The sequence below is a fragment of the Rhea pennata genome, chromosome 2, assembly GCF_028389875.1.
Source record: "Rhea pennata isolate bPtePen1 chromosome 2, bPtePen1.pri, whole genome shotgun sequence".
Lineage (NCBI taxonomy): Eukaryota > Metazoa > Chordata > Aves > Rheiformes > Rheidae > Rhea > Rhea pennata.
The window spans coordinates 121,276,640-121,348,728 of NC_084664.1; the positions used below are offsets into that span (position 1 = coordinate 121,276,640).

A 72,089-nucleotide genomic window follows, 5' to 3' on the forward strand; every position below is an offset into this window, starting at 1 on the left:
ACATTTTCTTTCAGCTATAATATCAATTTAACACAGTGGCTACCTCTGTCCTATCCTTACTACTCAATCCAACCCTCTGTTGTTTCAAAATAAAGTTTGTAGGGAGCAGAAGGGAAGGAGTGCAGATACCTATAAAACATTATTATAGATTTTTTTCCATAAAGGCATAAAGTTCTATTCTATAGCTTCATAATCCACATTACTTAAATTTGGAAAATTAAAAAATCAGTCGTTCATTAGGGACATTGTGTTTTCATACTGAAGATACAGTATGAGGTTTCATATTTACAGTGAATGTGTTTCAGTGCATGAGTTTGATAAAGCTGGAAAAGGCTTTCAAACATTTCTATCAGGCACACAAAACTTTATAGCATTAAGCAGATGAGCAAAGATGTCAGATCACAGTCACACCTTGCTAAATACCTGTGAGATTCCTGGGTCTGACTTTTTGTTTACCAGAACTGGTACTTTAAATGTCAACATTTAAGTGATCCGTTACTCAAACTATTGTTCTATTTGGTTGCTCATCAAAACAAATAGAAATGAAAGAACAGTATCATATTAAGAACATCTGAAAATAATAATAAAAAAAAAGTACTTAAGTAATTTAAGCTGTTTTAAAATACACAGACTTATATCACTAAAGTTCCTCTATGGCCCTGCTTCTTCTAGAACACAGATATCTAAAGATATAATATAGTTAAATATTTAGGACAGTGTATTTCCTGGTGTAGCCACATCCTGAATATTTAAAACATTCAACTCGAAAGCTTAAAGAGTACTCTTTAAAAAAATCTATATAAAAAAAGATGTGTGCCATGTGAAAAAGAATCTAGAACAAAATTTAAATCAATTTGATATTAAAGTAAATGACAAAAGAGGTGCACAGTAAGGTCATCCCTACCATCATGTTTAAAGTAGAGAGAAAAAAAAAATCAGAAATCTTCTAATGATCTTCTAAAATGAACATTGTGATTGTACATAAAGAAAAGCAATAAGTAGAAACGCTTTCACTGTAAGTACAAAAAGCAATACAATGTGTACTAAACTGCATTGCAAATATTTATTCAAATATCAAATAAAACACTGAATACAATGAAAATCTCAAATGAACTGGAATTCAGTTAATATACCTCTTTTATATTATCACCTCTGAAGACTAAAAGAAAGCAAAACGAACTAGGATGTTACTTTTTTTTTTTTTTTTTTTTTTTTTTTTAATAGAGAACTTATTCCCAACTACTGAATACTGTTGTGCTCCAGGAATTACTCTGAAAGAAGCATAAAACACAGCAATAATCACTTGCAAAAGATGAGTAAATACAAAAATAAATATTTAACTCTTCATAACATATTGCAATGTATCAGAAAGTCTATAGTTTTGCACACATGAAAAGTAGTACTTACTGAAAGTAGTTTATAATATTCTTAGTTTACTAGGAATATAGCTATTTTAATTTTAAATTATGATAAATACATTAGCCATGTTCATTTTTGCCAGTAAAGCAAAAAAAAATAGTGCTATGTAGTGCCATATTTTCTACTCTTGATTTTGCTTCATAGAAAGAAGCACCATCTCATTGATATATCATTTGAATTCTTACTATTTAATTCTAAGTCATCAAGTATAAATCATACGTATCCATATTTGAAAATGAATTTATGTATGTTACATATATATATGTATATATATGGCAAATTCAAAAGGTATTGAAAACTTCAACTAAAATTTCAACCTTGAGTATTCAAACTATTTGTTGTTTGAATGGATCACGAAAAAGCAGTTTTTATTTTTGGATTATTTCTAGACATTTTTTTTTTTTAATTTTCTAGACTTCAGATTCAAAACATGCAAAGTGTTTGTGGATATAACACATTATTTTCCCAGATCCATAGTCAGAAAATAAATCCAACACTTCCATTGTATCTGAAAAGTTTTTATCAATCAGCAACTGATTAACATAAAAAGCATAAACAGCAAATAGCAAAAATGCATCTTGTCACTGTGTTGAAAAAGCATTAAGAATCAACAAAGGCAAGCACTACATTTCGATATGCAAACAGTACAATTAACAATAACTGAACAAGAAATAAAATTTTGACATCAAAATACGAGCAATTTCAAGGACCTTTTAAACTTACTGAGGACACCACACATGAGGGCTTAGCTTCAGAAAAATTCTCTTTGTCCCCATCAGCTGCCAAAGCAAAGCTATCTCCTAGAGCGCTAGAAAATGGTCCCAGGATAGAACTTGAATTGAGAGTGGCCTCTATCCCCATTAAAACCACTGTTGCTCTTAAAAATGGATTTTTAATTAACCCTTTGATTTAGGCTGCAAAAAGAAGGAGCAGCACCGTTGCAGAGAATGACACTCGCAGAAGAATGCACTGTAAATGATCAATAACCAGGGTAAAAATGAGAGGAGTGAGGAGCAGCACAGAGGATTCACAATACTTTTCCCTTACCTAGTATACCAAGTAAAAATGCACTGTTTAAGGTAAGTCATCTTGTATTAGTAACAGTAAAATCATTATACACGGTAAAGACAGTGTATCCTGTGAATTTATCATCATGAAAAAATATATACAACTGAAAGGTCAAGCACTCTTACACAGTCATAAGAAATAGGGAAAAACCTTCTATACAAAACCTAATTTCCAGAAAAATGACTAAGATTCTAAGTAATTAACACCAAGTATACATCCCTATGTTTAGAACAATGGCAAGCTCATCACTTAATGTCTTGTAAAGAGGTTATCTGAATTGAGATGAAAATACAACTTTTAAAGAATAAGATATGTGAAATAAAATTAAGATATAGGAAATATTTCTTATATAAATTGATATGACTATCTATTAGTGCACAAGAAAAACAAACAATCTGCAAAGATGCAAAATGACAGAATATTTAACTGGATTTACAGTAAATTTATCATCAGAAAATCCAAATCATTAATGGAAAGTTTGGCACATGCAGAATAAAATATCAGTCCATTAATATGTTCATGAAAGGATTGCATAATCTATTATCAGCATTCTAAAAGAAGAAATAATACAGAAAAGTCAAGTTTACTACAGGAAGAAGACTTCATGCATCAAGTTTTTCTTATTTACCCCTCAATTTTGGAGAAGCCAGCATACAATATCAGCAGCACACAACATCCCACCAACTGTCAATTGGACAATCTGAAGTTTCAAATATGACTTTGAAACTGTGAAGAAAGTACTCAAGAATGATCCTGTCATGTTTTTTTTCCTTGGACTTCATCAACAGCTTGATAAGACCTCAGAGTTATATGCTATTTGCTAATTTGGTTAGACTTTACATAACATAAGAGCTAGAGATAGAGAAAAACACAAATGATATGCTGGCACATGGAGACCATATTCTATCTAATAATTCAACAGTGGGATGAAAGTTGTTTCAGGTAACGCATAACAAACCTGCACGTGAGATTTCAGTAACTTTTTTAGGTTTTCATTTTGAAAGTGTCATTTGAGGAAATCATATTACAATTAAATATAGATATAGGTAATACTACATTTATCCAAATGCAACTCAAGATATTATTTTGTTGTGAGAAAACTGGCACAAAAACATATTTTGCCTTTTGTTTAGGTATACATAGTTGAGAAGCTGCAAGACCTGGCTGACCATCAACTCTTGCTGCCTCCAAAAGAAGAAGTTGTTGTTTGGAAATACGTTACTTCTTGCAGCTGACAGCTGCTTCCTCTTCAAGGACTCTGGTGGCTGCTTTTAATCTCAACTGCCACTGACCTCCAGTTCAGGAAAAGGAAACAGTATTCACGCAGTACAGCAGTATTTATACTTTCTCAACACAGAAGAAAGAGATAGGGTGAAGATCAGGCACTGTTCAATACCATCATTTGGCACTAACCCTTTTTCCCTTACTTCACACTCCTGTCCTTCACATTTGTTGCACTGTGGACTGACAGACCAGATTCCACAGCTCTCCAAATCAGCTAGTCATTTTTGTATCCTCATAAGAAACAATGGAAAATATCATTGCATCATGTGAAAGCCCTAAAAAGGGGGGACATGCTTGGTCTGTAAAAGAAGGATGGAGGAAGGATCCTCTTTCCATCCATAGCCTGGTTACTCTGTTTACTTTCTAATTAGAGAAAGGCATACTAAACAGGTTGAAGAGAGGCTGCAGTGGTAACCTACACCTACAATCCTTTTCTCTCTAAAAAGATAAGACAGAAATGGTTTAATTATACTCGTAGTCTACATACCTACCAACTGCATGCAAGTCAAAACATGAGACCAGAGCCACAGTAAAGCACATAAGCACCATTTTTAGCTGGTTGGTCTTTTTGTTGACTTGACCAGTGGTCATTACAGTAAATTTGTCTGTCATTGGCAACACAGGCTTTCCACAAAGCCTAGTATACAAGGCAAAAAAACAACATGCCTTAGTGTTGAGAAACTGAACTGCACTAAATCTGGTTAAAAGCAAAAATTCCCTAGTAAGATATTAATGCAGTTACTCCAAAAGAAATCAGAATGCATTAAAAATTAAATTGTTATTTCTTCTTTGTACGAACACAAAAATTTCCTCAAAAATAAATACTCCTTAGAAAGCCAGCTGCAATTCTAAGGATACACTGGGGCCATACAATGCAGTATCATGTTAGAGATGTCTGAATTAGCACTAAATCAGCTGGCACATTTACATACAACATTACATGAAACAGAAATACTAGCTTCACTCCTAATATAAGAATATCTATTAGTATTACATTGTACTTTGGCTAATTACCTAAGCATTGCAGGGTGTAGATGTGCTTTAAAACATCCTTCTATATCCTGTTTTCAACATGAACATCTTCCTCCCTTTAGCTAATTGAGTATCCTACCTATGCAATAACTTCTTAGGAGTCTAATATAAAAAAGAACTGGTCTTCTGTCACATACCATTTATGGTTTATGGTAAGTACTGTAGCCCTCCTGTGTTCTTCCTTTGCTTTCCTTACTACGACTGTAATTTTTGCTTCATCTCATATACATAAAGAGTTCAAATTCTAGACTTACAGAACTTAAGGCTATTTACAATAATCTATGCTGTTCTCTTGAATAACACAGACAATACAATTAGATGTCTCCAAATTAAATCTATAAACTCCTGCTAACGCAATAGTTTGTTGTACTCAATGATCTCCAATTCCAATTTAAAAGACTTCAGGCTCTAAAGACTCCATTGTACTCCTATACAATTTGTTCCACTGGTTAAATACCGTCACTATAAAATTAAACCTTTTCTAAATTTGCCTAAATTCACCTACCATCCATCGATCTGTTTATTCATCCACTAGATTCAAGATTATCTGAAATCTCTAGGTTTCTATAACTTTTAACTAAGTCTTTTCTTAAGCTTATTTAGTTAAACCAGCTTTTTAGTTTCTCTCAGCCACGGTTGGCTGAGGGAAAAGATATTAATCCAATTTAGCAAGTATTTTGGAGAATCAGTAATCTCAAAACATATGGAGAAATATATTAGAGAGACAGGCAAAACTAGATATTGAAGATAGAAGTAGAAAGATGTAAGAAGTAACCATAAAGCTGAGAAAAAATGCTGAGAGAAATTTATGTTTATAGCAAGTTGGCAGCCATGATTTTACATTATTTTTCTAATCTGCTCTCAATATCACAGCATCCAACTGAACAACTTCTTCACTGGCCTCTCTTCAAACATCTTCAGTTGTCTGAAAAAAAACCGCTCTATTTTGATTATTTAGATCACTGATATAGAACTGATACAGTAGTTCTTCTCACATGAATTGAGAATAAAACAAGAAAAATTAAGCTCATAACATTAAAAAGGGATCACCTCTCACAAAATTCTGTTATTTATTATAAGTTAAAACACTCATGTATTCCTCACTTCTCTATCTACGTTATTCCATCACTCATTTTTTTCCTAATTGTCATAAGCAGCGTATCCATCTAAGGTAATACATATTAAAATAAAAGTTAACCAGAATCAAAAATGTTTGGAAAAGTAGCCTCAAGGAACTGTTGGGGAAGAGGGCATGCTTTCTTACTTTTATTAGAAGTTTAGACTGATCTAAAGGTTAAAGGTTCTGTAACATACTAACAACATGGTTTCCTTTAGGATATAGCTTTTGGAAGCTGACCAAGACAAATTTTAACTCCTTGTACAATTCTAACACTGTTTGCCAAACAAACCCCTTTGCCTCACTCAACTCCTTCCATAAACTTAATGACTGCCACAAGTGAACTTATATTTATTAAGTATTCTAACCCACAGTTAAAATATAATAGCACTTATAACTTTCTAGAACTCCATCTTCCCCTATCTGAGTTGGGATTATTGTCTCTTTTGCAAAATTCCAATGCACTCTGAAGTAAATAATGAATATTATTATACAAATATTTTAAAAATCTGGGTTCTATACAATGCTGGAGTCTATAAATATTCCTAAAGGAGAGGTAAAACAGGCTAATGTCAAAGTGACAGGATTTCTACATTCTCTGCTCTTTGCAATCTAATATCACCCTATGAGGAACATTCCCATTACACACCTGTAGGACACTGAAATTCACTGTCAAAATCCTTCCTCCAAAGCAGGTATCTTATTCATCACTTAAGTGATAAATATTTTATCCATCTTCTAAGAATAATCAGCAAAGTAAAAAGTCAGTGCCCTCCTTTCTGCTCCATAGTTTTGTATGGAAACTTGAGGTAGGCATCTGTTATCTGTCTGTTTATTTATTCTCTCTTTCGCATACCTGTAATGGGCATATAGCATAGGCTCTAAGTCGCAGGGGCTGCAACGGTGACCTGGGTGGGAGGACATCATGAACTGCCCTATGCCAGTTGAAATTGGCTCCAGCCTGCCACAAAGCAGACAAAAACTGTGGGGAGAAAAAAGAAAAAAAAAAAGAAAAAAAAAAAGATTGTACACCGAAACATTAGTCCATCAGAGGAGCACACATTACCCCTTCTCAGATGTATTTAAGACAGCTGCAAAGGGGTGGAGACACTCATGGCGTGGAGCGGGGGCTCCCAACAGACTGCAGATGCCCCAAGCAGTTGTGGGGACACTGCTGAGGGACTGAGGCCACAGGCAACCCAGACCAGGACAGGGAAACCGCTGAAAGACTGCGGCCGCAGGTGATTCTCACCATGGCAGGACACATGTTGAGCACAAAGCAGCAAACAAACTGTCACGCACCTTGTGTGCGGCTCACTGGAGGAGCTCTTATGGATCAAGTGTAACTCATGGCAAAAATAAAGGAAATTCGCAGGGGAGAGATGAAGAATAGATGCTTAGGTGTTTGCCTTATTCTGTTCTTTTTCTCAACTCCCAAGTCAGTGTGCAGAGTCTTGTGATCATGGACAGTGAATTATCTCAAGTAAAATTCCCCAACTCTAGACTGTTTTACCTTAAATTTTAATCCATTGATCTAGTTCTACCAAATCTGAGAGAGGGACTGAGTTCTCAAAGGTATTACAACTGTCATGATATGACTTGAAACCTATTAACTTATTGAAAAAGCTGTTAATATATTTTCATTACTCTATTCTGCAAATTAATCTATCAGATTCTAGAATCAGGTCTCTGCTCAGAGAGGAAATTCTCTTGTTAAGAAGGAAACCCATTTTTTTTAATTAGAAAAATAAGATAGTTTACAAAGGTGTTCCCCTCACAGTATTTTTAAACAGTGTTAGTTTGCAAGTATTTAAAGATATCGACTTTCCCTAACTCTTAAACTTTATTTTTCAGCTGCTTAAGCGCCAAGCTCTATCTTTTGGAGAGTATTTTTTTATGCTTGTCCCAGATTGTACTTTTTTTTGGTAGATCAAAGAGACACCTCAGAAGGACAATAAAAATGGTGTGTTCACTTCAAGAGCAAAGTACACGGGAAAAGCTTTAGTCTTGTTAAAATGTGAGCAATTGTTTTGATTAAAAGTGTAAGCCTCATCACAATTTAATGCAAAAACTTGAAAGAGGGCACGTGAAATGAACTATGTCAATGCTGTGCTTTTGTGAGCCCTGTAAAAATTTTTTCACCTTTGACCAAGTTGTGAATCACTTCAAATTATATTTTGCATGTGCTCAGCCAAAACCTCATTCTAAAAGCAAAATCTCCTAGAAAAACAAAAAAACAGAAACAAGCCTCTCCCGAGTATTCTCCAATTTGGAGATGAAGGAGCTAATTCAACCTTTCTGTAGTTGCCTCTGTTCCAGGCTGTTACAAAGCCTGTTCTTGCCAAAGACAAGAATAGACAGCAGGGGAACATTTCCTTCTGTGCCTTTTGTTCCTTCACTAGCAGAACACCGAAAGTTCACAGATGAGAGAAGTATAAAAGAGGGAAGAAAGGCCAAAAACAATTAGGTAGATTAGACAGACAACTGTTTTTGGAACAACGATGCAAAAGGTCAGAGGAAAAAAATGCAGAAGGGGAGAAACTAAGATGAGACCTTTCAGAAGCATACTTACTCAAGGAAGACAATGAGTAAAGTCAGGACAGAAAGTAAGGTGAGGATAAATGGTAAGCAAGATGAGAAAAGACACCAGAAAGAGATAGGCTGGGCTAAACAAAAGGGACACAGACAGATGTGGTCGGCTAAGAGAACGCAGAGAGCAATTCTGTACCTACTTAAACACATTCCACACAGAAACTAGAACACAATCTGAGATTACGATCTCAACAAACTTCAGTGGTTGGCAAAGTGTGTGCTTTAACAACCTCTAGAATTTGGTCCATACACAGAGGCCTGTCATTAGTCCTCTTTTGAATTAAGTAGCAGATGAAGGATTCAACTGAATTCAATTTCAGTTTTTCTGAATAGTATTATTTCAAAAAAAAAAGAAAAAAAAACTTACATCCATTCCTTCATTTCAAAACTCACTGATGGAAAAGCACTGGTGCTATACTTAAAACTTGCAAAGTGTTGAGCTGGCACTAACAGCAGACATTTTTAAAAACCTTTTAAGTACTTCATGGGAAATTTTCACCACCAGTTTTCACTGCTGGTCTCAAACCAATAAATGACCCTGTTGTTGAATGAAACATTTACTGTATTTATCCTTCTATAGAAACATAAAATTTTACTGAACAAACAAGCAAAATTATTCTCATTATTCTGCATTATCTCCTATCTCACAGAATGTGGTCAACAAATGAATCTACTTAATTCCTTCATCAAATATTATGTCATTATGGTAAAATATCTCTCAGGATAAGCCATTTCTTTCAATAGTGTAAAAGCAATTTCTGTATTTATCACGTTCTCCCAATTTAAACAATCATAAAGATAGAACAGAGACCTGTTTTTGTAAACACAGCTCAATTTTTCTTCATTTTTTTCAAATTATTTTTCATTGAGAGGATCATAAAATAACATGTCTTTATCAGTAGCTGCATGCAACACTAAAGTGAAGTTTACAGGGAAGTTTAGATTTCAGTGCTGATCTCTGCAACCTCATCAGATATAATCAAACGGATACATTATGGCATTCTTGGTTTCCTGAAAAACTATACAAAATGGGAGACACTTGCACTTTGAGAATCAAGTTAGTGTATATAGTACTAAAAATATCTAAGGGACAATTGATGCCAAGAATTTAAAATAGAAGTCTAAAATGAAAAAGATACTACCAAAAGAAGGTTCCTCAAAAGAAAATAGGGAGAGAAGATATCTAAACAAGAAAAAGTATAGTTTTCTTATCTCCAGCTATAGTTCTAATGAAGAATCTTATGTTGCACATCAAGAGGAATATTGACTGCAAAGCACAGAAGGCACATTTGATGCATTAATAGTTACCATTTTTAAACAGCTAATTTTCATATTAAAACTGTATGTTACAGTGATGCACAGAACTGCAAGGCTGAAGAGAGGAATTATAAAACAGAAAGGTACTCTTCAGTTTAAGAAATATTTCTATTGCTCTCCAAGGAGATTTATTTTATCCACCATGCAGCATGTGTCAAGAGTTATGCTGATCTTCCACTTGGAGCTAAGTACCCAATATTTTTTGCATTACCATGCGCCACAATAGCAATCCTTGACATTGGTTATAAGTGTCAGACAGAGTGTTCATTAATTGTCATCTTCTCTAAGATATAAAAAACCCTCTCTTCTTGAATGTTATTACACAAAAAGTGTACATGTTATCTATATACAGCAAGTGCAAAAAATGTTTTGTACTGTAATAATAATCATTTAGAATATATGGGATAGAAAGTGTACTACTGTTAAATTGTCAGTCAAAACCCTTGTTATACAAGGATAGAACATCACATCCATCTATAACAGCTTTTCCTGTCAGTCAAATGTGTTATTCTATACAAATCTAACATCAATTTGATTTTTAAATTGGCAGAGGCTGTAAAACATTATTCTGATGTGATACCAATGTGATCTAAGTTATTGCTGATATCAGAATACAACATACCTTTCCTCTCAAAAGCAGTTATCCTCCTGCTTTTAGGTACCTGCACAACTTAGATTATTTTGCATATATAAGTACATGAGCAGTCAACTGAAAACATGCCATGCTATTTGGTGATAATTTCCTCTAACCTAGAATAAATCATAATACAAAAATTCTAAATTAGGCTGATAAAATCACTACTAATATGTACATAATAAAAATAACAAATACTGCTGTATATCCATCACATACCTTAATTCAGAATCAGGTAAGCCCCTTTATCCCAGCTGCGAGCAACACTGGCTTGTGAAAATTGAGTTAAAAAGTAGTGAATTCCTACAACATTTTTCTATGATACTACCAGCAGAATGAATTGAATAGGATAAATAACTCATTCATAAAAGAAAATAAAGTTGGACTATCCGTCTAATCCCATTGCAAAACCAAACACAACTAAAAAAAGACAGACAGAAAGAATTCAAAATTTATCATAAAATAAAAAACAATAAATCAAGACATGTCCTCTACAGCCTTTTCCCCATGCATACCTTGATGGCTGTATTTTTTTGTATTAAGGTACTGGGTTCAACACAAGCTAGAAAAAGCACATCAAATCAATCTCTCTACAGACCACTAACAAATGAAACCATCCATTTTGTTCCATCTGTGAAGTGTGCAAGTAGAGGCAATACAAACTACAGATTACCAAAATAAAGATTAATTTATCATGACCCTTTTTATTTTATTTTTCCTTATTAAGTTCATATAGGAATCATTAATCTAGAGTGATTTATTAACATTTACAATTTTATGGGCATATGAAATGTAGTAGACCTTTTTTCCAGGTATAATTAGTGACTTTCAATATACTTGGAGTACATAAAAGCTTTATGGAATACTACCTAAGAGTTGATAAGATTCTAAAATCCTCAAGAGTTTTGGTGGTGAGTTCAAATTGCTATAGAGATGGTATCATCGATCTGCTTTCCACTTGCACCTTTCAGTAATTCCTATGGTCAATTGGCATGCATGTCTATGTCTAAATCATTCCGATTTTTAGACCACTAATGTTTAATCTGTTAATGAAGGCATGGGACAATGAAACAGAGAGGCTAAATTACCGCCTTCAGCTTACCAACTCAGTCACCTTTTTGAAAGATTTTTTACAGAACTGAAGAAAACAGTTGCGTAACAGCAGCATCTTAAACTTAGTGAATCAGAGTTAGTGAAACAGAGTGAATCAAGTCACTAGAGCTACCAAACAATGAACTTCGATATCAGATCAAAAAAATCATGATACTTTTTTCTGTTTTCAGCTTCAACACTAGTAAAGTAACTTTTGAAGGCAATCAAAATTATATGCATAAAAATTAAATATAGGCAGTATAATTTAATAATATCAGCAGGTTGCTCAGGATCATGTCCAGTGAGCCTGTAAATACCTCCAAGGAGGCAGACTCTACAAGATCTCTGCCCAGCCTGTTCCAGTGTTCAATTTACTCAAATACCTCCATTCAAATACGGGAGATGGAATAAACCACACACTCTCAGTCAACCATGACCCTGGCAAAAATCATAATATAAACAGCTTTGCTAGGGGAAATAAAATATAAATCCTTTTGAAGACATCAGTCTGCTTACAAAAATGGTTTAAAAATAACAGCAAAATTATAAGTATTTCTTCCAGGAGAAGCTTCATGAGAGGGTGTTTGATACAAATACATAATATAAAAACAGATACATACAAATTATGCTGTACAAATACATAAGACAATCTCTCTCTCTCGCAGAATTTACAGGTATGTCACCAAACCAAGAGTTAGGGAAAAAAAAAAAAAAAAAAAAAAAAAAAAGAGTAGGAGTGCATCTAAAATGCATCTTAAAAACTTAGAATTAAAGATGTACAATCTGTCAGGGTTATACAAGAGACATGTTCCTTCTTTTCTATGGATAAGTATACCTATAAAAGTGAGCTAAATTCATTTTTCAACTTCCTTTAAAAATACTCTGTGAATACGTAACGTAACACTGAAAAGAATAACTGTTTCATCTTTAGAAGGAAAGGGTAAAGGAGAAATAACCCTGGGATACTAAAATGACAACTAAATTAATTTTGAAAATTTATCTGAGGAAAAAATGTTGTTCAAACTGTAGCATACTTTATATACATTAGAGTGAAAAATAAAGACGGATATTTACAAAACCATTCGTTTCCTAGGTATCTTACAAATTACAGAGCTAAGACATTATCACCCCATCTCAGTGGAAATCTGAGGTTTGCAAATAAACATAAGGACTAACAGCCACACAAAGACAAATTAAAAAAAAAAAAAAAAAGAAAAAACAGAAAAGATGCAGGATCTTTCCACTACTTCACAAATCACAGAATTGATCACAGAATTAAATCATAGAATTGAGCTTACATAAAATAATTTAATCGGGCACAAGAAAGACAGACTTAAATGTGGAGGTTACTATGCAAAGTCATTTCTTTTTTGCAGAATGTAAATACTGAGATTCATTCCTTCTCCAAACGTGTATCTTCAAAGAATACTATGTCATAGTTAATTTTACAACTTATGGAAATAGTCGTGGAAGACAGAACACAAACTTTCATAGTTACAGTTAAATTCTATTAAGATTTTGATTGATAAAAATGTCTAATGTACATACAACATACAGTAATTTGGTTACTATACAGTCTCCTCCACCGAAAACCATGCCAAAGTTTTTCAGTAAATTAAACTGCCTTACGTATCACAAACTGAGCAACAGAAACAATTCTGTCAATATGCCTACATCCCCACCAAGAGTTTTGCTGGCTGTATCAGTTAGATACTATGATTATTTTTCCACCTCCTGAGCTGTCATTATTATGCCCGCAAAACACAGTGGGTGGGACCAGTCTTAAATTTTCAAAGCACAGAACAGATCTTAATTTATGTCTACAACACTGAGAAGCAAGCAGGTATTTTACATATGGGGAAATCAAAGAAAGGTGAAGTGCTTTGTGTAAGGTTTAGCTCATTTGCATGGTGCTATTAACGCCAGGGTTGCAGGTTCGATCCCTGTACAGGCCACTCGTTTGAGGGTTGGACCAGGTGATCTCCAGAGGTCCCTTCCAACCTTAGCAATTCTATTCTAAAGGTACTTAGAAGAAATGAGTAACAGCTATAATTAGAATTCAATATCAAGCTTTGTGTTAATACTTCTAGGTCTGCCTTTTTTAAAGTGCATGAATCGAGACATCAAAAACAAGAATCAAACTTGATATTAAGATGGCAAATGTGCTTACTGTCAGAATGTAGTCCCTTCTCTAAATACACACTTTAACAATGACAAAAAAAAACATCCATCTTTTTCCTCTGTATGGATATGAATAGTCCTCTTTCTCAGGAACTAAATTTATGAAATCATTTTGAATTTTAAAAAGATACTAAAAGGAAAGCAACTACAGAATTAAATTAAAATTCTGCATTTGATTCGGCCTATGCACCTATATACTGAGGTACTCATAGGAAAATACATATACATGCCAGGTATGCTAGTATACCAAATTATATTAGACAGATTTAATTAGTTTGCTTTCAATGCAAAGGTGCAGCACCTCAGCAATTATGAGACTGTTAATACAACAGAGCATAACAGCACCTTTAGAGGTCTTATCTAACCTCTAGGCACACATATAACTCCCATTACAGCTAATGGGAGTCACATGTGTGCATCCAAGGGAGAAGAGACCCATTAAAACTGATACAACATATCCATTAATCTTCAGGTCACTCTTAAGGTCAAACATTATAAAAATGTTTATGAACAGTACTTACCAGGTATGCACAGTGGCTACTTTGGTTTTAGGACAGACCTGTGGGCAGCTAAGGCCATGTAAAATGTCTGCTTTAAAAGCATCACCATGTTTCAAGTAGTAGCAGGGAAATTTGAGAGTGCTTTTCTGTAGTGAGAGAGTATATTTTTCTATCATCTCCTGAAAGAATTAGGATAGAAATGACAGGGAAGGTTAGACACAAATTAAAACCTTGGACAAAGGTATGCTCTAGCTTTTCATTTTTCTTCCATTCCCCAGTCTTTCTTCATATTTCAGTCCCTTGGTTGTAGTTTTCTGCTTCAGGAAAAACATTATCTGCAGTGACTAAATTCCTAACCTGTGAAGTCTGCAAAGACACCACAAATAAGATTTTGATTCTTGAATCACCAGCAAACCAACACAATTCAAGCACTATTTGTGGGGAAGAGGAGGTGTTGAAAGCTTTTTCAAAGAGAAAGGTAATCTCACTTTGCTACCCATTTCATTTTGCGTATCTGAAAACTTCCTTTTTCACCAGTGTAGTTCAGTTTAAGCAAGCATCCTCTTTTCCAGTTTAGAAAAAAGACTACCTGTTTCCAGTCATTCAATCTGTAAAACTTGCCTGATCAGAAATGGATTTGCAATCTTTATACATGCTGAGTACTGGGGGAGAGAGATATTTCTCTCCAGCATGCATGCCAGATGATCTCCGTATGAACAGAGCAGAAAGAACAGCAAGAAATGCAAGTGTCAGATGAGTACACAAATGACAATATCACAGAATCATAGTATGGTAAGGTTTGAAAGGACCTCTGGATGAATGCTGGATCTCAGCTATCACTGTTTGTTCAGTGTTTCTTGCAAAAAATGGAGTGGGTGGGGAAAGGTGGCTTCTTTTACAAGTATTTCTGAAACTTGTATTCTGGAACATGTGCCAAAACTTCTTCTGTACGCAGGACTTGCTTAGTACTCCTTGATTACGTTTCCTGTTACAGAGCATGTTCAAGCATTGACAACTAGGTGTTGCAAGCTTCTTTTGCTCTAAGATCTCATGCAATAGACACAGATGGTCAGCTGCACCTGTCATGTCAGGTCACAACACAGAAAAGAAGCCGGAGAGCAATCTTTCACTCAGAAAGCATCTCTCCCAGACAGATTCACAATAAAATAAGCCCCAACAGGAAGAACATTGCTTGTCTGGAGTTGCAGGTTCTTCTACGTTGCACTGCTGTGATATGCCCCATGTCACATAAGGGCTCACTTAACAAAACTTTTAAAAGCTGACAGGTCTCTCTGCATGCAGTGCCCTGTGTAAGTTTTTGTTTCCAATTCAAACACGCAAAAATAAGTGATAATATATATAATATTCATTCTGTGACTCAGTTAAATGAATGACTACTTTTTCTCCTCAGTAAAAAAAGATTCATGATTTTTGTGTTGAAAAGGCAAGAAAAAAAAACAGGCATGCCCCCTCTCCTCCAAATATTGTATTGTATATTGTGGACTATCCAAACATTTGGGGGGGGATTTTGTTTGTTCCTATTGATGGTTATATGCTTTCTATTACTACATTTTGCTGAGGACAACAAGAGAGGTACTAGTACAAAAAGCAAAGTGTTATCCCATTTTGCTTATAGTTTTCACATTAAGTAATTTTGCAGTATCAGTCATGTGTTCTTAGTCCTATTCACCTCAAACAGTTCTTCTCAAAGAAATACTGTTTGCAAAGTGAGGCAAATGTTTTGAAAATGCTTTATGATCATAAAAACGGGAGAAACTTTCAACAGAACTGTTTTTTCAAAGTCATAATATGGGCTTTGTCCCTTCATGTGACAGCACAGATAGGTAGTCTTCTGGGCTATCTTCTTGACCAAGTTAAAAGAATTGATGAAGGATCCACCAGTATCTGCCCACAGAATACCTCCTTAATCCTTATGTCTCAGCAACTTATCTGAAGTACTGAGACTTTAAAATCATCTGTGAATAAGCCAAAATTAAGAGCAATTACTACTCAGGAGAGGGAAGATTACTACTTTTAATTTTCTCATTTAAATATGTACATTCTTCCCAATTTGTCCTTACAGTCCAATTTCTAGAGGATCTGCTTTAATTGGCTTTTTAAAACTGTAATGTGTAACTTTTTAGCTTAGTGGAGCTGTCCTCAAATGACCGTGCAACATATTCAAGCTTTTACACATAAACCCACAGAACCTTAAAGTGGCCAAGGGTTTTCCATACTTTTTTCCACAATTTGCAGTTTGGTCCCTATTGGAGAAACAATCAAGGAAGGGCCTGCAACCTATCACCAAAACTCACCCTCAAATCATTTGCAAGTACTTGTCCCTCCCTGCCCTCCCTTCCTTCCCCCCAGTTTCCTCACCGCACCTCTATGCCTGTTGCACTGCTCCTACATCGCCCAGCAGCGGCTGTGGCGAGCCCCTGAATAGGCTGGGTCCCTACCACACAGCACCCATCCGCCAGGCCTGCAAGAAGCGGTGTTGCAGCCAAGCCGCAGGGCAAACGCCTGCCTGCCTGCCTGCGGCCCTGCGTCGCCCCGGCCGAGGGGCCGAGGCCGGGCCCACCCGGGCGCCGGCGGCCGAGCCAGCGCGGTGGGGAGGGGAGAGGAGATGGCGTTCACAGGAAAGCCCCGCGGCACGACGAGCCCCCGCTTCCACCGAGGGGCTGAGAGCCGGGGCCCGACACGGGCCAGCAGAGACGGAGAACGAGCGAGCCGCAAAGCCCCCCCGCCACTTCCACCTACCCGGCTACTCCCTCACGCCCGGCACCGCCCCCGCCCTCTGCCCATTGGCTACCCAACCTCTCCTCAGAGCCGCGTGATTTGCTCGGTGGGCCGTCAGTCAAGCGCCCCCGTGCCGTGCCATCCTTTCCTCGGGTACGAATGCTGTCGCGGGAGCTTTTCTAGTGCGTCATCTCGGTCGCCGCGATTACTTCCTGCGTAGGCAGAGCCACTCTAGGCGCCTCTCTGTGGTATCTAGCGTTCGTGGCGCGACTGTTCTAGGCGGCGGGAGCTCTCTCTGTGGCCCGCGGGGGCTGTCAGGCCGGCTGGCGGGCCAGCTCCCGGGGGCCGGGGCCGGGGCAGAGGGAGCCGGCCGGGCCGCCGCGGAGGGGCCGTCGGCGCCTCGCACGGAGCCCTCTTCGTCCCTGCGCCCCCGCGGCCCGGAGCGCCTGCCCCTCGGTGCCGCGGCCTGGCCCCGCCGGCGGCGGCGCAGGTCAGTCGGGGTGGGGTGGGGTGGGGTAGGGGGCGGCGCGGTGGGGCGCGGGCCCGGTGCGGGGCGCGGAGGCGCGCGCCTTGCCCGCGGCAGTGCGGCCGGAGCCCCGCGGCGGCTCCCCGCGAGAGGTGCCTTCCTGCCCCAGTTCGTAGAGGTCTGTAGTCCTCGCAGCGCCGTGTCTGGGCCCTGAGCTTCAGGGAACCCGCTGAGAGCGTGTCCGCTGCTGCGTACCTCCGTGTGTAAGCACTTTACAGCCTGCCAGCTAGGCCCGAAGGGAAAGGTAGGAAAGAATGGAGGCTTGTAAGGTGTTGAGTAGAGAGGAGAAGGCATAATATTTTTGCCGGAGGGGACTTTTTTCCTCTGAAATGTAAATCTGATGTCAGTTGAGAGAATGAAACATTTAAGGACTTTCAAAAGTCTGTTCTCAGTTCATAGATGCTGTCTGCTAAAGTTGACAGAGGCTCCATTCCACTTTCTCATAAGCCATTTTTTGCAGCTCTCAGGTGTGTTTAGTGGCAACATAATGGTTTGTCACGAACAAAGCTGGGATAGATTTAGTCTCAATGCCAGCTTATTTTGACAGAGGTGACTTCCACTAATGGTCACTACTAGAAAACATAGGATTGTGTATTTCTTTAAATCCAGAAATCATATTCCTGTATCACCTTTCACCTCTCAGTGGGAGGGAATTGTGTATCAAGGTGAAAGATGAAATACAGCCAGCTTATAGTGAAGCTTGATTCAAAATACTTAGTTATCTATTTGATTTTACTGAAACTTAGTGAATTCTGAACTGACTTAACTGCTGCTAAAGTGTTCACTTTAAGGCTAGTACTGCTTTTATTCTTCATCAAAGTGATTTCATCAGTCAGTGGTTTTTTTTTTTTCCTACTATTTCTTTCTTTATGCCTCCCTCTGTTTCTTTTCATTAGCATTTTCTTCTTCACTTCCTGGAAGGATTCATCGTCAATTTATCTACTGAAGTGATTAATAAGAAAATATTTAAAATGTCATTGCTGACTCAGGAATTAACATAACAAAAAGACTGTAAAAGGGAGTAGCAGAGTGAACACATCTGAATTCTTTTGTTTCAGTCTGTGCTCACACTACATGAAGTCATCAATTTCAGTTACTTGGTCTAGATTTAGTGAATTAGCTTCACAATTATGCGAAGCTTTTTTTTTTTTTTTTTTTTTTTTTAAAGGAAAACAAAGGCTTGTTTATCTGTAGAAATGGATAGACCAGTAGGCTTCGTGTAATGTCGAGAGTGTTGGACAGACTTGACGATAGTACTTTAATTCCTCTGCCAGAATTTACTATAGGAATAGAGAATCATGTCCGTCTCAGAACACCTGTTATTATGACTAGTGCTCTTGTAAGAATATCTGCTTGGAATTAAAAAGTTATGTTGCTCATGTAGTTTGTCTTTAGAGAGACTACCTCACCATTTGTATCTTTGGTGTATATGAAGAAAAGTGTTTTGTGCTAGGTGTTACACTGCAAACAGGCTAGTTCAAACCTATTACAGTGTATTTCTTGTGAATCTAGTTTCAGTTCTTTTCTTCATACTTTCTGTGCATACTGTTAAAGAACTTATTTAGACTGTTGGAATTTTTCACAGTTGAAAGCGGTTTCTGTTAAGGGATGGCTTTGCGTCACCATCCATGTTTTAGAGAACAATATGATAGTGTAGTAAGCTGTTGTAACATTTTTTTAAGTATTCTTCCAATTTTTTGATATTCTGTACATGGCGGTAATGTTTTATAAGGAATTTATCTTGTCTTTTGCATAAAGCAGATCTTACTGTCATTACTCAAAATTGTCAGAAGGTTGCCAGTCAGCCAGACTGCAGATTTTGTTACTCAAAAAGCAGTATGAGATTTGGATTATTATTTTTGAAAACCTTTTCTTTGCTAGTGTTAGCTTACATATATGCACTTCAATTATCACAATGTTTGTAGCATGTGTCTAATATACAGAGGATAGTATTATAAATAAAATAGATGAAGGTTTTGCAACTATATTATATTTACATACTCCGTCATGGAAAGCATTCCATGCTTTCTTCCTGGGTTGTATTATGGGAAGACAAGAGTGAGTGTGTTTGGGAGTTCTTGTAGGTAACAATTTTTAATTATAAATCTATTTATAATATAAATTGTTTTATATTTTTTTTTACCTACAATTTTTAAGTAAAAAGTAGATACGTGTATATTGAATACAAAATGTATAAAAATGCATTAGTCTGGGAACAAAACAGCTGAAATAGCTTTTAGCTTAGACTTCTGCCTCGGTTTGGTAAGTCCTTTTCCTTCTAGGCCTGCTTAGGTTCAGTCTTGTGTTCTTGTTCATTGTTTTCAGAACAAGATGAAGGAAATGAATTCCTATTAAAACTTAAACTAAAACTTTTAATGTTGATATAATTGCCTAAATAATTAGAATTAGATGTTTCATTGAATGAGTGCCTAAGTTTCCTTTACTTCTGCTAGAAATGTTGCAAAACTATGGAGTAATAATGGTGAAATTGCACCTATCTGAATGAACTCATGCTCAAATCTCTCCAAATGCTCCTTAGGACTCTTAGAACAGCAGTACAAGCACATAAAATATCATCCTCTGAATTTATTTTTAAAAAAAGTTTAACCTCTCAAGTAGTAGGCATTCAGATGCATTATAAACCCATTCACTGATTAAGAGACTGTCAGGTAGATGGGATGTCATGCCCCAGTTTATGCCGGTAGATTACTGAGGATTAAGTTAGATACACCCAGTGTGAATTTGAAGATCAGAGGTTTATTAATAAAATAAGCAAAACTGATTCAAGTTAATCTCATCATTTAGGGAGAGAATTTTCTTTACAGGTGATGATTATTTAAAAATGCAAAAACTTTAATTTCTAGTTTTGTTGGATGATAATTCATGACTTAAATCAGGTGCTTTATTAGATTAGTATGTCTAGGTAAAAAATAATTTGGCCTGACATAGATACAACACTTCCAGTTACTGATCATTCTAAAGAGCTGTATGGTAGAGTGACTTGACTCCTTTCCTTTTGAGTGTCTAATATGTTTGCTTTTAAATTGAATGTTTTCAGATGAGAATGTTGTTTTTTTTTTTTTTAAGAATGCTGTGTATGTCCTTTTAGAAGAACTTCTTTTCCCAAGATTCTAGATATCACTTATTTTATTAGAGAAGGTAATGACCCACAGAGATATTATGATACATAACACCTATGATTTAGGATGTGTAGGAAGCAAATATTCTTCCAATGGGCTAAATAAAACTCAATTAAAACCTGCAAGCAGGTATTATTATATAAAAATGTCAGTAGAAACTTCTTAGAATAGCATAGGAAAGGTAATTTCTCTACTGTGATAGTTTTTGACACTGTTACTAATCCAAGGACCTCCACTTGTGCTCTGACATCAAATACTTTGGTGGAAGTCAAGAAAGATATTTGATCTTTTGTATTTAATCCTTTAAGAGCTTATAGTCTTTTAAAGTGATGGCTTTGAAAATTGCTAAAGACTGCTACTCAGAGAATATTTAGGAAGGAAGGAAATAAGTTTATGGCTATGTACTATCAATACTAAAAATATATATTGTAAAATAAATGACTCTTCAAAACATATTATAGAGGGGGTGCTATCTGGATCCTCTCTTAAGATGTATGTTGCAGTAGTAATCCAGGACATAACTACGTATCCAAACTCCCATCATATTCTTGCACCTGTAATTTTTGTGTTTATTCAGGGAGAATGCAATCAAAAAGATATAAGATGATTTGTATCCAGAAAACTTGTTTCCAGCTAACGCTAACTGGTAACGTTACACTAATGAACTTGCATCTATGCCTAGCTTGGAAGTGTGGTGTGCTCCAATAATAATAATAAAAAAAAATAGTGCTGTATTTAATAAGAAGTGACCTTCAGAGTCTGCCAATAAATTTATTCTGGATTAACATCAGTGTAATTGGAGAGAGAAATTGATTATTTTACATTAGCTTTAGTTCTTGACTTCTGAAAATTTTTAGATATTTGATGCTCTTTGGGGAAGATTTTTTTTATTATTAAAGAAGTAGTATCTCGAAAGACTTAAAAGTCTTGAAAAAGTTCAGCAATTTCTCTCATCTGAATATTCCCTAGCAGAAGTTAGTGTGACCTCATTCTTATTCAGGCAGTTATTGATATTAGTGTCTGCTTTCTCTAAGAACATAGTTTAAATATTAAACTTTCAGGACCACATCAGAAGTTTACAAAGAATACACTGGTCCACAATTCATGATCATGATCCAAAGGGATGACCCTTTTATCACATAGAGGGAAAAAAAAAAAAAAAAAGGCGGGGGGGGGGGTACACCACTGGGCAGTCATACACGCACTTTAGGAAATGTAGAGAAGGCAACCCTCCTTATCATTTCAGAAAGATCACAGAAAAGACCCCTTTTTCAATGAGCTTTGAGAGGCATATTTCTTTAAAGCAATTCACAACCAACTCCATCTTACAAATACTGAAAAACGTCCACTGATCTCTTAAATAAGAATGCCTAACTCTATACAAATACATTAGCTTTATATATAGGTGTAATATATACTAAGCTGAACAACTCATATATATATATATATAAACAAAATACTAAAATGATATTTTTACTTCTGATATGCACAGTTAGAAGATGATCATGGAGTCAGTTAATCATTTTTTCACTAGAATGCCCTAAAGTGTATTTCTCCCTAGTAAGGGCTACTTTCCAAATTTAATCTTTTCAGGCACAACATTTGAGTTCACACTCACTTCTTAGAGCATGAATTATATAATCAAAGATATATTCAAGCAATCTTAGCTGCTCATAGAGACTCCACTTTTAATTGATACAACTGCTCATGATTGAGGGAAAAAAAAATGGCAGGTATCTAACTTTTCACTTGCTTGTACAGAGTGAATTTAAAATTTTAACCTAAATAGTGGAAGTTGAGTTTATTCCCACCTTCAGTCATACACAAAACTACTGTGTTACTGCTACAGTTATCAATGGCACACCCTTTCTGTTGAGATAGAATTTAAATTCTCTAAAATATGGTATATCTTGGAATGCAGGAGGCTTCTTCGGTATGGTGTTTTCAAGCAAGCTGCTTTTGGTGTTCAAGTTTTGTTTGTTTGGGTTTTTCCACACTCTCTCGCTCACTCTTGAACTTTTTCACGTAGACTAGTGAAGGGAAAAGAGAGGGTGTTATGGTACAACTTTGATTTTAACAAGATAACATGCTCTTAATGACAGTTAGTCCACAGCACCCACTGTACTCTTCAAATAGCAAAGTTAAAAACAGTGAACAAAAAAAGATAATGTGTTCTACTAGAAAGCTGCGGATCTTACTCATGAGTCAGATTGTGCTGTATATGCACAGAGAAAGTAACAGCCTCTCTGGCCTGCCACTTCTCGAATGTGTTAAATGGCAGCAGTCATGTAGCAACTATTATATGCGACCTACATCTACAATTATTGTCAATTCATATCTGATCTTTGCAAAAATCTTTAGGAAAGGGAGGGCAGAAAGGAGGATATCTGTTTATAATGTACCTATCTCAGATGATTTTTTTTTGTTTGTTTTTTGTTTGTAGGTGAAATGTAGTCCACATACTAGGAAAATTGGAAATTTTCTCAGGTTGTTTTGAATGTATATTTTTTCAAAGGAAAGAATTCTAAAGATAAATAGGAAGAGAAATAAGTTGGAAGGAAAGAAGACAAATATGTGATACAGGAAGAGAAAGAAATTATGATAATGGATTTAGTCTGAGTAGGTCTGAGCTCTTCCTTCTTCCCCTGAGAGAAGGGACCTATGGAGGTTCATATTTACTGAATTCATACTGGTGTCTGCCTGGGGAAAACCCATCTAAAAATGATGTCTATACCACTGCTTATTTCCCATAATCTCCATGACTGCTAATATTCGCAGTAGGGTTAGGAAGGAAGGAAAATAACACAAGTTTAAAAAATCTAAGAAAACTAGGATACATTTGAAAATAATATTAGTTTTGTAAGCTGAGGAACTGACAGCAGATTTTACTGGAGGAGGCTGGCGTGGAGAAGGAGGCTTTTCCAGGAAAAAAAAATAATAAAGGGCCATGACATTGTTATGTTGCTTAACTAAATCAGGAATGGTCCTTGGAATTGCAGAGGGGCTGGTAGAACCTCAGTCAGTGTACTGCTCAGGCTGCATAGCGAGGAAATGATTATCCCTCTTCTAAGCTGCTGCTTATGTGCATGCAGCTGTACTAGTGGATTCTAAAATGCTAATGTATTTATAGCATTGAAGAGAATGTGGTGAAAGCATATCAGTCTTCTCTCTTATGTTAAAAGTTACCATAATTACCAAGTAATAAAACTCTCAAGATTTGGGGACACCAAGCACATCTGATTTTCCCAACTTCCCTGTTAGTCACTGTGTAAGCTAAACATTTCAAAGTACAGTCATATCAAAGAGGTAAGACGGGAAGGAATCAAATAGTATTCATTGCTTAAACAGAGTAGCCTCTAACCAGTAAATCTGCATAAATGTTACAGTTGACTCATGCAAACAATTCCTCTTTTTTTTTTCACCATCAAAAGACTGTAAAAAGTTTCATTATTCAGTTATCCTTGCTCATTCAGCATGTCAGGCTTGAAGACTGTAAGAACAGTTGTGCTAGTCAAATGAAAAGCTCAGTTTTCTGTCTGTTTTGTCTGGTAGTAGATTTAAGAGTACAGTGGTGAGATTCAAAGGCAGCTAGTCTCATGACTACCATCATCCCACCTTTAATTCTTGACCCTAATGCTGTGGGGTTTTTTTTATTTGTTTTGGAGGTTTTTTTTTTTTGGGTTTTTTTTTTGTTGTTGTTGTTGTTTTGTTTTTTTTTTTTTTTGTTTGTTTGTTTGTTTTTTTTTTTTGAACTAATTCTGCATAGGCCTTACCTGATGCTAGTCTGACCTGTTTCAGTGTAGTAGAGTTCCAGGAAAAACAAATAATTTTAAAAAGGTTTGCTTTCTGCCAGTATAACATAGTAAAGTAGTTTTAAAACAGTTCAGTGGAGGATCAAATGAGCATTGGAACCAGTTGAGAAAGGATGGGAATGCACAATTGAGGGGAGAGGAGGGAGTGACTATAGATGCTGGAAACTGTGTCAGCTTACTGAAGCCTAAAAACGAGACACATAGGTCAAGTATGCTGTTCTTTCTTTCCAGCAGGTGAGAATTCTTAATTATAATTAGATCTAATCATTCATAAGTTATATCATATAATATAAGGCCAAAACTTAAAAGTAATGGTAAACAGGCTCACCTTTTTCCTGATGCCAGGCCTTCTTGATTTTAACAAACCATAAATATATACTGTCTATTGCAGCATTGGTTTTGCAAACCAGTCCTTTTTTGTACTAATGTGGACAGAAGTTAATTACGAGTTAATGGTGCATTTAGGACAGATTTTGTCTTTCTCATTTAATAGATACTTTAAATAATTATGTTCCTACAATGCGGTACATGGATTAGCACTGTTACGCTGGTATATGGCTGAATACATGACTATATGTATCTCTGTAAAAAGGAGGAAAGATAGAATAAAGTCTGGGCAGTGACTGTGTGTTTTACAAACGAGGAGTTCTGTCATCTGTGGTAAATTGCATCTGAGTATGTAGAAAAGGCATTGCTTCTGAATCCCTTCTGCATATCTTCTCAGTCTTCATCCTAATACCTCCATAGCTATTATGTGATCCATTCATATGGATCAGACAAACACAGGCAGGACAACAGAGCTGTGAAATGGGAATTTAACTGAGTCACCTAACCTTTTTTGAGTTTGTATCAAGTTAAAGAAAGGTAAGGGGTGGCATAGAAAAAAACATAAATTTGACCATGTTTAACAAATAATGCTGTGTCAGGAACAGTGCCCTTATGACAGTAAACCCAAATATTAACATATGTTGCTAAGTGTAAGGCCAAATTTTCAGGTAAGTAGCAGTAACCAGAAAGTGAAGAGTTATGGCTATAGCTGCCTACTGCATTCTAACAACCTTGCTTTCATGCTGTCTTTGAACCATTCGAAAAGGAGCTGCGTACCTCTGCCACAGTGTGATGTTTCACCTACTTAACACAAAGGATGGCATATCTACGAAGCTTTACATCCTTTTCACTTTTTACAGATGCAATGCAGTATATAGTTTTAGTTATCTAGATATAATAATGGATAACTCACATCCTCATCGTGACCAGAATCCCTTCAAGTACAAGGATCTCCTTGTTATCTACCAATGGGATCTTCAACAGTTCAGTTCCCTGAGACCTACATTTGTAGCACGAGGGGTCTTGTATCTTTTTTTTGTGTGCTGCTTATACATATTGATACTGGTTTAATCAAGAGATGTTCCGCACACGGGGCTGGTCCTTCGTAGTTAACCCTCACAGTAACAGCTCTGCCAAACTACTCCAACTGACCCCTCCATCACTTGGGTTGAGCAACAGTGAATGTAAGGCATGTCTCCAGATAATTCCCGTGAGATACTGCTAGTTTCAGAGAGAGTTAAGATTGTGTGGGTTTATATTTGGCTCTTCATCTTGGTGTTGGAGAGTTTTCTGAACCAGATATTTTGAAAAGCCTGAAGTTACCATGCAGATTGTCAATTTTTCTTATTTATTTTCCTTTTTTTTTTCCCTTCTGGAGCTATTTAAAGGAACAGCAGCTTGCTTCGGTTTCGTACAGTTGGAAGTGAGAATTTGCAAGTAATACAGACGTGTTCCATTACAGAGGAGTTTACAATTTGACTTTGATATGCTAAAGGATGATTTGAAGAAAAAAGGAAGATACAGTAAGAAAAGGAAATGGAGTATGAGAGAAAGGAAGAGTGATTGAACATAAGACTTCACTGCCTACTTCTCTTTCTAATTATTTTAATAATTTAAAATTAGGTCCACGTCCAAAAATTTAGTAGGATGATGTTATCTGTTCATGTTATACTGCAGGAAATACAACATTCACTTTTGTGATGTTAAATTTACAGCGACAAAAGCTTAAACTTGATGAGGTAATGTGTTAAATATCGGTTATGCAGCAATTAGGCAGTCAAATCTGTTTGTTTCAAATAGTCTGTCTTTAAAAAGTACTGACTGATCACAGATTTCTCTGAAGTCAAGGAAAGCTCTTAGTATTCAGAATATTTCTAATTCTGGCTGATAGTGGTCGTCTTTGCAAGCGTTCAAGAGAATGTATTATGCCGGATTTTCAGTTTCCATCAAATACTGACAGAAGTGTTGCACAGTTTCTAATACGGCACTGCTTTTCTACTGCTCTTCACTGCTGTTTTATCAATTCTGGTCCTTCTGAGCTTATGGTGATTATGTCCCTTGAAGCCCTAATATTTTTGCCTCTCTTGGGTATGGAATATAAATCAATGAGCTACCCTTATGTTTTCTTGTTGTCTCCATGTATTCAGCAGAGGCTAATCTGTTGTATTCCATTTTACGAAATCTAAGATTACTGAGTTAATTTTGAAAAGCAGTTTGTGATTTGAATTTGTCTTCTATGTGTTCTGACATTAAATGTAACTGTAGCAGTCAAGATTACAGGTTTTGTTGCTAGTTGTTCATTCAGCCTCCAAAATAAATAACTTTAATTTCGTCTATGGAATTGACTTGTTATTCAGTCTTTCAGTGTTTTCCTTTACTTTCTCTGTCCTGCTTCTCAGGAGTACATTGAGAAATAAATAATATTTTCAGTGATTGCAGTGTATTACTAGTATTTCAATTAATATTAGTAGTTATTCAAAATGGTTAGAGAATCTTCTCTGTGTTCTTTAGAAAATGATAGGTATTTAGCTCAAGTGTGTAGAAACCCAGACAGGAATGTAAAATCAATCCTTCATAAGGTTATTTGAGGTAATGATCTAGTGATAAGTTAATTTTACAGTGATTAAGAGAACACAGTTGGGGCTCCCAATTAGACTTTGATCTGAGGGTATTTCTCTCTACACTTGATAAGCAAAAAAAGAGACAATAATTAATAGCAAGACATGAGGAGGTTTTCACTTGTTAGGGTCTTGGTTTTGTGCTTTACAAGGGGAGATTTTATAGCCAACTGAATACCTATGGTTTGATTTCCAGTCTTCAAAGTTCAGTGATTTCAGAATGTCATCAGAACATTCTCTAGCACTGAGAATATCTGAAGACAAAAGTTAAATGGAATGAATTTCCCCCTCAAAAAATTCCCTTAAAAAAAAATCTCAGCATTCATATAGTGGGTGAAAAATCATGTTCATTGCTCTCTGTCAGTTCACTAACCTTGTAAACGTAAAAGGAGAGGGATAAGAGACCAAGGGTGTCAACACAAAAGCGCAGTGTCTTCACCGTAATTCTGGTCTTCATCTTATTGCCTCTTTACTGGCTTGTTCTCTCTCTGGCAAACACACAGTATGGCAACATGGTCCACAGCAATAGGGTAATACCTTGTAATTCCTGCAGAAGAGAGGAACTCTTAAGTTAGTGTTTTATTTAGAGGGGCTGTAATTCTTAGCATGCCCACAACTTATTACTACCTGTGCCATAGACCTGAATGTTAGGATTTTGCAGAAACTAGTCTATTGAAGTGGTGCTCTAATCTTCTGTTCCTTGTTTTAGGTAGTACTCTGTAGCCCTACATTTTTTTTTTTTTTGTATATAATAATGTTCCTTAGTGATAGGCTGATAGTCATCACAATTCCAACTTTTCAGTACGTAAAAGCTTTTGTTTCTATTTTTCTCTAGATTGTATTTCTTCTCTATCATTTATAATGATATATTAATACATCTAAACTACAGAAAGTTTTATACATTTGTTTTTTACCTTCTGAAACAGGTATTCTCAATGTCTGCTGCAGTGCAGTTGATTTGTGTAATGAAACATTTAAAAAGAGCAGGCAGGGAAAATGAAGTCTGTGTTGTTTTATGTCAAAATTATATGTACGTCCTGTCAAATTATGATGATTTGATGTTAAATCTTTTTAGGTAGAGGGAAGTATGAGAAAGAGCAAGACTATGGTGTAATCTGCAGTACACTGCCTAATCAGGAGAGGATGACTGAAATATTCCATTCTTGGAATGAAGTAAAGACAAAACTTCTTTCAGAAGGTCAAAGAAACTAGTAAGGCAACAGCTGTTTTAGCTTCTGCTATAACTGAAAGAGAAGACTTAAGAATCTAAATGTGGAAGGGAATTTTGGTTGGAAGTGACTATGAAATGTTAGATTCACTCAGGGAAGTAGGACAGAGAGAACAGATAAAGATAGTGGGCATTAGAAAAATAATCTTCAACAGTTGCAAGGTTGTAGTAGGCAGAGTCTTTGGACTTCAGAAAAAGATCATCAGGGCCAAAAGATCTGTTGTTTGTTATAGTATGACTTTCTTTTCATTGGGATAGTTAATAAACTAAAATAATAAATGTAAAAGACTTTATCAGGAGTTCTTCAGCATAAATAAAAAGGAATTTTACAAGTAAAAAGAACGCAACATGATTAAGGATGAATGTAAAGGAATAGTATAAAAATTTGAGGATAAAATCAGTAACTTTGAAGAATAAAATAAGTTTCAATTAAAAAAAGCACAAAAAAAAATCAATGGAAGGATGTAAAATCCTAAGCAAGAGGAGGCAGAAAGGGATAGGTCCGTTACCTATGCCTGTTATTAAACAAGAAAGGAGAAAAACTAAGAGATTTTCAAAGAATGAAATTTTTATTTCATACTTTTTATAAAAGAGGTAAATTGTGACCTGCTGCTTTATAAAATTAATTTTAGATAGGAATAAGAGTGGAACTAAAGCACAGAAAGAATAGCCTGAGGAATCTTGATATAGATGTGCTCAACTGACAAATCTTAACAAAATTCATCCTAGAATGATTGTGGAATTAGGCATCAGTGATATTATTTACATACTTACTTATTTAATGTCCCAGAGGATGAAAATAGTCAGCAAAATGTCTCCTTTAAAAATATCAGTTTCAGCTCCAAAGAAAGATTTAGTAAGAAATAGTTTAGCTATTAATTAGTGTCTAAAAATACCTGGAGGAGAGACTGTAAAATGGCCAATATGGTTTGACATAATCTACTCATAAAAAACCTTATTCTGTTTGCCCTCCTGCAAAGGGTGACAAGCTTAATAAATATGGGAAAAACTTTATGTAGGATATAGCTTGATTTTTAATAAAGATATTTTTCCCTTCATAAACAAGCTAGGAAAACATAATATATCAATACTATCTCCATTAGATGGTGGTGTTAACAGCATCTAGTTGAAAAATTGCCTTTAATTATCTATAGAATCCTGTCAAGATGAAAAGGCATTAATGAGTTGCAAGATTGAGGAGAACACACACTTACAGAAGTTATTGGTGACACTAAGCTGAAGAGGAGTTGAAAGGTTTTTTTGTTTGTTTGTTTGTTTTTTGAACATAAGATCTGAATCCAAAATAATCTTGACAAATTAGAGGGAATCTCTGAAATCAGCAAGATGAAATTCAGTACAGGCAAGCATGAAGCACAGTATTTAAGAGGAAAACAAATCAAATATATGAATAGAAAATAGGAAATAAATATTCAGACAGTAAAGTGACAGAAAAAGATATGAAGATATAGAAGGTTTCAAGTTAAATAGTAACAGTTTGATTCTGGAGTATAATACCAGGCCTATTGAGGAAATAGAGTCTGTAGTTTGGCAAGTCTTCTATGTAAGGTCTAATGCCCTCACACTCCTCATATCTGTATCCTTTGAAGTGTGAAAAGCAAAAGAGGAAATTCTGCTCCATTTTTATTTATTCTTTTTTCCTGTGGAGTGAAAACCATCTTTCTTTCTAAAGATGATTTAGATTGAATATTAGATTTTTTTTTTTTTAATTACTGGGATGATAAAATACTGGAATCAACTATCTAGAGAAACTATGGAATCTGCTGCTTTGGTAGTTAAACATTTGTCCAGATATTCCTGAGCCTGCCTTTAAGCTGAAGTAGGATTAGATGGTCTCTTGTGATCCATTCTAGCTCAGGATGTTTTGGCTGCATAGAAGAGATTATCTAAAATAGTTAAATCATTTACTCCTTAAAGTGAGTAGGGTGCTATTTCTTGCATTTAAGTGCAATTTTAAGTTAGGACAGTAAGGAATAGAATTGATTTCTAACTTAAATGTATTTTTATTTGGCTTCTAAAAAAGTGTTTTAACGAATCATACTTAAATATCTTGAAGATTCTGCATATAAATGTATTTGTCTTTAATAATTACACTAGAAAAGCAGGGAGTAAGATTGCACTAGCGCTGTTACAGCAGAAACTCTTTGATTACTGATCCACAGTGGAATAGCCCTGAGGAGAAACGGTACCCTAGAGATTACTTGCATTTGTGCATTCCTGCAGGCAAAGTTTACAAACTTGTAAATTTAAATGTAGAATTTTTGTAGGCAGAATGCATTGACAAATATGCCTGATGGTAATACATCTCATACTGATAGTTTCAGAACAGTTCAATAATAGTGCTTATATTGATAGCAGCAATGCAGGAGATGTTACTTGGTGTTATAGCTAAAATCCATGTTATCGTCTTAGATCATAATTACATTAATATTGACAGACTGTTGACAATACTTACATTACTATTGATAGATTTCTGTCAATAACATGTTTCCAAATAAAATATATTCATTCATAATTTGTACAATGCTCGATAACAGCACTAATATATACCATGAGAAATTTCTATTTCCCTGGTGATACACAATAATTTGTTTTGTTGTACAGTGTACTATACAAGTGGGACTGTTGATTTGTTTAGTTTAAAAAAAAAAAAAACAGACAAAATTCAGGTTACTTTAGAGAGAAAAGGTCTATTTTTTTTTTCCTGAGAATTAAGTTCTTACTCTTCTTTTCTATGCAATATCTATGGTGGTACAAAATCATCAGGAAAGCTTCTAAGGAGTATTCTTCAGTGTTTTGTCTTAAAATGTATTTATGTGACAAGTTAATCGTGTGTGTAGTTTGTTGTTTATCCTCACCTGTTTTTTGACTACTGAATTCTGATCTTACAAGCTCAGTGTGATGGCATTCTTAACTGAATATTAATGTTTATCTTTTTCATTATTGGGTCTACAGTTCTAAGTTCTTGAGTTTTAAATAATTTTAAATAGACGAAATAAAAGAATAAAACCGTTAAGGACTTGACAAAACAGAACTTAATGCAGAACAGTGGAGAACAACAATATTCTGTTTAAGATCTGTGTAGCAGAGCAGAATGTGGACTGTAAAACTAAGTTTTAAAAGTATGAATAAAAGATATTGACATTCATAGGCTTTGTTTTTATTACTTAGTTTTGGAACAAAGAGCAGATTTCTTATTTATTCCTGTTGTAGGACCACTATTTATGAAAACAGTAAACCTGAAAAAAATTAAAAACGCACTGATAGGATTTTGTGAGGAAGCAATATAAAAAGGGAAACCCATAATTATTATGAATTTAAACAATGGATATAATAAATAAGGAATAAAATGAGAATTACTTACTATAGGAAAATGGAGAAAGATTAGAATTTAGGCTTCCTCTCTCAGAAGTAGCCACCGTTATTCATTATGACTTCTGCAAATATTTTTCATGGGAGAGTATTCATCTCAGATTTTCCATGTCAGTGCTTATCTATGGAAAATAAGTAGGAAATGTGTGCCAGGTGGAGCATCTAGCCTATATGTTCTGAAGCAAGTATAGTGTGTAACAGAGCACTTCAAGATGTGTATAAGAGTAAGCAGTCCCACACAGTCCCATTAAAATGAAAATTACATGGACGTAAGGTTTAGATAGCTGGCAGGGTCCAATTAAAAGCCATGACCCATAGCAAACTTTTCGGTACACCTAGTAACAAAATAATGTCAAGTTATATTACTTAAATTGAGAACATTCTTACTTTATTGTTGTTCAAAAAAATTAGCTCTTCTTGCATAGGAATATCATAAGCACAACTTAAAGGATGTTAACAGAGTCTTTATTAAGATTTTTACATTGTTGTGCAATAGCCTTCCCTTTTCTGGGATGTTTGGAGTTCTTGGTTCAAAAGTGGATTCTATTTTTTTTGTAGTCAAGTTCTGTCCCACACTGGTAGACTCATTAAACTCTTTCCTTAAAATGAAGTTCTGTGGACATGAAGAAAATTATATAATTATATATATGCACCCACACATACAGAGAGAGAGAAAGAAAGTCAACAAATCAATTACATTACACAAGTACTTAACCAAACTTGACATCCACAAGTCCATAGGCCTTGATGGGATGTACCCACGAATGCTGAGGGAGCTGGCAGACATCATTGCTAGGCCATTCTCCATCATCTTTGAAAGGTCATGGCAATCAGGAGAAGGGCCTGAGTGCTGGAAGAAAGCAAATGTCACTCCTGCCTTCAAAAAGGGCAAGAAGGAGGAGCCAGGGAACAACAGGCCAGTCAGCCTCACACCAATCCCTGGAAAAGTGATGGAGCAGCTCATCCTGGATGCCATCGCTAAGTATATGAAGGACAAGAAGATGATCAGGAACAGTCAGCATGGTTTCACAAAGGGGAAATCCTGCTTAACCACCTGACAGCCTTCTGTGATGGGATGACCGTCTGGGTAGATGAAGGGAGAGCAGTGGATATTGTCTACCTCGATTTCAGCAAGGCTTTTGACACTGTCTCCCATAACATCCTCCTAGGTGAGCTCAGGAAGTGCCAGCTGGATGAGTGGACAGTGAGGTGGATTGAGAACTGGCTGAATGGCAGAGCTGAAAGGGTCATGATCAGTGGCACAAAGTCTAGTTGGAGGCCTGTAGCTAGCGGAGTCCCCAGGGCTCAATACTGGCTCTGGTATTGTTCCACCTACTCGTCGGTGACCTGGATGAAGGGACAGAGTGCCTCCTTCTATTGCCTTCAGTTATATTTTTCTTTGCTAGTGAGGAAGAGGAGTTGATGGCAACCAAGTGGCACTGTCCCATATCCTACCTGACTGGCCAGTCTTAATTGGAAACTATTCTGCAGCATGCATAAAGAACAAAGTCATATTTCCTGAGCCTTGTTTGCACAATATTTTCCTTACTGGCATGACCAATTAGATTGGTCTAGATATAGAAAACAGAAGGAATACTGCAAATGTTTTATAAACTTTTAGCGCACACAGTTTCAACAACAGGTTATGGGTTTGGAGAAGATTTTTAGTACTCTTCATATCCTTAGTAGCCATTCCTATACTGGATCCTATACAGCATCTTTTCTTTGAAGCAATCTTGTGTTACAACAGCGTTTCCTCTTATAAGTAACAATTTGAAGTACCTTCTTCTGTACTTTTTCCAGAATGCTGTTGACTCTTGCTTGTCTGCTATGCAAAGAATCTGATTCAGGAGCTGTTATCTGTTGCATTTTCTTCTGTAATCACTTGTTCTCCTAGAAATCCTTTTTCTTTCTTTTTTTTTTTTTTTTTTTTTTTCTTTTTCAATGTGGACAAAAAGAACAAAAATCAGTTGTCCCACTGTCATGCATCACTGAGTTACCCTTATTTTGCTCTTGCAATTTATTGCATTTATTTTCTTATTCACAGAATTTCAGATGTAATGACATTTAAATCATACAATTTTTTTAAAATAATTTTGGTTCACTCTGTAGTCCTTGAAGAAGAAGAGTACCCATTTATCAAAGTTTCTAATACACATTAATCATCTTACCAGGAAATTGCTTATACAGAAAGTAGCACAATCCTGCAACTGTCGACAGAATACCAGAAAATATATGCAGGCTTAAGTGATGTACTCTATGATAATATGTGTAAATGCTGAATATTTCTTTAATAGAAGAATTCTTCTATAAATTCAAGAAATTATTGCCTTTATTTAACATATTTTAACTTTTTCTTTTTTCATTTTTATCCAGATTTTTCCAGATCTCTCCTAGATTTTAGTTGATGTGCTCATTTTTTCTATTTCCTCGTAAAACATACAGCTTTGCAAACCTTGCTCTGGTCTTTCTTTTTAAGATGTGATTGAATATTACAGTTATGCCCAGGAATGTATTACTTTTCATAGTGAAATGTTAAATCTGTGAAGTTTTGTGAATGTCTGGAAGAGGATATAGACTTGCCTATAACCAAAAGAATATGTTACTGTTCTGGAGAAATAATCTAATGTAAGTCCTTTTAGGATGAAATGTTATATTAGTAATATGAAAATTACTGAAAGAGACTTGTAGATCCTGATAGCAAATTAATTTTTGTTGTTTTTTTGTTTAGTTTTGGTATATCACAGCTTTCTATTTTTTAATAAGAATAAAAATAATAAATACCTCATTAAACTATAATCTTTTTTTATTTATTCCTAGAAAGCTTTTTGTGAAGACATGGCCTCCAACATTGCGAATGAAAAGAGTGTGAATCCTGTGCTCAGAATAAGTCAGCTTGATGCGCTGGAACTAAACAAAGCCCTGGAGCAACTAGTATGGTCCCAATTTACCAGCTGTTTCCATGGATTTAAACCAGGGATGTTGGCTCATTTTGAACCAGAAGTAAAAGCATTTTTATGGCTTTTATTGTGGAGATTCACTATCTATTCCAAGAATGCAACTGTTGGACAGGCTATTCTGAATATTCAGTACAAGAATAACTTATCTCAGACAGAGAAATACCAACCCCTGAGTAAACACCAGAAGTTATGGTATCTTATTTTAACTGTTGGTGGACGATGGTTGGAAGAAAGATGTTATGATTTATTTAGCAATCGTCAGCCGGAATCTTTCTGCAGAATTAAACATTGTATTAACTTTGGAGCTGGACTTCTTAAACTCTGTGGACTACTAAATTTTCTGATTTTTCTTCAGAAAGGAACATTTGCAACCCTTACAGAGCGTATTCTAGGAATTAGATCAGTTTTTTGCAAGCCTCAAAGTGCGCGTCAGATAGGATTTGAATACGTGAACAGGGAGCTCTTGTGGCATGGATTTGCTGAGTTTCTGATCTATCTACTACCACTTATTAATTTACAAAAACTGAAACTCAAAATTTCTTCTTGGTCTTTGCCTATTGCAGGTCTTTCCAATAGTGAAAACACATTAGCAGCTCACTGCAAGGAGTGTTCACTATGTGGGGAGTGGCCTACCATGCCGCATACCATAGGCTGCTCACATGTTTTTTGTTACTATTGTATTAAAAGCAACTATTTGTTTGACATGTATTTTACTTGTCCCAAGTGTGGCTCAGAGGTAAACAGTGTTCAGCCACTGAAATATAAAATAGAAATGACAGAATTGCATACCTGATAGGGGACTTGTTTCACTTTTATACTGTACATGAAATATTATAGAGATGACAGGAAAAAATCAGAAATTACTGTAAACAGCTTGAAAAGGGGTTTGGGAAATTCTGTGATTTGTTGTAACATATCATGTCTTTACTTGTATTAGTTTTTTATGAAGTAACTGTGCCAGCTTGCCTCTCTGAAGGAAGGAGAAGAAAGGAGGTCACTAGGTCTGCTATTCTCTCAGACTACTTTATCACTGTTAGGCTCAACAACATAGGGCTAACCATTCTTCCTAATATCCAGGTCCTGGTGGCCTACCACTTCCTGGCTGCATGCAATGTACTTCCCTCAAGGTTAGAAGAGAAGGTGCCTGAGGAACCTTTACCCATTTTGTGATTTTTCTCAAGCTTATTGTATAAAAACAGTACCAAATAAGTTAGTAGGTAGATTTAGTGGGGAGGGTGCCCATGCTTAGGGAACACTGGAACACTTTCTTTAGGCATGGCTTAAAAAGATAAATAAAAATAAAATAAATTTGAATACTTTTGCAAATGTGATGTTCCACTAGAAAAATAGGAAAAGTGCAAATGAAGTATCACGGGAGATTAATAATATTTTTTGAGGATGATCAGAGGGCTGGAGCACCTGCCCTATAAGGAACGGCTGCAAGAGCTGGACCTCTTCAGCCTGGGGAAGAGAAGACTCGGGGGATCTTATCAATGTGTATAAGTACCTGAAGGGAGGGTGTCAAGGGGACGGGGACAAACTCTCTTCAGTTGCCCCATGTGACAGGACAAGAGGCCATGGGCAGAAATTGAAGCACAGGAAGTTCTGCCTGACCGTGAGGGGGAATTTCTTCCCTGTGAGAGTGACAGAGCACTGGACCAGGTTGCCCAGAGAGGTGGTGGAGTCTCCGTCTCTGGAGATCTTCAAGGCCCACCTGGACACAACCCTGTCTACCATGCTGTAGATGACCCTGCTGAGCAGGAGGGTTGGACTAGATGATCTCCAGAGGTCCCTTCCAACCTTGCTGGTTCTATGATTCTGTGATCTTTCCAGTAGAAAGACAGATTCCCGGTAGATAAATTATTATAAAAGAGGTAACCGTTGCCTGCTCAAATACAAAGCATCTTCTACATTTTTGCACTCAACTGCATGTCTGCAATCTTTGATGGGATATATGACCACTTCCCACGTTGTCCTTACAAAGCTGAAGAACCCAGTCTATCATCCATTGGAATGTGGCAGCTAGATGATGTAACCTGCATTTTTCTGAATCAAAATTTGTTGAGAAAACTCTTTACTTGCAGATGCTCACATGCCACACTTCTTTCTGTGTTGTGTTCAAGCTGGGTGCCAAACCACACTAGCAGCTCACTACCACACAGAAAATGGATCAGGCATAGTTATATGCATGTAGATAAGTGTGTGTTTGATTTAAAAAAAAAAAAAAAAAAAAAAAAACTTCATGGTTTTATTATTCCTCATTTTGCAATAGTTTTATTATTCCTAGTTTTAATACTTTATCAGTTTATTCTCTGACTGGGTTGTATAAGTGTGTTTGGGTTGGTTTGTTTTTCACCCAAATCATAGTCTTTTTTTACAGGAAGTCCTACTCAACAGTCTCATTAAAACAAAAATATATTTCATCCTTTTTTGTTTCTTAAAAAAAATTCTTAAAGTCTTATATCATACAGTTAAATTTAATAAATCGGTTTATGGTGACTTGGTTTTTGATTGGCTATCATCAATAGTCAGTCCCAAAGATGGTGTGGTAACAACTGATCCAGTACCTTTGATCTCCTTTTATGAAATGTTTTATTACATTTTTTCAGTGTCTGATTAAAACAACGTACCAGTCTATTAGTTTGAAGATCTTAAATTCTAGTTTTTGATCTTTAGAGTGACACATAACTATATTTAATTGCATCAGATGAAAGAGTTAGCAGGATCGTAAGTTTCTCTGGGCAGCCAAAAACTTCATTAATTCTGCTACTACTCTCTGAATCAACAGAGACTTCAGAGCAACTGCTTCCAGATACTGTGTCATAACATATTATTTGCCAGCAGCCTGCCACGTTTTAATTACTCACTATTGCTATTTGAACTAGCAGGTACAAGCATATCTTCCTTAGAAGTATCAAAACTAGAAAGTCCATTTGAGAAGATCCTGAAGACAAGGGCTGGTGCTGAATTAGTTCTTTATGAATTGTCTGCATACCAAATCATAGCTTTTCCCAAAGAAATGTAAAGGTGGTCTCAAGTCGGAGGTGGTCTAATGTCTTCAGAAATGTTTATCAGCTACCTTTTTCTGTTTAACTGTTCTTACTAAGATTTATAAACATACAAAACCCAACATTCTGTGGTGATGATCATGGCAGACCTTTGCTTCCAGTGAACTCTTCATTCCTTCCGAAGTCAAAGTGCAGTATTGTGTCCAAAGTGCCTGAATTATCTATATGTAGGTGTCATATTCTTCTTATGTAGGAGTTGACTCTTTTCCTGTTTAGTAATATTTTCTTTTCCTGAGTATTTAAAGAACCTTGTGTCTTCCTTATTTGTTCCATCTCTGCCTGTCCTCCTGCGTAAGCTTTCTGAATTTTGTTGAGGGGATTGTTTTGCTGCTTGTAGCTCCATGCAGCTGTAAGTCTTAGTAACATTGTTACTCTGTTTTTATCTCTGTTACAATATCAATGCAAAAACAGTACAACTGTTTCTGCTGATAACTATATTTGTCAAAACTGTTTTCTATGGGCTGTGTTACATTGTCATTGGCACCCCTGTGTTTCTTTTGGGGCTGAACTTTTGATACTTATCTGACAGTGGCTTTTTACTCCAAAGGGTTGACCTTACTACTGTAGTACCTCGTCATCAGAGTGTTAAGATTTGTAGTGAAGTTTGGACTCTCTCCTACTCAGATCCTTCCCCTACAAGGGGGAACAAAGACATTTGATGTCTTCAAGATTCCTCCCAAGGTTCATATGGTTCTTGTAGACTGGTCTCCTAAGGACTCAATGTCTGTTAACAATAACTGTAAATATTTCCAGTCTCTTAACTGATCTTCCGGAGATTTATAAGGCTGCTTTTATTTTCCTTGTTTTAAGATTTTATCTTATATTTGGTTTTAGAATACAGGTACCTGCCAGGGACTGTTCATTGTTGACACCCTCTTAGAACAACTCTCCCAATTCCAGAGCCTAACTCTTATGCTTTGACTTCAAATGCATGCATTTCAGAACCTTAGAAATGCAGAACATCGTACAGAAATCATTTTAACTATAGTAATAGGAAGCTTATGGTATACTGAAGGAGTTACTGATATATGTAGTCACTGTTTTCATAAACTTTTTTGAAGACAATAAAAACATTTAAATCTACAGTAGTGTTTGTGGCCATAGTAACTCTTTATGAATTTTCATTGGAATTTATATTAGCACTAAATACTTGGAAAGAGTTCTAAAACTTATTCTGCCTTCAACCAGATCTACTGCCTGTTACATGATTACTCTAAAAGAATCCTGTCTTGCCCTATACTCAGTCTTGACAAAAGTCATGGTTGTACAAGGTGCAGCAAGGTAGACAATGCAGTCGGCGTGCTGGATATTGTTACTCAGTCCATCCCTGGTGTTCTCCATCTTATTTTGATGCACTCAAGCAAGAGCTGAACATCTGACTGAACATACCATGTGAGACCTGATTATCTGGTAGAGTAGAATAGAGTAGAGTAGAGTTGCATGGCCCTTAACATTTAGCGTACGTGATGACCCAGAAGTTGTCTAAGCTTTTAAAGGAATGCTTTTGCTATGATGGAGTCTGCTTGTATGCAAATAGGTAAGACTTTCTTATGTGAGTGCCCACTATAGCCAGTTATAATATCCAGAAAGTGATCTTTGAAATTAGCAATAGCCTGATTGATACTGGCATATTTGTTGATAACTGTAGACTGCTTTGATGTACACTCTTCCTAAAGCTGTGGATCCCGTGGGTTGCCCCACATAATAATATTACAAATTCACATTCAAAGCATGGTTCAAACAAAAATTCGAGGAACCAATAATTACAATTACATGTGGGCAGTATTTGTGATGGACTCTGACTTCTCTATGGCTGTTACACTAACAGTAGTAAGAATTTGTCCTGTTTATTTTTTTTCCCTTTTCCATACAATCCTACAAAGGATTGGGGTTGAGTTGGATTAGAGGGAGTTGTGTTAGACACAGGAATCCAAGTTCTGAAGTGCTGTGGTTTCAGGATAGGTGCCTGAGGATATCAAACGGCCTTTTCTATATGAAAGTAAGTTTTGCACTCACTGCTGTTCGTTCCATGTACAGAGGATGATATGGTCCCACCCAGTGGAAATATTTCTCTTCTGAAACCAATGTTTGAATGGCCAGAGCATGCTCCAAATATGAAGACGAGATGAGCAATTTGCCAGTTTCTGTTGCATACATGAATAAGAGTTAAGTAAAACATACTTGGCCAGCTACTTCCAGGCCTGCTTAGGCCATTGCCAAAACTGTAGATGGACCTGCAGCATGCCTTCTTAATTACAGCTTTTCCAGAATCCACTGCAACAGCAGCACTATGTAACAATTTCAAAAGTGGCATATAGATGTGTGGTAAGGCACAGAAGAATACAGGTTACGTATTGCATCCTTGCTCAGTGTTGCTAGAATTAAAATAGATCCATGGAACATCAGCAGTACTTGCAAAACCAATATATGTGTCAAGAAAAAAAAAAAGGAAAGAAATCTAAAGAAAACAGTACTTAAAGTTTTTCTCCTACACAGCAAGTATGGCTTTTGCTAAAGAAATGCAAAATGTATAGTCATTAAAAATATGTATATTTGTGCATTTCCAATCACCTACAGCTATTCCTGGAAACATTTGACAGGATCCAAGAAGAAATTACATTCAAGAAATGATGTCTTTTACTGAAATATCTGAAGCTAATGAATAAAAAAAAAAAAAGGCAAAACAGCAATCAAACTCAACTCCCCCTCCCATTCCCCAATTTAAGAATAAAATAATTATTTCAGTTAAATTCTCAAAACTAACTTCATGAATTAATATGCAGGCATACAATTGACTGTCTTAAGACACATTTGATTGTGGAAAGTGTTTTTTTCACATTAGATGGTCAGTTCTTATACCCAAGCTATCAGTTAACTTTTAACTCTTGTTTAAAAGAGCATTTTAGTTCTTCAGAGTGTTGATAGATACTTTTTATCATCCATAACATAGCTTCTTCAGAAATACAGTTTTCTCATACAGTCAAGCCATATTATTCGTAAAAGGAACAAAACAAGACTCTTTACGATTCAACGTATATCTTAAATGCAAACACAACAAGCTGGTAGATAGTACAAGTAAAGAGGCATGCAAAGAAGAGTGGGTGCTTGGTTGCCCATGAGAGAGCCATTGCCTGTTTTTGAAGAATTGCTTGCAAGCATAATTTTCTTCTATCCTGTCAGATCTGCTTTTTGGAGCAGAAGATATTTTTCAATAAAAGCGTTTGTTCTACTTTAAGATATTCAAGGAAAGATGACAATGTTAATACTATCCCTGTTAATTTTTTTCGTCTCGTAAGAATCTTGGGGGATGGATGAAAAATTTTAATTATATTATAGAAGTTAAAGCCTTTTTTGGCATTTTGTAAACAAATGATAATCTGCTAGTGACTGTCTTTTCAGTAATGTGTTGCTTTCAATTCTGAATTCTATTATTTTACATCTACAGCAACTGAAAGTGTATTTTTTATAAACAGCGAACTTCACCTCATAAAAATTCATTACATAAGGGCATAAACAAGTACTTTTCCTTCCAGTCATTGGCAGTAAGTGATTCATCAGTTTGCCCCAGAAAACCAATTTCATTGCAGATGTTCTGTAATTTCCAGACTCCCTGAATTGTAGAATCATATCATCCAATCCCAATGCAAGGAATGCAGGATTTTTTTCAAAGGCGGAGTGGGGGGAGGCTGTGCTTAGTCTTTTTAATAGGATTGAATATCATTTGCTGTCTCATCAGTTTCGTGAAATAACCATAAAGTAATCATTTTGCCATTCTTTCCTTTCCTGTACAGGCTATCGACTTACTTACAATGCTGATTCCATAGCAAGTGCATAAGTGAATAACTTGTGGAAGAGAAAAATACTCCTCTGAGGTTAAACAAAATGTAACAGTTTTACATAGTTGTCTCTTTTCTTTTTTGTTTCCTCCCCCTATCCATTTTTCATAATCCTATAATTGGGAAATTTGTAATATATAAATTAATATTTAAAATATTTCAAAATATAGAAAATCAGCTACTAATATTCATTGTCTAACAGGCTTGTTTCTTTACTGGAGTTTAGTTTCATAGACCAATAAATAACTGCTAATGTAATTCTGTTTTATCCCTGTGAGCTAGAAAGAGATGGTGGACCTAAAAGCTACTTTTTGCAAATATATGTGATTTCCTGTAATTCTATTCTGTGCAGCATATAGAATTCACCCTACTGTATTTCAATTGCATTAAATTTTGCAGACACTAGATTCAGTTCTGATAGCTGGAAGAGAGGAAGCAGACAAAGGCAACAATATATTCCAATGAAAATGAAAAAAAAGGAGTGTGAAAGTTTGAAACAGAGAAACGGGAACAGTAACAGGCAGGCAAAGAGCAAGAAGCAGAAAGAAAATTTCATTTTACAGTAAGGAGAATGAATTTCATCAATAACTCCAAAGCAGAATTGAACTCAGCCCTTAGAGAAGTAGTAGTTAGTAGCAGAATATCGGATGAGGTCAGCAAGCATATGATGGCCTACACAGTTCTGGTTTTTTATACATAGATGTATGCACACACAGACACACACATATGTATATATATATACACATACATATATATAGGCCAGCATTCAAAGTCACTTGACTGAGCTACAAAGCAATGTCAGGACTAAACCTAGTCTCAGTCAGAGCCAGAACATAATCATTTTGTTTTGTGACATTAAGACATTAGTGCGACTGTTATTAGAACATTGAATGTTTCTCTACCGCTATCCTGGTATGCTTTTCATATTTCATACCCTTTGGCTTTATATAGAACAAGGTGCATGCCAAAGGCAGTTAGTCTCCACTAGTGAAATTTGTTACTTTGAACGTGATGCTGCAAAATTATGTATCTCTTCACAGCTGTGTTTTTTCCCTATTTGTTTTTTTTTCTATAGCTACTGTTCTTAACATAGAATGATAAAATAATATTTCTCTAAAATTATGTGAACAATATGCACTAAACAAGTTACAGAAAGAGACCTAATCTTGCATCTGGTTCTTTTGAACAAATATAGATTATTAGAGTACTCTAAAATTCTAAAAATATGCCATATATCTAAAAAATGATGAAATTAAATAATATCTGGTGTGATTTTAAGGTTATCCTATAAAGTTGAGGTTTCCCTGATAACGTATTGATATATTTGACTGAAACCACAAAAATAGTCCTACTTTTTTTTTCCCCCTAAAAGCATTGATGACAGCCCTAAAGGAGAAACTTAATTCTTAAAAGACTTAGAAAATAACAAAATCCTGATCCTATTGAAAGAGTTCTTTTGACATGGCCAGATTCAGGATTTCATCATATCCAACAGCTGCATTATGTCTATACTAGTAAACTAAATCTGTCAGGACCTGTTTTTTGTTACTCTGGCTAGCCTGGATGGCCCCATCTATGTTAGTAAACTTTCCATCCCTCAGAATAGAAAGACCTTGTCCCCAGTGTAATTTAGTTGAATGCTTTAGCTGAATGCTCTGTTGAATATATCCACATGTACACATAGAAACAACCACAGAATCCTTGTTTCTCAGCTAAATCATTTCTGATATATTTGATACGGTATGCATTTCTGATATATTTTAAATATATATACAGAATTTGTAGCATAACTGTAATTTCAACAATAGATACAAATGGAAAAAAGAGAATGCATGCTTCCTTCTTATATTGACCTCTAGTAAAGGAGGTGGCATATGACACAGGTTTTCTGAAAATGCTGAGTTCCAATATGTACTTAATTGTGTGTTAGTTATTCTTTAACTCTTCAGTAGAAGTTAAGACACAATAACAATAGCATCAGCTCAACTTTGTCATCACTGATTCTGCAGAAGCAGCACTGATTCTGCAGAGCAGAAAGTGCTCTCTGATTCTTTATTGCTTCTCCAGTTCACTTTTTTCCAGTGCAATATCCTGTATGGTTTTCCTGTTGTGATTACTAGAATAAGCAAAAGAGCTCAAACTTGTTCATCTTTCATGTTGTTCATGCTTCCAAGATAAAATCCGTATGATTTGCTAGAAACAGTGCTGGAGAAATCATCTAGGTCTCATTCCTAATCTACCTGAAAAACCTGGATTCAGAGACTGGAGCATTTCCTAGACTGGGTTTAAGCATGAGCTTCTCCTAAGCTCACTGTTTCCAGACAGATTTCTGGCTCCAAACCACACAAGACCAAGACATTCACTATGTGTTAACAAGGAAAAGCTGAATGAGACATATCTACTAGAGGACAGCTTACTCAAGCTACCTGTATTTGTCCTTTGGGTGTCCTTCCCAAATCTAAATTCAAGAACAGGCCTAGCTCGTTGACAAATTGATAGCTTAGGAATACGTAGAGAGGGTAAAGATTCTGTTGGTGTTAGGGCTGCTTTCCATGTGTATCCATCAAGAGAGAGCTATGGAGCAAGTCCCTGTGAAAGCAAAGAGAACTGCTGAGTCCTAAATTCAGGTGTGCTGAAGGATGAGAAATTGCACAGTGATAGTTAATGAAGAACAGATTTCTTTATATATGTAAATAAACATATATAAGCTGGGTAGTTTATTAACGATTCTTTTTAGAATCTACTGACATATAATCATAAACTTTCCTGTTCTTTCCTGTGGTCCCCCAGGGAACCAGAGACTGTAAGATCAGTAGAAGAGCTTACACAGTTTTGTAAGAATGAACTGGGACAAGACATAAAAATATAGTCCAGGAGAAAGAAAGTGTAGACAAATAGAGAGAAATAAAAAGAAGAGGAGGCAATTTCAGAGAGAAGCTTATGGACTTGAAAAAAGAGAAAGCAACTTGGCAATTGAGGAAAAGAGAATTTTCTTCATATGGCCTCATGGAGTTGAGGAGAGTAGCACATAAAATGAAAGAAGTTGATTGTTACTGATTTATTGAAAAATCCTATTGAATTAAGTTTTTCCTTTAAAATCCCTTGCTGGAGCTTTCTGGCTGAAAAACAATCAGTCTGATAACTGCAGGCTCCAACTGAACATGTGGAAAAGGATTTTTCTTTTTCTGTGATATAGCTTACACTGACATGTAGAATGAAAGCTTAATACTATACTTTATCATTAGTCCAATGAAATTACAGATATCAACCCCTTTAATAAATTAAAGTTATACCACATGGAGAAAAGGATTAACCACATAGAGAATTAAGGCTATCTTCATTCTTTTCTGGTCTTAGACCCATTGATATGAAAAGGGCCAGTTTGAGAAAGTTGCTAGGAGACCATAATCACAAGTGTCGGAATAATACATTTTTTATTTAAAGTAGGAAATGTTGATTAATGAACATACTTAACAGATAATGAGTAAAGGTATTGAAAGCACCTATGTTCTATCAAATTTCAGGTGAAACATTTAATTTATATGTTGAAAAGCCAATGTGAATTGAAAATCTTCAAGGTAAAGCCAACCAACACATGCAGTTAAAACTAAGGGACACAGTGATTTATAGGTACTTGATTAGAAGCCCATAGATGCAGCAGTGAAAAGTGAGAGGAAATTGTAAGTCTGAAAACAAAGAACAACTAGGAAATGATTCAGATACTGGAGGTTTATGTAAGCATGTTGCTGAAACTAAGCTTAGATGAGGCATTTTTCTTTGTAGGTGGTGAATGGGTTTAAAAGTGAGATAATGGAGAAGACACTACATATAAGCACATTCCGGTTACATACTGAAGAATAAATTCAGATGGTGGTAAAGATACTTTAGCCTAAATAAAAACTTAACTTATGAAACCCTGAACAGAAAGGTCTTAAAAAGTTTTCTTAAACTATATCCTCCACCAGCGTCTACTGTTACAGGCTGTTGATTTAAATTGTGCCATGACAATTTAATCAGATATCCTACCCTGAAAACACTAGCATAATATTTTGCATATGAAGATTTATGAGCCTTTGGTTCTAGGAACCAAGAGTCCAAGAATGTTATGTGGTTATGAAATGAAACCACTAGAGGTTTGCCCTCCTTTCTCATATTTAGATGTAAGAGGTGATGTATAAAGCACTGTAGTGACCACCTCAGATTTATGTGCATAGCATGCATTGTGTGCTTATTGATTCATGTCAGTGTCTTGACAAGCGAACAAGTCAACAAGACTACCCATCCAAACCAAGCAAAAATAACTTTAAAACTAGTAACAAATTGCCTCTTACAAGCTAAAACACCCCCGAACAAGACATGAAATGAGATACCCCTACAATGTCTGGCTGCTGAGAACTCCTCCTACTGGTAACAACAAAAGCTTATTGTAGATACAAATCTTGCTTAAGTCTTCTAGGGAAAAACAGCTGTACTAACAGAACAGGAATCACAAAACTATCCTGAAATAATACTAGTTTGAACTGAACTGACAATTTTCAGTGTGAAATCATCATCGTAAAAGCAGCAGAATAATATATTTCTACACTGGTTTTGTTTGATAGGTAATAAAGCCAACTATTTCTTTTTATCAAGCCACTTCTTAGTTAATTTTAAATTTTATATTAAATTTTTAATTTTAAATTTAGATATTTTTAAGAAGTGCTATGTGTATATGTTTAATTCTTAGTTCAGCACGTATTATTTCTAATCAGAATTGCATTTGCATGCAATGAACAGATAGCAAAGTGAAAACTGTCATGCCTAAAGCAGTTATAATGCAGAGATAATACATTGTTCGTGATGTTAGCTGAAATGTCAGCTTCTTACACAAAGAGAACATAACTGAAATACTGTTTCACTTAAAAGAAAAATAATTTAATGTTATTTTAATACTTGACTTGAGTTTCAAAAATTTTATAAGAAACAAACTAATAGTTTTTCACTGTCCAGTAAAAATAGTGAAAATAAAAAAAAAATGTTTTAGTAACTTGTAACTGAGAACAGCAGTTAGATTAGTAAGTGGTCACAAACTCAGCAAAAATGCAATATGAGTAATCAGCTAATAATTAGCAAAAATAAACTATTTCTATTTTGTAAAGCAAAAACCAGGTAATACTCTGTGTAAATTAATGCCCTCTTTCTTCCTACACCTCAGATGTATTATTTGTTGAAACGTAGGGCAGAGTTTGCTCTTCTTAGGAGCATTCAGAAAGCAGTTACAAGTTAAATTTCATAGCTACTATATGGAAAAGAAAACAGATTTGTAGCAATTAGTCGTTCCTAGACAACATTTAAGAGAGATCTTTTTTACAGTTTTTTAAGTTGCAGTACACGTAGAAAACACTAAATAGTAATTAAAGTATTAAGACTAACTCTTAAACAGAAATGGTTAGGCTCTAAGAAACATATTCAAGAAAGGACTCAGCATCTAAGTCCAAGAGTGATTCACAGCTCTCACATGAATATGCAGGCACCTCACTTTTTGTACAGGTTCCTTCATTGCTACAGCAAATTTCTTAGACATCTAATATTCTGTTACTGTGTGTACTCAGAAGGACAGCTCTTTTGGGAAAGCTGAGCATACTAGTGCCTACATTGTGCCTAAGGCAATTTAGGATTTGTAAAGTAGGTATCCCTTTACCTTCTGAAAGGCCTCCTTCAGGAGCCATGCTCCAAGATCTCCAGACATAGATTATTAAAAAGACATATTTGGATGCTATAAATCAAGAATAATGTCAACAGAAATATTTTGTTAGTTAGCTGTTCTGATCTCTGTAGAGCTTTTATTCTGTATGCCCCTTCTTGGGGTTCAGCTCTTGAGAGATACTAAGAGATCAGCTTCCATAGATATCAATGGGAACTGAAACAATCAGCAATAAGAAATGATGTTATTCAATGCATCATTGAATGAATCAGCTTCTGGATTTTCTTTTTTTTTTTTTTTTTTTCCTCTTTTATCTTTGGAATCTAAATTATATCTAGTTGAATCATTTCCAAATGTTTTTTTTTTCTGTAAGAAGTTTATCTCAGAGTAAAATTTTATTATATTGTGTTAATTAAAATTAGAAATTCTTGTGTTCAATTCTGAGGAATGACATGAGACACAATACTTCATGCTATCTTTTTTACTAAATGCCAAAATACTTCCCAGTTTTAACTTATCATACAACACTTCACTCATTTTCTGGGCCTAAGTCCAAAAAACCCTTTGACTATGTAGCCCTTAATACATTGTCCAAGAAAACAGTCTTTTACTGTTCTTGAAAAACAAACTCTTCTGGTTTGCATAATATCTGTTATATTAACTTTAAAATGTCAGTTTTGTTATTGATTTGCCTCAGATGGGTACCTCAGTTTCATATTTCATATGTAATATACAGTATATATATATATGCTAGACAATTTATGGTATATTCATACATACACACGTACTTTGGCTTTAAGGTTAAATAGCCAAGGATAAAGATTTGCTGTTATGCTGTTTGTCATCCACACACAGTGAATTTGCTCTGACTCTTTATTTCCACTTGCATCTAAATACCCACAAAGGTATTTGAATTCTTACTGAATGGAAGTAGGACTTGCATTTCCTTCTTTTCAGCTTAGGAGTGAGACAGTGCAATCTGCTAGTCCTCTCCCACCTTCAACCCTCCTGATAGTGTTCAACTTAGTGTTTAATTTTATCATTCAAACAGTACATGAATTTCTTGCATAAGGCTAATATGTGTAAGTTTATATCTGTGAGGCCCAAAAAGAGAATGACACAAGGAGTGGCTGCATGGTTTCCCCAGTGTTGCGGTGTTGTCAGTATGCTGTCTTAAATAGACCATCACAAAAAGAGTAGAAATACACAGTTTACAGACCTATTCCAATGCCGGTATGAACATTTAATTTTAGTACAGCTACTTGTAAGTGCATACATATCTATTAGGGATAGGAGAGAGAAAGAAAATGAAGGAAACAAGATCTGCCAATTCAGGTTACAGTTTATTCTTATTGATAAAATTTCGTCACTGTTTTCCTAGGACTGGTTTCAACTGATGAGCTAGAAACAAAAAGTAAACTTCAAGTAGATTTAGGATCCTCTAATGATAAAAATTTTTGAAAGAATTTATAAATTTGCATATTTATCCATACATTTTGTTGTTCCTTTCACCTATACTGTCACAACAGCAGAACTTTTCGTAGTTCATCTAAAATGTTTTTAATGATAGCTACAATAATTATCTGTTTTTTAGCTCCAGTGTTCCAAATCCTCCTACACAGGTCGGTAATTTGAAAGAAGTTAGCAGAGGGACAGACACATCCAATCTCCATTTTCATGTGGTTGACAATATTCTCGGTAAGGTGAAGTTAACATTCCCCTTGTTTCATGAAACATTTTTATCTGTGCTACTATTTTTCTAGTATAAAGTCCGTTCAAGCTGAACCCGCTCAAACACAGGTATTAGATAAACTTCTAGATACTGCCCTGACGTTCTGTAAAGACCAACTTTACTGAACACTACAAGTGTCACACTACAAGCAGTAAAGACAATAGAAAAGGCTCATACAGCAGCAGCAGCAGAACTATTGAGTTTTACATTAAACTATTTTGTTTGTTCTTACCATTTTCTGCTACCATGTTGTGAATGTTTAATTTATGGTCAAGATCATATGCAGACACATTAGCAAGTTTTCTTTGAATCTTCAAAACTATTTTTGACGCTTCTCTTTCATAAACAGTTTAACCAGTGAAATAGTATCAAGTAAAAAGAGACTTCATAATTTGAGAAAAGGAGAATAAAGTTTCATTGTTTTGGGTATTTATTTCATTCTGCTCCAAAAATGCAACAAATATAAATGTACAGGATCATAGAGATGTCTGCCTCAAAGTCAATCCAAAAAACCCGCAAATGAACAAACTAAAAAACATCCCATCAAAAATAAGAAAAGGAAAATTGCCAATATATACTTTTCTTTCAGGAGAAACCATAAATACAGGCTGTATCTTTTTAACTCTCCTTCTGTGAAACAGTATTTTCTATAAAAGTATTTTACAGCTTTCCTAAAAATTGTATCTATCACAGTAAACAGAAGAGTTTTTGAAAATGTTCTTGCTGCCTTCATCATCCACACCAGCATCCTTCTCACCATCCCACTTTGATTTTCTTCTCTTGGTAACCAATACTGATAGTAAGGGGAAGAGAGTGCCCAAGTTTTCTTCCAAAACAGAGCCAAAACAAGGTGTGAGAAATCAGAGGGATTTTGGGAAGCACTCCTGAATCCCACAACGTAGTTACAAACTATGTTTCTAAATCTACCTTAATGCTTCAGTTGTACAGAGCAGGTTTTCTGAAGCTATCACGTAGCAGACAGGAAAAAATCTCCAGTCTTCTTCCCCTCTGCCTTAAACTGAAACTCAGTAACAGAGCCCAAAAGGACAGGACTGGTTAATTTACAAATCTCCAAGCCTATAAGTGGCATTGATTCATATTCTACTAACATTTAGGAAAGAAAAACAGTGAAACTTAAACATATATTAAATTTCTAAATGAAATTGCCAACTGATAGTGTAGAGGGAGGAACTGTAAGCCGCAATTTGTGTCTACCAGTATTACAGATAAATACTTTACACACACACACACAAAAACGTACTTGAGTGACCATAATCCACTTTTTAACAGAAAATTTATATCCCATAGTTTGTTATATATAATATGTCTTATAAATGGTGTGATTGAGTGACTGTTCCTGTTTGTTCTGTGTTTTGAGGGTTTTTTGTTTTTTTTTCTTCCTCTTCCTCAAGGCTAGTAAAATTTCTTTTTAAAAAATGTATTGAGGATTTTTAAGTTGGACAACTAAAATACTTTCTAAAAGGTAAATATTTCCAAAATGTGTCAAGTTTTCAGGATACTGAAAGGTCTTACACATCTAGAGACCCAAAGCAAGACACATGAAGCCTGTGGTCACTTTTGAAAATCGTCTAATTTTAAGGGGGTTTCCTGTGCTTATTTATAAAAAAGCACAAGCTAAGCCCTTTATGGAACTGCAGCAATCCTGTGAGTTTATGTTATCAGTTATAAAATGTATGCTGTCCCGATTTCATAAGCCCTTAATTACTCATCTCCACCCACAGAAACCATTAACAAGTGATACACAGTATGTATTTCTTAAAATTTAACATTTAACAGCAAAGCAAAGTGTCAAGCTGTTCAGAAACTATGCATATTTTGGTGACTCAGAACAATGCACAGCAGCATAAGGAGATTAATAAAATTAAGATTTCATATTCATTCCCAGTTCCAATTGATCTTATTTAAATGCTGGGCTGTCCTAAGGTTAAAAATAAGCCCCTTTAATTTTACATTTTTAAATTGTAACTTTAATCCTTTGTCTCATTTAAATTTGATAGACTATATTCAAAGCAGATGGGCTATAAATATTCATGAAACTTTTATTTATTTATTTATTTATTTTGTTAAATGCTACCCATTGTAAACCAAAGAGGTCAGCAAAATGCAATTTCATTATAACTTTCCACTAATTATTGAAATGTTTTCTGCTTGACCATTGATAATGTTTTTTAAGCTTCGCCTTAATATTTGAACTGTTTTTCCTCACAGGTAGTACTCTGATAGGAAGTACTTTTAAAGAAGTCTATCAGGTTGGGATTGATACTGTATTTGGTGCAGGACAAAAGACATGATGTTTATATTTAAGAAACGCAGAAAAGTGATCCAGTTATCTGGGTAACAGCAATCTTGCCTCATTAGTGTCCAGATTTTAGAATGAATCTGGATGAAAGTATAATTAAGAATATGGAGAAAATAGAAAGTGAAATAAAATTCTCTACAGAAATAGCAAAGGCAGCTCTTGCCAGAGTAAGGCTGTACCTTTGTCAGATAAAGTAACAGGTTTTCTAGGCAAAGTAAATATTGCAGTTATAATATATCTACATATCAAATTTATTGTAAATTGATTCCAGTTGGTTTGGGGGGATTTTTTTTCTCAAGCTAGAGAAAATAGGCTAGTCCAAGAGTTGTAATATGGGCAGGAAAAGGCCACAGAGGTAATGACAGCAGGTGGTAATGTTAGGTAAAACTGTTGGTATGTTGGCATGAAAAGTAAAATTGTTTATGAAGATACTATATTGGGATGTACTATCAGCACAGAGGAGGTCCAGAGTATTGGATGGAGCAAACTGGAGAATTGAACGTTGGAGTAAAAGAAATATAATCACATAAAACAGTAGGAAGTATGAGGTTTAGGACTAATAGTAAGACTTTGGTGCTCATAGACTGGAAATAATAGAGAAAGAAGAAAAAGCTTGGTACTAACCAGTCATATAAAAGATGTGAACCACCAATGTGATAAGACTATCAAAAGACAAAAGTGATCTGAGGACATGGCAAGCGAGGTATTCACACTAGAGACAGGAAAATAAGAATACTATACAAAACATTGCTGAATTCTCATCCAAATTACTACGTACAGTTCCAGTTATCCATGTACCAGAAAGTTGTGTAAATATTGAAAGAGGTATAAGGAAGCTGATGCTTTTTGCATGCCTTACCTAAGAAAAAGAAGTTAGAATTCATGGTCCGTTAAAAGAGGTTCATCCAGGGAGTGATTCAGAGCACATAAAATTAAACTCCTGCTCCGAACTAACTGGAGGAATCTCTGTCTCTTCATGAACTCCAGAAGTTGTGTAAGGAGATTTTCACTAGACCAAAGCTAGCATTTGTGTATATCCTGGTGGATGATAGCTGATGATGTTACTGAGTAATGGCTTCTCTTTAGCAGCAATCAGATGACTATTTAATGTAAATGGTTAGGAAAATTTAGGAGAACTGAAAATTATGGCTCTCAGTCATGGTTTCAACTATACTTTACTGCCTGGCTACTTGGAAGTAGCCTGTATTAGGAAATATAGGGACCAGAGGCATAGACATAGCCAGAGTTCTTAGAACATATAGTTTGCCAAGGTGTTTAATCAGCATACGCATTAATAGTAAATCTTTGACCTTATTTGACAGAATCATAGAATCACAGAATGGTTGAGGTTGGAAGGGACTCTGGAGATCATCTAGTCCAATACCTCTGCTCAAGCAGGGTCACAGGTGTTCAAGCACATCGCACAGGATCACATCCCTGTGGGTTTTGAATATCTCCGGAGAAGGAGACTCCACCACCTCTCTGGGCAACTTGTTCCAGTGCTCTGTCACCCTCACAGTGAAGAGCTTTTTCCTCATATTCAGGTGGAAATTCGTGTGTTTCAGTTTGTGATGAACTTTGTGGATGAACTGAGCCGATAGAATCAAGGGAAAGGAATTCCTCCCAGAATAAGAAAGGAAGATGAAATAGTTTCCTAATGTAACCCACAAAGTGGAAAACGTGAAGCTGGCATGTAGAGCTACCTAAATTTGGATCAGCCAAGCCAGCCTATTTCCCTGCCTTGTAAAGAACAGAGGATGCATTAACCAGCATTTTGAATTTTATAGTGGTTAATATAAAAATTTTGACTGATTTTCTATGTAATTCATTAGTTAATATTTTATTGACTTGCAAATGTATATTTCTTCATCAGTACTATCATTTTATCTTCCATAAATATTTAGGAAATAATTTATGTTGCAAACTTCATCAGTAGAATTTCAATTTAACACAACAGGGTGTTAGCAGTCCCGACAAATATATTAGATCACTGATTCTGAGTGTTTTATTTTAGAGCATGTTTTTGTGAGGAGATACATATATGTGTATATAGATATATACACACACAGGTATGTATGTATATATCAGTATATATATAACAGAAGCAAAAAATCTTTGGGATGAAACTTCTTATACTCTGGAGTTTTTTCTCCATGAATCCGTGAGAGATTTACTTAGATAGCTCCTATTAACACAGGTGGGAGTTGCAAGCCAATCTTGTATGCATTATTTGAATACCTCAAAGCTTTGCTCAAAGCAAATTTTGATGATTGCTAGGCAACTCCTGGGAACGGGGATTTATAATGGCAACGACCAAAAACGACCCTAATCTATAGTTTAACAATGGGAATAAGAGCACTGTTATGTGTTTTCAGTTATTATGCTGCTCAACTTGAACTCCAAATTGTTTCCTTCTTGAAGAAATATTTGAAGTAGTGTTATAGAAATAACTATTATAATAGTCTAAAGTTTCTAGCATATCTTAATACTATCTCAGATTTCAACCTTTCTTCCCTTTCCTCAGTCAAGTGGCACAATATGTAACAATATGCATTATTAACAGAATTTAAATAAAATATTTGGCAACTGCCATTGTAAAGCAATAAACAACTTTGTATGCATACCATTAAAATAATGTTTTCTTAATATCTATACATTTAATCTATTACTGGCAATTTTTGCTATGATAAAGAATCTGACTTGTTCTTTGGATAATCATATGTATTTTAAAAACTTGCAAAAGGAAATAAGAAACAATAAGGACTTTTAAGCTAAATGGCATGAGTAATGCTCTGCATATTATCTTGTCAATAATTCAGCCCAATATTTAAAAAACAAGGTTGATAAAAGCATCTAAATTAGAACTCTGTTTAAGTTTTCTTTTTTTTTCTTTTTTTTTTTTTATCTTTTGACATGGTAAATGTTGCAGTTTTGTAATTTTAGAATTTTTTAGAGGTTTTTGGAAGATAATAACAAAAAAATTAACCAAGAATGGGAGGTTCATACTAGATTTCTCATGGTATGTTTTCAGAAAATTATGGATAGATAAAGTTTCTTAAAATACATAGTGGCAAAGTATTCCGAATGATGTGAGAACTTTTAAATGTAAAGACAGGTTTTGCAGAGTTTTGAAAAAATGGACAAATTTTGATCTAGTCTAATTCATTTTGATCTCATGGGCAATAGTGTGGTTCCTTAGCCTGAGAAACTCCCTGGAATGCCTTCCACCCAAAATGTTCTGAGTTTTGTTTTTTCATTGTCTCCAAACACCTTTCCTCATTCCTTCCATCTTTACTAGCCCTTTTTTCACTTTCAGTAATGGGAAATAACATAGGCATGCTTAGTGATATGACTTCTCAGAGGCTAAAAAGATCTCAACTGTATAAGGCGTAACAAAAATCTTAAGTGAATAGAAAGGACAGTCAAGGTCATGTAGCCATGGCAGGTCTGTGAGTCTTGGTGAAAAGAAAAAGGGACAGGTAGAGAGATTTGGAAAGGAACATCAACCTCATTCTGAAGGAAGCCATCAGGGAGAAAGCAAGCTAGGGACATAGGAGGATGGCATAGGTATAAGAAGATGGTATGAGTGGTCTTAAAGCCAGCTGCCAGTGAAACTGTATTTTCAGTGCCCAAGAAATATTTATGCCTAATAAATGTTACATACACACTATGAAAAGCTATATACTCCCCAGGACAAGAGAGACATGGAGCTACTGGAGAGAGTCCTGCATAGGGCTACGAAGATGATCAGAGGGCTGGAGCATCTGACCTATGAGGAACGGCTGTGAGAGCTGCCTGTTTAGCCTGGGGAAGAGAAGACTGAGCCCCCCCCCCATCTCATCAGTGCGTATGAGTACCTGAAAGGAGGGTGTCAAGGGGATGGGGACAAACTCTCTTCAGTTGCCCCGTGTGACAGGACAAAAGGCAATGGGCAGAAATTGAAGCACAGGAAGTTCCGCCTGACCGTGAGGGCGAATTTCTTCCCTGTGAGAGTGACAGAGCACTGGACCAGGTTGCCCAGAGAAGTTGTGGAGTCTCCTTCTCTGGAGATCTTCAAGGCCTGCCTGGACACAACACTGCCTACCATGCTATAGGTGACCCCGCTGAGCAGGGAGGTTGGACTAGATGATCTCCATAGGTCCCTTCCAACCTTACCGATTCTGATTCTCTGATAATTGCTCACAAGATAAGCACTGGAAAAGTATCTACCTAGATATTTAAAAGTATTTAAATATCTTTCAGGAGTCAAGAAATATGTTGCAGAAATTAAGAATCTATACATTATGTAAATGATTATCTACAACCATAGTCAACTGCAAACAGTGGTGCCCATGTGGTTAGTGGAAAAACAGTCAGTGGAGAAGGATATAATAGAAAGACTGAGTTCAGCCAACTCATTAACTGCTGTCATCTCATATGTTTTTACATACACAACTCCTAACTGGACTATCACTGTTGACATTTCTAAATGTAGAGAATAGTAACAAATATTTTATCATCAGGTATTGGAGACTGAGATGTTTTTAAGCTGGAGCAAGCAGAATTATGCTTCCTAGTATGAATGAAGTTTTTACACTACTTAAATGGATACTGTGTTCAAAACATTAGCCTTCTCTTTCTTCCATATCCTAAATGACAGCCAAGCCAGAGTACAAATAAAGTGAGCAATTCTCCCTCTCCAAACCACTTTTACCAAAACATAAGTCTAATTCCATAAAATAATCATAAAAATGTATACTTTCCTCATAAAAATATTTTGAGATCTAAGACTGAGATTGAGATTCTAAGACTGTCAAAATTACTGTACAGTTATAACAATGATGAATTTCTACCATTTGGCTGATATCAATAAGATTTAACTGGAAAACAGGAAAAATAAGATGCTGTAGGTGTAAAGTGTTTTGGCTTATGGTATGTAGATGTAAGTTTTATATGAGTTGGATGCCTAAAAATATCTGGAATAATTAAACTATGTTAATGCACTTTTCAATTCATTTCCCACTTGTGGGAAATTCATTGATGCAGCCTACCTGCTATATCCTGAGAGTTGGCATTGTTCTTGAATGGTTTTAACCTGGCTTACTTATCTGTGGAAGAAGGTTGTCTTTTGAACAACGGTAAGAGACAAATAATTTCTTTAGTTTTATTTTAATAAATCACTCACTGACTTATTTGCCAAACTATTAGCTTTTGATATGCAAGTTCTACTTTGTCTAATGTATACATAAAATGCTACCTGTGTTCATTCTAAATGTGGATCATTGATTTAGAAATCTCAGTTCCCTACCCTACTTCATACGGTATTAACTTACAAAGCTTAATCTTTCTAACAAGAAACTAACAGATTCCCAGGCTTTTCTTTAAAGTTATACATAACTTTTTCTCTCCTTCTGCCTATTTGGCAGTCAGATAAATGATTCAAAATGTTGTCTTGAATGAAGATAACTATTCTCTTTATCCATTAAGTGTTTGCACCCATACAAAAATGTGCCACACAACCCCTCTTGTGCTTTGTGATTTATTGTATATATCTGAAATAAGATATAATAGTTTCATTTTTCTTGTTATCTACTCTGAAGTAGTTTACAACTTAAGCAGAAAAATCCCATTTATCCGGAATATATTTGAAAAAATATTTTGTATTATGGCCATATTCTGACCTCATTTAGTCTGGCCTCAGCCCAGAGAAGTTACATAGCATGGGATTAAATTGAGAGAAACACCTAGATCAGTGAAATGAAAATCAGTGTCAATATGTACCCCATACCTTTTGGCAGTAAAAAGCAAGCAAGTTGGTATCCACCTGAATATCTACATAAAAACAAATGTTATGTACAGGATTATATTTTGAATATGGACAATTCAAAACAAATTTATTACTGAATTGTTTTGAATTTAGTTCCATTGTTATATCAGTAGAATTCCAGCTTATTTATTAAAACCTGAGGGCCCATCACATGAAAGGTTATAATCAATAAAACTTGTGCCAACTTGTGTTATTCTGCGTGTCAAGTCATATTGCTACAGTTCTGTCTCTAGGATGTTATAGAACACTAGCTTGTTCACGGTGTTCTTTTCTACCTTTTAGCACTGACTCAGGAATTGTTTCTTATGTCTATAGCAACAAGAGAAACAAATCATATTCCATCCATTTCTAATAAAATACAAAAACAGACCAACAACAGCAACTGAAAATTCTGCTCTAATGCACCAACTGTTACTGCATTGCCTCAGATAAGTTTTGCAAACTATACAAATTACCTTCTGGTAAGAAACTCGCATGATCTCACAGTCATGTCACTTTGTTGACACGGTTGCCTAATTTAACAAACCAGCCAACCAACCAACCAACTACATTTGACATTGTCGGATCATTTCAGACGCTATGGAGCTCATCCAAATCAGTTCGATATATATTCTTAAGGAATAACCAATGTTTTATTTATAAGAATTTCTCCACTACATTTAGCAAGTAAGGGTAGAGAAGGCACTTTTGAAGGAAGAAGATATAAAAATAGAATCATGCAGCAGAATGTGCTAAATTTTATGGTAGAGACTCACAAGGGACTGATGAGTCCAAGGTAAGTATTGTCCTTAGTACACATTAGAGAAGCCAATTCTATGACTCTTCAGGGATCAGCTGTTTAAAGCTGGTTTTGTTAATCTAATGTGTATTTACACATATCCAGAGACAGGAAAGGATTTCTGTTGCCATTTGGTTTTTGACAACTTGTCTGCTATTTAGTTCTCATACATTCCTTCATTAATGTCTTGGACATTGCAGGAAAAGAAGACAAGACACCAGGAATGTGGTTTAACTAGGCCGTGACTTCATAAATAACACATCTGGGAACCATCTGGCAATGGCTCGTCCAGTGCAGGTCATACTTCCTTTGTAATCCATACCACGTGGTGGCAAACTGCCATCAGCCCTCCACCCTGCTAACATGGCCTTAGCATCGCTCTTGGGATCTGTGGGCCCCTTTCCCCACTAAGAGAACAGAAAATAGGAAAAGGAGGCTGTCTCTAAACTATACCATAACCCCTACCTTGTTCCTAGACTTCTGTTTCCTTCTCACTTCTGATTACGGTTTATTATAAAATGGATTCTTTAGTCATTATTGCCTTTATAGGACATTTGCTACAATGGGACACCAACTTTTCTGCCCTAGCCAGATTCTCATTTTGTCAATAATTGCTTCCATTAGAACAATTGGTATCACATTCCCTTTCAAGTCAGAGAACTTGAACTGAACATACAGTTCAACTGAATGCACACACCAAGTGAATAGTTATGTGATTTTTTTTCTTTTCAGGTAGTTTATAAATTGGCTGGATTTCTCCTGTGATCACACAGATTTTCTGGTGTGGTGTCCTGAAGTCACAGTTGTTCACTGTAATATGATCTGGCTGTACTTATGACCTCTTATCCTAATCTCTTTTCTGCTATTATTTTATCCCTATATTGGTTTTATCATGATTTATCTTGATCTATTCACATGGCCTCTCTCTCATCCTGAATGAATCAGAGATATCTTCTGACCCCATGATATGCCTCTTCACTTAGGATGATGTCTACCTGAATGCTAACAGATCAACTTCCGGAAAAAATAGTTTCCTGGTGAAAGTCAAATGCATCTTTTGTAACCAGATAATATATTTGCATCTGATACATTTACTTCATCCCGAAAAATAGGCTATACACTTGTACTACTGAAGCTGTCCCCTCCACTCTCATGTATTGTCTCAGATATAATCACTCACAAACATGGGGTTTTAGGCTTCTGTTCCTGCCCCAGTTTTAGATACAATCATTTTCATTTTGAATGAATGAGAACTCAGTTTATCATGATAATGTCCACAACCCATATCTCTTGACATTAACATGAACTTCAATATTCTTTCTGAATTAACTGTTTTCCATGTGAATGGATGGTGGCATGGCTCAGTTGACCTCTATCTTTGTTATACCTGAATAGTGTGACTAACAATTGTACATTACTGTAATGCAGCAGTTTACCTAATCACCCATATTTTTTCCTTTTTTTATATACATATTCTCAGAGGCAGAGGACCTATAAGAAGTAAGGGCAGCCTTTTTCTGTTCCTCACTGCCTTCATCAGTGTTGTAGATAGAGAAGCCAAAGCTCTACCAAAATCATATTTTATTACTTCTTGATAATCTCTGCAACTATCTGATCCTCAGACTTGCTTAAGGCTAACATCAAGTATCTCTTAAGCTGGTATACTCCTAAAATAGTGGTAATCAATGCTAACACAAAAGAATACAGAATATTAGATTGCCATGTACGCCTAATATATAAAGATGGAAAATGGAAACTCATAATATGGTAGGACAGATTATGAAAGGTGAATAAAATCATTCATGCTTCCACATTTCTAGCTGCTTTACATGTCAGGAAATTTACTTCAGAAATCAAGATTACAGAGGTCCAACAATATGTGAATAAGCTCCTTGCTGGCTCCCAGCAGCTTTTCCTAAACCCTGTCTTCACTTAGTTTGATTGGCTTGAAGAACACTGACCTTACCCCCCCCCCCCCCTTTTTTTAATGTTCCCTAAAAATCAATCTAGTATCATTTATTTACAGGGAAGCTCCACTTGCCCCTCAATCAATCAGTCTTTCTTAAGGGTTGTTACAGCTGGCTCTAGTCTTAATTTTCTTTCTTTCTTTTCTTTCTTTTTTTTTTTTTTTTTTTTTTATAGAAGAACAATTCAAGGCCTCATGAAAACTCACTAGGTCCTTCATTTTCTTCTGAATAAATTAGGTCTGATCCTTACTTAGGACACATCTGATAGGAATGTATCCATTTCAAGGCCACTTACCAGAATGTTAAATCTGTAATTAATCTGTTAATCTGTAATTAATCTTTTTGAATGTTGCAGTGCTATTAACCGATTTTCACAATACTAACAGGTTTAGTGAGCATTTGATCTAGTCTCCAGCCAAAATAACCTAATGTAGTACTAACGACGAGGAAGACTCACTATTTTTCATTTGTTGGCTGTATCCCAAGCTTACTGGACAAATGAATGTGAAGAGAGCAGGCTTTTATCCTCCTGTGAGCTCTTGAGCAAAATAAAGTTTAATAAAGTGGCTACTTTCATTTGAACTTAAACTTTAGCCAGTCCACTCTTATCAATCCATTCTCATAATGCACTGCTCTTTTACAACCTTAGTATCCATTGGTTTGATCCACCAAAACAACCTGGTCTTTTCATTAATAGGTGGAAGTAGATTGAAATCTACTTAATAAGATGCTAGCTCATCAGTGTATGCCGCACAGTGCTAAAAGAAGAGTGAATTATAGTCCTAGTCTCTGGGAAGTGAGAGGAGACCTCACTTCCCAAGCCAAGAAACAAAGTCCTACTGCTATGACTGACAGATGTTAGAACACTTCTAATCCTTTGGACACACACAAGTAGCTAAACACTTGATAAGTTTCTCTGCTACCTACACTCTCTGCTGTGAGAACACAACCACTTCTCCTTCTCGTCACCAAATAGCATTCATAAGCAGGTAAAGAGAGCTTCATCTCCTCTAGAGATATAGATACATACACACATGCAAATACATATATATGTATAATCTCTTCAAGAGAAAACACTCTCAGGGTAAACAGAAGCCAATAAATCGAACCATCTGCTTCACCAGTCGACTACAGAATCATCCTCCTGTCTTCTCCAAACTCAAGAAGAGACTGAGTGGCAAAGAAGAAGGTGGATAGAAAGGACATGATTCATAAATGGCAAAGTTTCTGCTGGCCAGAAGTTTCCCCAGCCTCCGAAGCTGTGGAATTAGTTCTTTGATGGGTAGTGCAAAAGCTGGTTGTTAGAATGCAAACTTAAAAATATTCTCTAGCCTTTTGGTTCAGAACCTCTCTTGTTCCTAGAATTTCATATTATCATATCATTCCCTAATTGCTGCTGAGAGAATGTGATTTGAGTTGCAAACTGATAAGAAGAGCAATAATTAAGAGGGTATACCAAGTACATCTGCCTTAAGCAAAAGTAATTTGCAATACTGAATTAATGTATTCCTTGTCTATCAGTGATATTTGGTGCCACATTTGCTTCTGTTATTGTTCTGGGATATTTATTTCTTCTGATTGGTTCTGTCTCCCCAGAGTGAGTTATTTCCCCAATACCATTTTTTCCCCTCTGAATAAATACAAGAATAAATATGCCCTGTCTGAGATACCCTGCAAAAATTAGAAAGCTTTTTTTATTATTATTATCATTATTTACCAGAAACTGGTAATAGCTTTTGATAGATTCAGCTGCGCTCTGAGTTGGAAATGATTTTTTAATTAATTTTACAATAAATGTACCCTTTTACTCTCAATTTTATGCATTCTAAACTTCTAGTCCACTATTACTTCAAAAAGTCATCTTGTATTTCTGACACGTGCACTTACCGTTAGGTCAGTTAAACTAATCCAAGAGCAGTACTTCACCAAAACATCTTTCCTGAAGATCTTTCCATCTCACAGGTCAGCAAAGGCTAAATCTGAAATAGGATTTATGTGTTGAAGTACAGACTATTACAAAATTTTTGGTACCTTGCTACCACTCTCAGATTTCCAATATGAGACCCCAGGCGAGCTGAGCGCTTACCAGTTGATTTAGAGTAGCAGAGTAGCTAAGTGGAGAGCTCTCCATATTAGCCAAGGACACATGCAGGTTGCCCGTGCCACATCCTCACAGAAGCTTAACTCAATGTGAATCTAGACTGCAATAAAGTGATTCCTTCTGTTCTGGAGTCCCATCAGGAAACTCTTTCCTAAATGTGGCACCTAGGCTAAGTCAAACATTTTCTGAAAATAAAACATACAGGGAGGTTTTAGTTCCATTAAACCCGGCAGCCTAGTGGTATAAGTGTTTAACTATGTTTTCCCATACCTCACTCAGAGTAGATTCCTGTCTGTTGGGATGCTCTACGAGTAATATAAACATAGTATGTTTTGGGGCAAAATTTTTAGTTGCTTTTAAAATCATGATGTATAAACTACTTAAATATTTACTTGGAGTGAGGAAGTAGGAACTGGATTTCCCTGGTGAATGACTTAACTACCAGGCATTCTAACTCTCTCTCTGGCTTAATGAATATTTAATATTTTATTCTGTGGAACAACATCTTATGCAATCATTCAATTAAGCACTATCTCATAATGCATATGCACAAGGTGTTTTTCATGAATAACACCACCAAAGCTGAGAGTCTTGTTTTGTAAAACAAAAAATGTTGTTCTTCACTATTAAGCCCTACATCTCTATCGGTCTGCCGTTGAAAGCAGAGCTCAGATCTGGAAATATTTATCATACCACAGTTGTTGAAAAGATCAATAAATCGGAGCCAATTTCCAAATCAGAATGGAGAGGTTTGGAGAAATAGGATCATGGTCTTTCTCCATCATCACACACATCTATGGTAGTTAGATGAGGGACATGCTCTGAAAGATTTTATGAAGATATAATCAGCTTCAAGGAAAGCGATATTCCAGAAATAATAAATATCAAATATTTGGACATAGAAATGAACATCTTGTAAAAAGAAGAGAAGGGAATTACAAAGTAGAAAAGTGAGTGAGACAAAGGAGAATGAGAAAGAATAGAAAATTCAGGACTAAGAGACAAATATTTTACAAATACCTTCTCTTTCCTGCACTGAATAAAAAGAAAATATGAAGTTGATGCCATTTCCTTCTCTTCAGGAAAAAAGCCAAGGAAAGGAAAAGAGAAAGTACTTAAGAAGATAGCTTATGTAAGGAGTTGGGTTGCTGTTTTTCAGGGATACCATTCCCCTTTCAACAACCACAAGTGAAGGTTGGAAAAGCCTAATAGAAGAGACTAGCTATAGATTTGCCTTATCAGAAACATTCTAAGAGCCTGAATTAAATCACTATAATAGAAAGCTTGTTACTCTTATATAAAGCTTATACAACTATTTTTGAGATTTAGTGTAATCTGCAAATTTTGACCAGAATTTCAAAAGTATTCTAAAATGGACTAAAATGTACTCAAATCCCTTACAGGCAGGACTGCTAGAATGATTGTGTTATCTGCTGAACTTGATAAAAAGGCCCCCAGTGCTTACAGAGCTTGCCCCAGGTGAAAGGTGTTAGTCATTCTCTTTCACAACATACACACTGTACCCAGGTCAGTAGCAAGCACCTGGGAATCTGCCTTATGACAGCTGAAAAAAACATCAGATTTCACTGATGCTAAGAAGCTGGATCTCAGTTTGGCATGTGGTTAAGGGAGAGACAAGCGGAATGGAGACAATGTTTGGGAGCTTTAAAAACAATCTAGAGTAAGTAGGTTTTTTTAAGTAGTAGAGTTCTGCTCCTTAGGCAAGGTAACATATGGACGTGCATGAATATCTGATGTTAGTGACATGGCTATCAAAAGGATCCTGTTAATATAACCCCAAAAGAGTTCCTATTCCAGGAGCTCCTATGCTGCAAGAGTAAGATATTTGTGTACAAGAGCTTAAAGAAAAGCTATATTTATTTTTTTTCTTTTTTTGTTTATGAGGTAATTAAGGCTTTCATATAAGGAGGTTTATTAATATGTGATTTGACTTTATAGAAGTCATAAAAGACTACCATGTGTTTGCATCTGTCAAATGGAAACACAGTGTTTTTTGTTCCGTGTCATGAAGAGGTAGTGTAAACAAGTGTTTATAAGCTCAGCTATGGTTTATGGAGAGATACAAAAATATCATTTTAAAGTCCTTTTTCCCTGTATTTCAGTTGGTATTGTATAGCTAAATGCTGATATGAAATCAAGATTCCTGCTTTTTACATCTTCATTCCCCTTATGTTATAGCAATTTACTTTTTCAAGTTTCAAAAGTATTCTAATCTTTATTTGTCCTCCTTCAAAAATAGTCTGCTATAAAAAGTTCATATTGATCCTATGGATTAATTGTTGATGAAAACTCTTACATTCAGCTAGTTTGACCAAATTTCCTTTCCAAATTAAGTTACTTAAGGTCAAAACTGCTACTGTTTGACCTGTTCTGTGGGGTTGAACTAAGCTAAATTTTCAAGAATTTTATACTGGGGCTAGAAGTGCTCTAATTCCACAAGCTCTGGAATTTTCCCTAGTATCACATTCCAAGTTTCACTGAAGTTCTTAACTGACAGCAATAACAGAGAATGAAAACAAACAAACAAACCCCCCCCCCCACAAGCTTAAAACAAAGGTGATATTCATTTAGACTGCTTAACCAACCTGATAGCCTTCTCTGATGGAATGACCGGCTGGGTAGATGAGGGCAGAGCAGTGGACGTTGTGTACCTTGACTTCAGCAAGGCTGTTGACACTGTCTCCCATAACATCCTCCTAGATAAGCTCAGGAAGTGTGGGTTAGACGAGTGGACAGTGAGGTGGATTGAGAAGTGGCTGAAAGGCAGAGCTCAGAGGGTCGTCATCAGTGGTGTGGAGTCTAGTTGGAGGTCTGTGGCTAGTGGCGTCCCCCAGGGCTCAGTACTGGGTCCCATCCTGTTCAACACTTTCATCAGTGACCTGGACGAAGGAACGGAGTGCCTCCTCAGCAAGTTTGCTGATGATACCAAGCTGGGAGGAGTGGCTGACACAGCTGAGGGCTGTGCTGCCATTCAGAGAGACCTGGACAGGCTGGAGAGCTGGGTGGAGAGGAACCTCCTGAGGTTGAACAAGGGCAAGTGAAGAGCCCTGCACCTAGGGGAGCACCTGCACTGCCTGACCGTGAGGGGGAATTTCTTCCCTGTGAGAGTGACAGAGCACTGGAGCAGGTTGCCCACAGAGGTTGTGGAGTCTCCTTCTCTGGAGATATTCAAAGATAGGGATGCAACCCTGTCTACCATGCTGTAGGTGACCCTTCTTGAGCAGGGGGGTTGGACTAGATGATCTCCAGAGGTCTCTTCCAACCTTACCGATTCTATGATTCTATACCTAGCTTAGTCAATATTTTTGAGGATTTTTGTAGCTGTAGCTATAGGTATTTTATTTAGGCTAGATTTAGGGGGTAAGGATATCAAGTCATAGGAAACCCCTTTTCTCACTGCATTGAAAAGATTTTTTTCTCTTTTATCTATTCTTTCAATAGTCAAGTCGCCATCATTCTCCATTTTATTTCTAATTAACATCACACTTTACTGAATATCACTTTATATTATTCCCCTCCTACTGCAGAAGGAGAATGCTCATCTATTGAGACTGAGAAGTCCACTAGGTGATTAAGTGACATGTGGTTTGGTACTGAAACTGATTTTTAGAAATGTGATTATCATTAAGGATTTAGTTTTACATGCATCGTCTGCTAGGTTCAGTTAAGATCCTTAAAGTTTACACAGTTTGTGGGGAATTCATTTTCATATTTATCTTCATAAGTAGTAAAAATATTCTACTTACAATAATATTCTTTGTGAAGTCAGTTTCTCTGTTTAATGACCACCCTCTGTCAATACATGCAATTAAAAGCATTTTTTCCCTCCTGAAAGCTCTTTTTTCCTCCTAAAAATGAGTTTATTTGAAATTAATAATATAATACTAACATTACTGTACATTTAATTGAAAGCATTCTATACAGTTTTCTCAATTTTCTTTCATTGTGATATTGTACTATACAACGAAATGGAAAATTCGGTAATTTTAGATGTTCCTTTCTTCACTTTTGCAGCAGACACTAATTTTATTACTAATTTTGTTTATGCACTGACTCACACCAGAACTGAAATTTCAGTTTTGCTCCTTTTGGAGGATGAAAACTTAAAAAAAGATTCTCCACCCAGTATTTTAAGTAAACATCCAAGTTTCTTAAGAAATGTTCTGAATGGTTGATCTTTCTTCTTTTGCTAGAAGAGGAAAAAAAAAAGTTCTCTTTGTATCTCATCCTGTCACCACCACAACTTGAGTTTAACATATTGTCTGTCTACTTTTAATAGAAACATTCTTCACGTATTCTAACAAATCACGTATATCTGAATTCTACATACAGAGCTGTAATTCCATTGAGAGTGTGTAGTGACATTGATAAATGATGTCACCAGAACCCTTTGCTTGAATTACAATCTTAATTATGTACACCTGGGTTCTTATTATTCCTTATATTATTTCTGTCGTAGCACTATCTTGTCCTATTCTTACTCTGATGCTAATTTGTTTTATCAGTAGCCTGGGCACTGCAGCTTAGCAAAGCTTGTCCACAGTGCTTAGAGTACTGCCAATTTCATCCTTGTTATTGCTGTTTTAAAGACACAGTGTAGCAGTAAACAACAAATATGAATTTTTACATGAAGCTGATGTTGATTTCACTTAAAGGTGGGGATTTTACTCATGAGAGAGGAATTCTCATAGAGTAAAGGTGAGAAACACCTTTCATCAGAGGCCTGAGAGTAGGAAATAAAAGTTTCTTCTAGTTTTCCCTTTCTTTTTTTTATATATTCACTTCTTGAACCTAACTTGGATTAATTTTATCACAAGAAATATAAAAGATTGCTTTGAGTGCATGTGTGGCTGATGGAATCCCTTTCAAAATGATCAGTCAGGCTGTAGCTTGCTTTGCTCTGGAAGCCCCTTGAAAAGACGAGCTTAAAACAAAGGTGATTAAAAGCTCCCAAACCCACTTTATCCTCCTAATGTTTACAAAGCATGAAGAAAGCTTAGACTTTTAGAACATAACTTCTATCTGTTCTTTGCATTTATTTAACTTGGAAAAATGTAGATCCTATCTTGCATAGCACTCACACACTTCCAAAAAAGTTCAGAGCTGAATTCTAACATCTTAGTCAGTTTTGAACATGGTCTTTAGTCACATAAATATCTTGACTAGCTGTGAGAGACTTGAAAAAGGAGTCCAAGATTTGATCCTTGTAATCATTTATTCCTCTTCCTTTTTTGCTAAGTTTTCTCTTAATTTTGACCATTGAGAGAATCTGAATTGTATTTTTTAGGGAAAAAAAAGGCACAATTTTGCTTAATCTGTGGTGAGATCGATTGGGACTGAGTATAACATTTGTTTTCCTTCCCATCACTACTGGTCACAAGCCTTTCCTCAAGAGAAGTCTTCAAGCCCCAGTAACACTGAGAATCAAAATGCTCTGAATTTTGGAGCATTACTGGAAAGTGAAGGGGAAAAAACACAGTAAACCAAAAGTTAGTGAGGAGAGAATGGCAAGCCTATCAGAAGTATAATTCTTATGTTAAATATTTTTAAATAGATTCTTGCTTGCCTTATTGTGTTTAGTTTTTTGTTTGGTGAAGACAGCGATCATATTTGTAATATTGTTACTTAATTGTATCTGAACAATCAGGTAGGCTCAAGCACAGAATGCAGAAAAAGGATTTATTCTTACCTTAGTTTTCTGACACTGAAACCTTGTATCTATAGAATTTTTCTTGTTAGTTGATGTATTCATCTTTGTGTTCTCAGTTCTTTCTCATGTGATACACAGGCCAAATGAGCCTTTGAACTTTTCCCACGCTGTTTCTTGAGCATAAAAGCTGTTCTAATGGCCTTTCCTGTCCCAAACATATATGTCAAATTCCTTCAGAGAAAGTACAGTCACCCCAGGGAATGAAAAACAGACTGAATCCACAGCCCTTTAAAATGCTAATTAGATTTTTATCAACCAATTCTCTGAAGGCATTTAGAATTCTGCATATTGTGTGTTTCTCAATAATTCCAATCCGTCAATCATTTCCTTTTGGAAACTGTACAGTCCATCATAACAGCCAACAGTATGGAAAACTAGGAATGTGGAAACAAAACAAACAAACAAAAAATGGTGAGAGAAAATCTAGGCTTATCTTTACTTTGTTAATCCTTGAAGCATTTGGGTCCAGAATCTCAAACAGTTTTTAATAATCTCTCACACCTCTTGTATGTTCACCTGGACCTGCTTTTCAGATGGTCTTGTATCCAAAACTTGCTTCAGAATTCAGCCAGGGTTTGATTTGCATATGCTTTGTTTTAAGTGGAACAGAAGGCACCAGCTTCCCAATCTGACACACCTTTAAATTTTGGGTGAGTATACCAGGTCTTCTTCCATAAGCAGAAAATCTCTCAAGCATGACTTTTCTCCCATGTTTTTCTGGGTATGCATATGCATGAGAAAGTCCTGTCTTTTCTATCAATCCAAGGATGTTTGAGGCATGCAAGTGGTGCCTAAAACTTACACCATGCTTTGAAGAATATGAGACAAATAAATGGCAAGAGAAAGCTCCGATACTGTCATAAAATGCTCTGAAAGGGACTTCTGGAGAGAGATTCGAAGAAGATAAGCTTTCTGGCTTGTTGCTTTTACTTTCATTTTATTTATTTTTTCCTGACATCCTCAGTAGAAAAGTGAGAAACCAGGAGAAAAATATGGCTGAAAACTTAATATAGATGGTCCACTATGCAGCACCTAATCCAACTAAGTCTCCTTAGAAATCAATGAGCCAATAAACCTAAGTTAAATATTTGCGGGCCAGACTCTTAAAGCTTCAACGAATACCAGAGTTTTAGAGAATCTCAGTGGTAACATACATCTCCTCAGATGGTAATATTCCAGTACAAAACTTGGTCGCATTAGAGAGAAGAAGAAGCATAGAACAGATTCCTGTGGCTGAGATCCAGTTCTGTAATTTTCCTTGCAATTTGTTTTTGTATGGGTGGAAGAAGTTCCTATGTAACTGGAGAACCTGATGAGACAACTTCTACAATATTTTAAAATGAGCTTTGTCATTGGTGAGCTTGGTGAGCTATTCTTAAAATAGTCTGTGCAGAATAGGTATGGCTTAGAGCAGAAGTAAACAATAAAATCCCAGGACTGCCTACCTAAAGTTATTTAAATGGGAGATGAAGTTCAAATGCTTTTTTTTTTTTCTTAAAGACTATGCAATTCCTCCATGAGCTAGAACTGTCTACCTATTCAGTTTGTTGTTTTGAGTAGGTGCACAAACTCAATAGTGTTATGCAACTTTCTTTTTTCCTGTCCACTTTGATTGTTTGAAACACTTCCTTGAGGGTTTTTCTTTTTAGACTGTAAACCTATTTGGAATAGGCATCCTAATCAAGGTGTGGAACTGACACCATGCTTTGCTGTACATTACCGAGATCACTTTGCTCAAAAAGTTTTTTTTCTTTTTCCTCCCCTTTGTACTACTTCTTTTCCTGCCCTCTATTTCCTTCCTCCAAAATACACTTCATCTGTCTTCCCAGTTTAGTGTGAACTCTATATTGGACAATAGCCTTCTGTTTCTTCCAAAGGAAAATGGGACCCTAATTAGATTGGTGGCCCTTTGGTATTAACATACTACAAATTATAAATAATAACAGCAGCAGCTGAAAGGGAACAGTAATCCTGCACTCAAGCATTTATGATCAGTTCTTGGGTGGGGGATATATATAAATACACTTTGGGTTAGATTCCAAGGTCAGTTACACAACTATAAACTAGAAATAACTCTGCTGGGATTAAGAGAGCTGATATTGATGTGCACTTGGAAAATGAAATCAGATTTTTCCCATTTTGTCTCAGATACTTTGATTCAAAACTTTCCTCTGTTTGCCACTAAGTCTTCTGGGGTGGGGAATGCATTTTATTAGAAGTCCCATATATTTATTAAAAAAAAAAAAGTCAAGAAGCAGGCAGTTCCTTGAAAGACAGATTCTTACAATCTTTCTTTGAGATTCTAAAATAAAACAATAAATAGGCAGAATATTTTGGTCAGTGGCCCTTGCTCTGAACGTATCTGGGACACAGGCTCACTCGCAGCTCATCAGTCAAAGCTGAGCTATGTATGGTCATTCCAGGTGGCTGCCGCCTCCGCACTTTTCTATTTGCACTTCACACTGGGAAACAAAGGATCACAGTCCTTCCTGGTGTACTCAGGATGAAGGCAGGAGAAACACACTTTAGGCAAATTTCACCTAAAAAGGGAGAAAAGGATGATTTGGTAAGCCATTGAACTCATTTATTTTCATTCCCCAGAAGCCTCCTGCTTGCTTGCTGTTTTCTCCCTTTACTGTGTAGAACGCGTCTTTCCTCCACATTCCTCCTCCTCTTTACGATTTCCCCACCCTTGTGAGACACAAAACCAGAGAGCCTATCATTAATCTCTTCTTCGTAAAGTGTTTAGGTCTATGAGATCTGGCTTTAATTACCAGTCATGTGAAGAACTAATTACCCTGGCCCCACAAAGACAGGCCTGAGGAAGGGGGTGATGCTGTGAGGATCTGACAGCACACATCTCAGCATATTAGATATTCCCGTCGTTACTTCTGTGTCACTTGAGGAAAGATATAAAAGGACAAGTATGCAAAAGCTTCTCCAAGTTTATGCATGCCTCTGAAGATACCTCTGTGGGAATTATATGATTCCTTGTGGGAGTAGTTCTTGTACAGTGCAGAGCAAACTGATAGCACTTCAACAATAAATGTGTAATGATAACGAATTGACCAATGACTCAAAGCTGAGCTATGCTAACCTAAAGTAAGCATTATAAATTTGGGGCTTTAAGTCTGACTCAGTTAAAGGGAAGGATATTTCACTGATGTAAATGTAAAGAAGCTGCATGTCTTTCTACCAGCTGAGACTTCATCTGGCCACATCACTTCAGAAAGTTCTCATCCTCTAAGGAAGTAGGCTAGTTTAAATCTCTGAAATACACATTATTTCTTCAGTAATCTTCTTGTTCAGCATGGAAATCTGGATGGAACACTTGCTATCTGTAAGCATTGCACACTGAATGAAGCTACATCTTGTTGAAGTTCAAGTTCCTCAATATTTCAGCTAATAAAACACGTTGCTTCCCTGATCTGTACCCAAATGAATTGACTGCGTGCATTAAAATATGAAGCATTCCATTTAAAGGGAAGGGTGTGTGTGGCAACTTTATGTTACTTAGTAACAGGGACAATAACAATAAAAATGATAAGTGAAATGGGAGCCATTCCAGAAAAAATATATAATGTTTGAGCTTGTAGCATAAAACATCCTACAGAAAGCCTGAAAAGGCTAAATAGGTCAGGACCAGCAAAGAGCTGGAATCTGGAATTTAGCTATTGGTTTTCTGTCTGAGGATCAGAGGCATGACACATCTGGCATAGGCATGGCATGTAACGAAGATCCTATCTGACAAACCACCAGGTGGGCCTCACCCCACCCCCCCTGTTCTCATAGCCTGGAGCCTGGGCTGCTTCATTCTCCCCAGCAGTTCCTGTGCACCAGCGCTTCTTCCTTAACTGAACAATCTGTAGCAGGGGTGCTACTGATGCTTGGAAGATGCCGTATGAACAGATATCGTCGGTCGTCCTGCTCTGCTTTGTGATTTTAAAGTCTATAAAGTAGTACAAAGCATAGAGGTGGCTTGTTTTGGGTACCAGGAGCAATGTATCTATATATTAATGCACTGCTCTGCCCGGTTTAATAGTTGTTTCCTCCTGTGCAATTTTAACATGGACTCTTGAAAAGGAGATTTC

At 36.0% G+C, this 72,089-nt stretch overlaps 1 protein-coding gene across 6 annotated transcripts; it reads left to right on the forward strand.

The window, feature by feature from the left end:
- The first annotated feature begins 17,150 nt into the window (after positions 1–17,150).
- PEX2 (peroxisomal biogenesis factor 2) lies at positions 17,151–37,623 on the forward strand. Of its 6 annotated transcripts, none has more exons than XM_062570261.1 (3): positions 17,445–17,465; positions 26,169–26,519; positions 34,837–37,623. In XM_062570261.1, exons 2-3 carry the CDS (start codon positions 26,481–26,483, stop codon positions 35,767–35,769), a joined length of 972 nt encoding a protein of 323 aa, XP_062426245.1. In that variant the 5' UTR covers positions 17,445–17,465; positions 26,169–26,480; the 3' UTR covers positions 35,770–37,623. The 6 variants fall into 6 exon arrangements, with proteins under 6 accessions (XP_062426250.1, XP_062426248.1, XP_062426245.1 ...); XM_062570263.1 differs by lacking the exon at positions 17,445–17,465 and adding an exon at positions 17,722–17,745; XM_062570266.1 differs by lacking the exons at positions 17,445–17,465; positions 26,169–26,519 and adding an exon at positions 17,151–17,223.
- Positions 37,624–72,089: the final 34,466 nt, after the last annotated feature.

What these genes read in the sequence shown, in the direction of transcription:
- PEX2 (XM_062570261.1), top strand. Translation starts at nt 26,481, where the DNA reads ATGTTAAATTTACAGCGACAAAAGCTTAAACTTGATGAG. An exon ending in AAAAGCTTAAACTTGATGAG is followed by an intron (nt 26,520 to 34,836) that starts GTAATGTGTTAA and finishes ATTTATTCCTAG; the next exon opens with AAAGCTTTTTGTGAAGACAT.